This window comes from Haliotis asinina, chromosome 15, assembly GCF_037392515.1.
Source record: "Haliotis asinina isolate JCU_RB_2024 chromosome 15, JCU_Hal_asi_v2, whole genome shotgun sequence".
Taxonomy (NCBI): Eukaryota; Metazoa; Mollusca; class Gastropoda; order Lepetellida; family Haliotidae; genus Haliotis; species Haliotis asinina.
In genome coordinates this window covers 13,383,467-13,443,437 of record NC_090294.1, presented here as the reverse complement: position 1 = coordinate 13,443,437, position 59,971 = coordinate 13,383,467, and the positions used below count along the sequence as shown (strand labels likewise).

The 59,971-nt window shown below is 40.7% G+C and overlaps 2 protein-coding genes across 6 annotated transcripts; one reads left to right on the top strand and one right to left on the bottom strand.

Moving 5' to 3' along the window:
- Positions 1-10,794: 10,794 nt before the first annotated feature.
- Positions 10,795-16,911, bottom strand: LOC137266300 (sodium-coupled monocarboxylate transporter 2-like). The gene is made up of 2 exons (XM_067801784.1): positions 16,570-16,911; positions 10,795-10,899 (listed from the first exon to the last, which is right to left on the bottom strand). Exons 1-2 carry the CDS (start codon positions 16,909-16,911, stop codon positions 10,795-10,797), a joined length of 447 nt encoding a protein of 148 aa, XP_067657885.1.
- Positions 16,912-18,175: 1,264 nt separating this feature from the next.
- On the top strand, positions 18,176-50,176 carry LOC137264827 (vitelline envelope sperm lysin receptor-like). Of its 5 annotated transcripts, none has more exons than XR_010954922.1 (16): positions 18,179-18,296; positions 19,220-19,274; positions 22,595-22,637; positions 25,722-25,903; positions 27,151-27,302; positions 27,752-27,900; positions 30,691-30,778; positions 31,622-31,784; positions 33,132-33,166; positions 34,400-34,502; positions 35,220-35,259; positions 36,492-36,559; positions 39,834-39,934; positions 45,367-45,567; positions 47,058-47,270; positions 47,656-50,176. XR_010954922.1 is itself a non-coding variant. In XM_067800159.1 (13 exons), the coding sequence occupies exons 2-13, from the start codon at positions 19,230-19,232 to the stop codon at positions 36,542-36,544; spliced, it is 1,095 nt and encodes a 364-aa protein (XP_067656260.1). In that variant the 5' UTR covers positions 18,179-18,296; positions 19,220-19,229; the 3' UTR covers positions 36,545-36,600. The 5 variants fall into 5 exon arrangements, 2 of the variants coding, with proteins under 2 accessions (XP_067656261.1, XP_067656260.1); XR_010954920.1 differs by lacking the exon at positions 39,834-39,934 and adding an exon at positions 31,283-31,324; XR_010954921.1 differs by lacking the exon at positions 39,834-39,934.
- Positions 50,177-59,971: the final 9,795 nt, after the last annotated feature.

Here is a 59,971-nt window from a genome sequence, read left to right as displayed (position 1 = left end):
AACTTCAGTAAACCATGATTTAGTCGGGGTTAGACCAATCGGGGTGGCGACCATTTTGTTATGTCCAATATGGCCGCCACATGGGGCGGCCATCTTGGCGCCCGTTAGAAATCAATTCCGTACGTCTTAAGCTACCTCTGTGCCAAATTTAATGCTTTTGGAAGAATCTGAACCAAAGTATCCCTATGTCACCTGACAACAAAACATTTACAACATGTTTAATATATTTCAACGGTTAGCTTGAATGCAAAGATCCTACTGTTGAATGTGTTCTCTCTAGCAGACTGTAATTGACCCTTCTGCACCGTTGCGTTGGCCCTACAGCACCACGGTAGCATGGCACCACGATCAAACTACAGTTTACTATGTTAATCACAATGGTCCAGTAGAACAACGTCCAGGACTGTACGATGCGACTGCGCGTTAACGAAAGACTGTCCATTCTATCTGTCTAAGGATCATCGAAAACGAAAGTCAGATATCATTCATCTGTGATTGTACAGCCATTTTCAGAAGTACAACCAGATGTATACACTTCTCCCACTTGATAGCTATTTATAGAATTTCCTTATTTGCTTATGTGACATACACAGCACCGCTGTCGGTCTGTTAAAAGTTCAGCACTTAACTTAAGCTGTTCGCGCTATATATTTTCTTTCTTTTTTTTCTTTTTTTTTTTGCGGGGGGGTTGGGGGGATGTCATTTATGACTGTCGTAAGCGACAACTAACGTGATCGGGTGGTTAGGCTTGGCTGGCTTGACTGACACATAGCATCGTGTTCCGATTGCGTAGATCGATGGACTAGTGGATGTTGACTGAATAAAGTGCCCGTTTGTCAAATATGAATAAAATGACAGTACAGGTATGACGTCATAATACAAAAGTAGAACTGCATAAAGTAGTTTACGTACACTCACCCCGGCCAATCATATTCTCTTAGTGGTGTACAGATCAAAGCTCGGTTATTATATAAATATTTCACCTACATATCTGACACACAGAACGTATCCTATCACATATCGTCAACACATTTCTACTCCGAATACCCCAGTGACCTCAGCAAATGTCAGGATTCACACCTGGACGCACAATCATATGACGGACGGTTTGGCAGCTAAGTGAATAAAGCGTTCGCCGAAGACCTGGGTTCGATTACCCATATATTTACAATGTGTCAACCCATTTCTGGATGCTCCCCCAGCGTGATATTGCTGGAATATTGCCATAAGAGGCGTAAAACAATATTCACTCTCAGTCATGTATTACTCAATTCGGGCAATGACAAATTTTACCCATTCTGTAAGTATGTAAGTATCTCCATTCAAGGCGTCTGCGATGCTTTCAAAAACTCGTATGAGGGGACATTTCAACATTCAACGCATCGGTGACACACATTTTTTTCAGGCGAACAATTGACTAGCCATTGCATGTGTTTATGATGGGTGTAAGCAGTGTGCAGGATTCGCTAATCTTTTGGCCAACAGCTGGTATCATCCTTATTTCATAGTCGAAATTCTACAAACTTACCGATGAAGAGAGGGTTTTGTCCCATTTTGGATGCAGATGACTTGCATGCCGAAACAGGATGCTACACCACTATAAGATTGGAACAAGTTAGGCTTAATAATAACAATTAATACTTTATTGAATTTGAGTGAATGAGATTAGTTTTACACCGCTTTAAGCAAAATTTCAGCGGCATCACGGCAAGGGACACTAGAAATGGTCTTCACACACTGTACTCATGTGGGGAATCGAACCTAGCCTTGAGTGTGACGAACAAATGCTTTAACCACTGGACTACCACACCGCCCTGATTGAACATGAAATTCATGTTACATTTGATTGAACGTGTTCAATGAAAAAATAAATAAGTACAGCCATCCATTCATACACAAAACTGATAAAAGGAAGGAATCATCTATATTTGTGGAACCAAAAATGAAATTGTGCAAACATATGCTTATTTTCTGAAAGGTGTCAGGAAGCTGAAAAATTTGGATAGTTTACAGCCTCTTCACATCCCCAGGTGCCATTACATGTCTCCGGTTTTCCAGTGTATGGGTATATCTACATTTTCATTCACCTGTGATGGTGTGTTGTGTCAGTGGCAAACTTACTGAAATAATGTCCATTTGTTGGTCTGTTTATCTTAACTGGTGGAAAGGTTTACGGAATGATACAGGTAGAACGATAAATATGTTACTGTCTCTCTACGCCCTGAAAACACCTAAGGCGGTACTCCGTCACAAAAACTTCATGTCAAAACATTGATTCTTGAAGAGTCTCGTTGCCTGTTTACTGTTGTTGCGCAACCTCTTGCGCAACCTAGTGCGATAACAGTTCAGAAATTTTAGACTAATTCATTTAACTGGATACATAAATATTAATCAGTATGATCTGATACTGCTAAGCTCTTGTAAATAGCAACACTACGATCCTAACCCTTGCAAACACGTCGTACAGAATGTTCTTTCGCACAGCAATCTGACAAACGGAAACCTGCAAATCGAGGAAATCTCAAAACGAGGCTCTGTCGCAGGAAAGCTTTGGCGGTCTGGTACGGAATTGTTATTACATCCATCCCTCTGAGCGTTTCAGAGAACTACACTGAACAAGCGTCCAAACACATAACAGGTGTAACAAGTGACTCACATGCATTGAGAATCATTTTACGACCTCAACAATAAAGGGCAGTCTTTGATGTCTTAGTTAGAGTATGCTGGCTAAACCTCGACATAACATATAGAAGTACGGTGATATTAACGTTTAAAATTAACTTCACACCACATAAATGACTGTGTTACCCACATTTACTAACGTTAGGAAATACTACTCCTAGACACATATTAGATGATCCTGCGCACTAAACGCATTTGTGACAAGAGAGGCGGTACAACGAATTGGGCGAGTACACTTGGCTGCTACAGGGAGCTTGACGATTATGCACGTGCAATACATGCGAACCGTGACATGAAGTCAACAACGCATATTCCTTTGAATGATAAGACTGCAATTTCAGGCATAAGATACTGATATTCCATGCTAACCTTTAGTTAAGACGAAGACAAATAGATGATTGGGGCATTGACAAACATTTTAGATATTCAACAATTTTGTTTTAAAAAAACAAGGAAAATGTCATTTGCTTCGTGAAATGGATCGGTGGTCCTAAACATATTTGCTCAGTATATTGATACCATTTCTTAAAAGATGAACAATAGACTGAGATATAAATATGTTTCCAGGTGTTGAATGATGTTTTCTAAGCTCGTTAGAAAAAATCGTCAATTTAAAACTAGTTATGTGCCCGGGTGATACCATTTGTTTCATAATGAAGGATAATCACTATTGCAACCAACCATTACAAGTGTCGTTTTAACGGGTCTGCATTTTTGGAGGTCTTCAGCACTACACAGCACCCTACCCCACCCTCTTACATAACTTCCACTACCCCCGGCCCAATACACACACGCGCACATTGAGAGAGAGACAGAGACAGAGAGACAGAAAGACAGAGACAGGGAGAGAGAGTAGCGCCCAGTGACATCCTACCTACCCACGAAACGAATCTCCACCAAAGCATCTCATTTCAGAACCTCACCACAACACTGAGACGGTGCCTATTTTGCATTTGTGGCACGTTTGTTGCTCTTCACAGATAAACTCTGGTGATCTGCACTGATAATCGTACATAAGATAATAAACCGTAAAGATGGGGATTAAAATTGGTAATCAGCAACCGATGACTGTCGTAAGATTCGACTACCAAAACTGGATGGGGTGGTTAGAGCCGCTGACTTGGTTGAAACGTGTTATCGTATTCCAGTTGCTTAAATCGACGCTCATTCTCTTGGTCACTGGGTTGGGTGTGGATTCGATCATATACAACCACCGCCTTATTGTTGGAATATTGCTGATTGCGGTGTTAAACAAGCGCACCTAGCCATCCTCAACAATATCTCTTTATATCACACCTTCCTTAAACACCTACCATGCCTACAGAACAACGTCACTCACTCGGTTACTCACCTCGTACATGCTGGTCACCTGCAGAGTGTGCATGATGGGGACGACTGTGAATATTGCCATGATAAAGCTCAGACCCATAGCGATCACGTGGAAAACGAAATTAATTCCCGTCGTAAAAGTCTCTGCTGGCATTCCTATAACTGACGTGGACGACATGAACGTCACAAACAACGACAATGTAACGGGAAGCACCTGCAGGTTCCTGCCTCCGAGAAGATATTCTTCTTTAGAGTTTCTCTTCCTTCCTTTAACAGCAAGACAGACACCCATACCCAACGGCACGGCCAACGTTGCTGCAATCACGACGTAGTCGACAATGGAAAGGGACGCAGCCATGTCGTTAGATGGTCAACCAGGCACTGTTTATTCGCAGCTTATATTCCTTCACACAATCCGAGTGGTACGTTCCAATTCCGAACATCGGGATGACAGGCTGGATTACATATATGGTAGACGCCCAATACATTTGAAGATCTGTTTGCCTGATACTCCAAATGGAGAAGATCAAACCATTTGCCTTTGGTGTGTCTAAAATGACACCAAACAGTTGTACTCCAGACCATTAGCAAGCGAAGCATCGAAGGACGCGTCATGTGAGAATAGGACGTATTTGGGCGAAAATAACCATACAAGGGTATGACTAACTAATTGAATGAATGAATGAATATATAAATAAATAAATTCAGTACAAAGATCACTTTAACAGATTGGCCACCTTTCCTTTCCATGAATCGTAGTTTAGTAACATTCAGAATGTAGTTGAAACAAGTTTAAGTCTTCATGAAGCATGTCAGTGTAGAAGGCTTAACCAGTCACTATTGAATCCTAGAAGAGACATTGTAAGGTTTTAAACCCATCCCCATCCCCATCCCCATCCCCATCCCCATCCCCATCCCCATCCCCACCCTCTACCCCACCCCCACCCCCTACTCCCTACCTCGCAATAACAAGCAAAAGTGGAAAAATCAATCAATGGGCGAAAACATGTTTCCCTTATTTGTGTGCGACAGTGTCTCTTCCAGTATTCCATAACTCAGCAAGTCAGCCAAATGAGTGTTTTACCGCAAATGTCCGGTGTATACTATTTATACAACATGTAATGCTTATCGGTGTGAATCCCAGTGTGCATCCACTTTGCGATGCACATGTATATATAGAGGATACTAAACGACCTTCGTATTTCACGGAAGCGAGATTAGTATTCTGTTTATTACTCTCCGACATAATTTGATGGAAATTGCCTGCATAAAAGTGTACTGATATACAGCTGTCTGCAAGTCAAGCAAGGTCTAATACTATTGTGACAGAGGTATTAGCAATGTGGCGTCTTAACTGTGAGCCATTATGACGTCATACGTTTAGCAGTATTACACTAGCATAATATCACTCTAAAAATACACTGCAGTATCTTCCACGGGCAAGGAATAAGAGGATTTATTAAGCAAGACCAACATCAAAGATAAAACGACTTGAATTACTGCCCTTTCTCTTATTCAGCACATCAAGGGTACATCAACCCATGGGCCCAGAGGGACCAGTGAACAAAGTATTTTTGTCTTATCGAACACCTCAGTGCTAAGTCTGAACTGTTTGAAGCGTGGGTATCGGATCGCACTTTTCAGCCAACCCGTGCGAATCAAACGATTCGAATCCTGGATTTTGCTCTTTTTCTTGCAGGTACTACTACTCGCCACGGTGTAATTCCCCTTCTTAATATTCACAGGGACTATATTTGAACGTTTTGTCAAAATATATTGATTGGGATGCGAGGCAAATCTTTTCGTAGCCATCGCTAAATTTTTGCAGACGACACAAGAAAAACAAATTCATTGTTATATCAATTCCATCGATTTGCGTTCGCAAAACATCGTTAAATTCAGTACATCATGCGAGATTCAATGTTATTCAAGATAAAGAAGAGCTACCATGAAGTACTGAATGAGTTGCAGCGGCAGCGGGGTGCATTGAAATGTTCCATGCTTGTAAGTGGGGTACATTCAAAATAATAGAAGAGAGCTTAGCCAGTCAGAAAACGATATTTATGTGCGAGGTAAGATAATCCTATATGTATGTATGAATTCGTCAAATATGAATGCGATGACAATACAGGTAGATATGGCATCGTAAAACTTGAATAACACTTGAATAATAAAGTAGTTAAGCAGTAAGAAAGGCTGGCTGACTTGGTTGGCACATCCATCCATGTAGATCGATGCTTATGCTGTAGATCACAGGATTATCTGGTTCAGACTGTGTCATTTACAGACAGATACCGTGTGACTCGAATATTGCTGAGTGCGGCGTTAATAACAAACCAGTGGCTGCAGCTGTTGACTAAATATACACATGCACAAAAGTTAAACGCCACTATTTTCATAGTGTCTTGATTTCACCACTGAAGATCAGAAATACAAACCATAAGTGCTTATGACTAAATTAGCCTTCTATAGATTCTTGAACCTAAGATTGTCAAGATATGACATGGAAAACGTTCCGAACGTGCAACTCCATTTCCCTACCATCTGAATCTTCAAAAGCAAGTTTCACACACTTGGTTTCACCGGTCTGTTGTGAGATTCCCCTTTAACTTTAGAGTTAGAAAATCAGTCATGGTGAGGAGAAAGTTACATGCCGCTGAGAGATAGCATGTGATGTAATGGAAACAGCTGGCATGTCATGCAGGGCCATTGCAAGGCAAATGGGTCGTCATCACAGCGTCATCACCCTCATCCATTAGTTGCCATAATCAAACCAATGATGTCAATGACAGGCATAGATCTCGTTATGATAGTTAGCATAGAGTATCCAAAGTAGCAGATCACACAAATAGTGGGTGGCGCTTAACTTTTGTGCATGTGTATAAATCGCCTGATTGTCAAATATGAATCACAATGACACTACAGGTATGATGTCATAAAACAGAAGTAGAACTGCATGTAGTAGTTTACGAACAATCTTCCAGGTCTATCATATTCTCTTACAGGTGTGCAGATCAGAGCTCGGTTATTATACAAATATATCACCTACATATCTGACACACAGAACGTATCCTATCACATATCGTCAACACATTTCTACTTGAATACCCCAGTGACCTCAGCAAATGTCAGGATTCACACCTGGACGCACAATCATATGACGGACAGTTAGGCAGCTAAGTGGATAAAGCGTTCGCCGAAGACCTGGGTTCGATTACCCATACATTTACGATGTGTGAACCCATTTCTGGGTGCTCCCCGGCGTGATATTGCTGGAATATTGCCATAAGAGGCGTAAAACAATATTCAATCTCTGTCATGTATTCGGGCACTGACAAATTCTACCCATTCTGTAAGTATGTAAGTATCTCCATTCAAGGAGTCTGCGACGCTTTCAAAAACTCGTATGAGGGGACATTTCAACATTCAATGCATCGCTGACACACATTTGTTTCAGGCGAACAATTGACTAGCCATCGCATGTGTTTATGATGGGTGTAACCAGTGTGCAGGATTCGCTAATCTTTTGGCCAACAGCTGGTATCATCACTTTTTCATAGTCGAAATTCTACAAGCTTACCGATGTAGAAAGGGTTTTGTCCCATTTTAGATGCAGATGACTTGCATGCCGAAACAGGATGCTGCAGCACTATAGGATTGGAAGTTAGGCTTAATGATAAAAATTAATACTTTATTGAATTTGAGTGAATGAGATTACATGTAGTTTTACACCGCTTTTAGCAATATTTCAGCAGCAGCACGGCAAGGGACACCAGAAATGGTCTTCACACACTGTACTCATGTGGGGAATCGAACCTAGCCTTGAGTGTGACGAACAAATGCTTTAACCACTGGACTACCACATCGCCCTGATTGAACATGAAATTCACGTTACATTTGATTTAACGTGTTCAATGAAAAAATAAATAAGTACAGCCATCTGTTCATACACAAAACTGATAAAGGGAAGGAAACATCTATATTTGTGGAACCAAAAATGAAATTGTGCAAACAAATGCTTATTTTCTGAAAGGTGTCAGGAAGCTGAGACATTTGGATAGTTTACAGCCTCTTCACATCCCCAGGTGCCATTACATGTCTTCGGTCATCCAGTGTATGGGTATATCTACATTTTCATTCACCTGTGATGGTGTGTTGGGTCAGTGGCAAACTTACTGAAATAATGTCCATTTGTTGGTCTTGATCTGATACTGCTAAGCTCTTGTAAATAGCAACACTACGATCCTAATCCTTGCAAACACGTCGTACAGAATGTTCTGTTGTACAGCAATCTGACAAACGGAAACCTCCAAATGGAGGAAATCTCAAAACGAGGCTCTATCGCAGGAGAACTTTTGGCGGTCTGATACGGAATTGTTATTTCATCCAACCCACTGAGCGTTTCAGAGAACTACACTGAACAAGCGTCACTGAACAAGGTGTAACCAGTGACTCATATGCATTGTGAATCATCTTACGACCTCAACAAAAAGGGCAGTCTTTGATTTCTTAGTTAAAGTATGCTGGCTAAACCTCGACATAACATATAGAAGCAATATAGTAATAGTGATATTAACGTCCAAAATTAGCTTCACACCTCACAAATGACTGTGTTACCCACATTTACTAACGTTAGGATGTACTAGGTTCATCCTGCGGCCATATGCACAACGTTTGGAATCCACGTACCATCTGGCCGTCACATTCCCGCACGTTTAAAGGGGTGTTCACGTAAACGAACATTCAACTCTGCATTTGTATTCATGTGTTTCCTAACATGTATAACATATGTAAATGCTGTGATTGCAGGACATGCATTTCAGTATCCTTGAAATCTCGTATGGCCAGGGCTAGGTTTCTCACATATTTAGTACACGCGTAAATAGTGAATGAGTGATTTTAGTTTTACGCCGCACTCAGCAATATTGCAGCTATATATCGACGGTCTGTAAATAATCGAGTCTGGACCAGACAATCCAGTGATCAACAGCATGGGCATCGATCTGCGCAATTGTGTCAACCGAGTCAGCAAAGCCTGACCGCCCAATCCCGCTAGTCGCCTCTTACGACAAGAATAGTTGTCTTTTATGACAAACATTAGTTGCTGAAAGCCTAGTCTTCCATGGACCTTCACGGGTCACACGCGTAAGTAGTTGGCAATGGGTAGACATGGTGTTACAAGACTGACACTACCTTAACATGTATTGCAAAGGTTCTGTAACATAAGTGTCTCACGGGGTTCGTTAGCGCGTCCGACCACGTCAGTATGTACTGATATTAATTTAGAAACACATGATGAAGTGATACCCATGACTGAGCACATACATATGATGTCTGTTTAAAGGTTCAGATATCGGGTCTGTGGACCAGAGCGACATGTACGTTGAGTAGTGTGTGTGTGCCTGTGTGTGAGAGGGAGCGGATGTGGGTTGGGTTTGGCCAAGTGTGGGGTGGTGTCGCTGGTATAGGTGGTATTGAGGGTTTTCCCAACTTTCATTTCTTATATTATGAGACTTGAAGGGTTATCGTTTGACGTTTAGTGATTTCAATAGATTCCAAACAATGTTATGTTTTCAGGGTTCTTCTGAAACCACAAGAACACAGAGTAGTCTACCATTAATTCAGACAGAATAACCACTTTTTAATTGAAATGTGGTTTCCTCATGTACAGGTATGTTTGGACATAGCCTACACATGTTTACTGCATTGATACAATACCAGAAATGGAGTATTTGGTGTGGGTTTTTTTCTGAAATAAATGATAAACAAATGAAAAATGAACAGCTACGTTTCAGTGATGATTTACACATGGTCATGTGGATGGCCACATACATGTGGATGGAAAAACAATCATCACTGAAGGTTATGATGTAAAGAATAACTTGTTTACTGTACATGGTATGCTTTGTTATCAAAGAATACTGTGGTCAGTATGATTCATAGAGGGCTTTCCACTTTTTGAATGAAAACAATTTGCAAGGGGATCCTGTCGAGCACAGAAAGCAAGGCCAAACTCATGGTGTTCATAGCCGAGAGTTGCAAGAAGCAGCTTAGGAGACAAATGCTTGGTAACGTGGTACTCATGGTAACTTCAGGTGAAAGAGGTTTCCGGATATCAAAGGATGCCGTGGTGGAGATGGTCCAACTATGGTCCACGCAAGAAGAAGCGGACACACGGATGATGATCCATGTGAAACATGCTGCGGCAGACTACCATAAGGGTCTAGTGATATCGGAAGACACTGATGTGTTCATGATCTTGCTCTCCCTTCACTCTCAAATAGGCACCCGTGTACTATTGAGAAAGGGCAAGAAAAATGCAGTGAGACTTATAGACATATCCCGGCTGGGGACAGTTCTTGGAACGGATGTGTGCAATGCATTGATTGGTGTCCATTCATTTACTGGGTGCGACTCAATCAGCTCATTTTCTGGACAAGGCAAGGTCAATGCTCTGAGAAATGTTCACAACCTTTGGTCAGCAATGGGAAGTCACAGAGGATATGTTTCAAATAATACAGGCATTCACGTGCAGCATGCATTGTCTAAGTACGAAGGTCAAGGAGATCAATACACTGAGGTACGAAATGTTCCAGGCAAGGAAAGGGGATATTTCATAAGGACTGCTGTCTCCATGTGAAGATGCATTAAGGCAGCATACAAATCGTGCTAATTGCCAAGCAGCGATCTGGAGAAGCAGTCTGGAGAATTCACCCTTGCTACCCTGTCCTGCTGATAGTCACGGATGGAGTATGACGGAAGGAAAACTTGGAATTTGCTGGCTCACAGGAGCTCCAGCTCCAGAGATTGTCCTCGAGCTGATGTCTTGGCAATGTCCACTTCGTTGCGATGAAAGCTGTCCATGCGTGGCATATGGATTCCGTTGCACTCCAGCATGCAAATTGATAAACTGTGCCAACATGGAAGAAGAGAATGGGGACCAGTCGAACAGTCAGCCTATGGATGACAGCGACAGTGGGGAAGAATGTTGAAAATGGGTCTGAAGGGAATTTGTAATGCCCTAATGAGAGCCACAAGTTCTTATTACATGTATGTAACCCTGTTGCATGATACTGGTTTAACGTGTTAATACATTGTTGATCAGTCAATCGCAAACTGTGTGTCAACTTAAGTAAAACCAAACATAGATAAAGACATCTTTTTGGCAAAACTGAATACTGAACGACTTAAAATGTGGCCCGCTTCAGCAAAACCAAGCACAAGTAGCTTCAGTGACAAGGGTCTTGATCTCCTGATCAGTTTAATACGTACGGTAACCATTGTTGCGTCACTGGAGTGCAACGATGTCTATTATCAGCTATTCATAGGAAAGGTAATTAAAATAATGTTTTGCAACTTGCGGCTGGTTTTGCCGGAGCACGGCACAATGAGTTGAATTTAAGTTTTAGAATCTTCATTTCCTGTTATTTTCAGTGTAGTTAAAGTGTATTTGCACGCTTGACTTGTAACGGTATAGCAAAATATTGCACCATTTTCCAAATTTGCTGAAAAAGGCTTATGTTTGAAAAACGGATTAGTGGATCAAATAAATGTGAATTACAGTCACTGTAACAGTTGTTGTGGATGCCTAGGACACCCCTCTAACCTACCCAAGTCGTATTTTGCCCATCCTGGATCCTTTTATGCCTTTGGGACTGAACATATGAAGGAAAATCGTGAAAAAAGGAAAAGATATCACTTCTTTCAAAGTATTTTGCAAATCTGAAGCAGGCAATTTTAATTAAACAACACAAATCATGTATCAGGAGATGCGGAGTTTTATTAGGAACATTTTGAGCCCATTTGCACATCAATTGCTCAATCCTGTGTAGAGTTGTGGCGGATTCCCTAACCCCCTATATTTGAAGAGAAAACTGGCGGCCATATTTAAAGATGGCCACCAAAATCTCATTTGGCAAAGTGATCTGAAGGTCCATCGACCATTTCTGGACACCTCAGATATCAAGCTAACCAGATATCATAACCAAATCTGTTCAGCAAATTGGTAATGAAATTCGGTCTGGCACATGGACAACATGTGGTATCTGGTATGATGGAGGAGAACTTGCGTCACTAGTTTTCTCAATAATCTGAACACATATAGTCTGGTTCATAATTATTGAGAATTTTTCTTCTTACTTTGAGCTATCCTAACACCTCAACTGATTCACTGATACTTAAAACTAAGTAATAGTATAAGGGAGGTAACTCATCTTGGCCTACTGAGTATAGTACAATTAGAGTTACCTCCCCTGAATTTGTAGCAGACGTCATTTTCCTCAGCACTGTCAACAATGTCTGCTGAAGATAAAAGAAGGTTGATTTTTGAGTTGTGTAATCAAGGAATTGATGATGTAAATACATTGGCAGAGAGAACAGGAACTCCTCTTTCTACTGTGTATAGGATTAGGAAGAATTTTAAAGAGGGAAAGGATTTTGGGCACCAGAAAGGAGCAGGGAGACCCAGAAAATTGGACTTCTCAGATCGCGTCCGGCTGGGAATTTTAGCGTCTAAAAAGCAAAGGGCAAGCATCTCCAACATCAGGTATGAAATGATAGAAAGGGGATCAACAGTTGTATCAAAATCTACAGTTAGAAGAAATTTGATTGATCTTGGATGGGAGAAAAAGACTGGAATTCCTTCTCCTCTCATGAAACAAGAACATAAAGACAGGCGTGTTGAGTGGTGTTTGGCACATGAAAACTTGGACTGGGAAAATGTGATTTTTACTGATGAAAGCTCAATATGGGTATATTCCAATAATGTGAAAATATGGACAAAGTCTGCGTCAGCACCGTTGTATCGACGACCTAAATACAGCCCAAAGTTTCATGTATGGGGAGGGATATCCTTATTAGGAACGACCCCGCTGTGTGTGTTTGAGGGAAATCTGACAAGTCAACGCTACACTAACATATTAGATAATTTTCTCCTTCCAAGTGCACATGTGTTTTATGGAAATGACTGGATTTTGCAGCAAGATAATGATCCTAAACACACCGCAAAACATGCCAAGCAGTGGTTTCAGGAGAAAAATGTGACTGCATTACCATTTCCTGCATATAGTCCTGACTTAAATCCCATTGAGAACATTTGGGGGATGATGAAGGAATGTGTGAATCAAAAGGGGTTGACAAAAATTGAAGACATGAAGAGAGAAGTGGTCCGATACTGGGACAGCATAACTCACGAGACACTAACCTCTCTGATAGGAAGTATGCCTACTCGTCTTAGACTGTGCCGTGAAGCTCAAGGAGACTTGATAAAATATTAAATTGTTACCTACACAACATGAAAAGGTCAGTTCAATTTCACAATACATTCAAATTTATCTGATTTGTTCTCGTTTAATAATATGAAATGATTTAGCTATTCTCAATAATTTTGAACCATACTGTATATGTAGCGTGAAACCAAGGGATATGATGTGGGGATGAATGAAACTTTCACCTTGGCGCGTTTATGATGATACGCACTGCGATAATCTCACAATAATCTCTCTGGCTATCAGACTTAGGCTACAATTTAAGCATAACCGCTATTTCTATTACTGGATTTATAAAGTTCTTCGAATGTTCTCCATATACGTCCGTGAGATACATAGCGAACTACACCGTTCTCCTTTGATCTTCTCAAACGACTGTTACAAGTTCGAGTGAGTGAGTTTCAGTTTTACGCCGCTTTTAGCAATATTCCAGCAATATCACGGCGGGGGACACCAGAAAATGCGCTTCACACATTGTACCCATGTGGGGAATCGAACCCGGGTCTCCGGCGTGACGAGCGAACGCTTTAACCACTAGGCTACCCCACCGCCATACAAGTTCGGAGAATCCTGGTCCAATTAGAAAAGTCTTAAGAATACTCCCTAAAATTCTGTAACTTACTCATTGTACTCTAAACGGGTTGAGCTTCGTAGAAATAGAATGACAACGATACAATTACTACCAATGTTGTAGAAGGCACTCCACTGACTGAGATATTGTATTCACGTCGGAGCGATATTTTCAGCCCCTGTCAGATCTGAACTGTCAGGTCTGTGTCAGACCGCAGGCCTACCTGGTGTTTAGCAACACTAGGGCGTAACAACCATAGGCCTTTTCCAAGCAAAGGAATATATATCGTGTGAGAATGACTTCTCCAGCAGGGGAATTAACAGCAATGCGACATCACAGTGACATCTTTAAAGTTTAAGTATGGCGTTATCATAGCAAAGGCTGAGCGAATGGAAAACTAACATGGCACAGGCACTGTGAGACTATTAAGGAAGCACACATGCAGTGAAATAATATTCCAATTATGTACTGTCAAAAATGTGTTACAATAGTGATGCGCGAGCTGAGCAGACTTAAGAATACTAGGAGTTGATCCGTGTGGTTTATTTGGCTGTGCTCCAAGAGAGCTAAAATGCGAGTCTTTTGTGACAGCGATTCTTTTGAGACTTACGAGGACAAAGGAGGAGAGCATCTCCCTTTGTTCACCACTGAAACATGTCCGTCACAAGATTTGCCAACATCACAGACAAGACGTAACTGATACTGGTAGCAAGAGCGAGTGCAGCTAAATAGGGCGTTAGCTTGCGTAATGGTGCTGTCTTTGTCGGGCTCTTTTGGTGATAAGAATAATGAGATTATCTTGTTTGAGCACAGGTAACATGAACATGAGTGAACCGTTAATGTGCATACCCCTAAAATCCAGTTTGATACATAAACATCCAAGTTGTGTAAACGTTACCTGTGTTTCCCCACCTGAGTAAATTCACAGTCATGTAAATTCACCCTAGTAAACTTAGAAAGAAATCGGAAATTTCAGTTCCCATTGAAATTCAAAGGAATGCATTGGAAATAGTGTATGATCATTTATTTACCGGGGTATCTGTTTTGTAAATTTATATGTAGAAAGGTTTATTCACACGAAGTCGACCTTTTGAAATTTTGATATGGACACGAAGTTGACCTGCGGCTAACTTTGATCTCAAAGGTGTTGTTAGAGTCACGCTAATCCGCTAGAAGGTGTTGTTTTGAGATCGTCGGTAACTTGGTCGTCCACAGATGGACTAAAAGAGCTGCGCGGAATGCCTCTGCAGTTATCTTCCCCCAAGCAGAATGGAAAGGGAGTTGTTTCCATTATTTTTTCTGTTGTCTGTGCTTTCTAGGGTGACGTAGACTGACATTCAACACCGTTGTCTCAGTGTGACTCGTTTTCTCCTTACGAAATTTAAAAAAAACACGTCCTCAAGTGGACAGGATGTCGACTGTTTTTCTTACCTGAACCGTGACATTTTACCCAAAGGTCGACGTCCTGTGCAGACACCGTTTGGAAATCCCTGACAATCCGGTCAGGGCATACATGAACGCGGTGTTTGTGCATATGAAAATACACAATAAGCATATGTTTCAAAGGTATAGATTCGTATGAAATATATGCTCGAAGTCATGAAATATCCTACTATGTTTACTTAACGGTTTATTTCAGTGGTGTGCTATCCTGCTTTTGTTTTTGTGCCATTTTCTTATGAAACAAGAAGTTTGAATTCTGTGTAACCAGAGTGTTTGTGTTCGGATCGGCTGACACGTAGGTCATTGTCTGAATAGGTTAACGACACTCACGTTTCGGTATGATTAGACTATGCGCTTAATATATACCGCTCCCTGCACAGCTGTATCTGGATGCTAAACCATCGATTGTGTCGCATATATTGGTGTAAATTCCACTTGATCTGATCACGTAGCAGACATGGAAGAGGCATTTAGGAGGCTACAATGTATTTATTTGCCTTCGACCACTCAACTCCCTATGGAACATACAACTCTTGCAGCCACTAGGCGCAAACAGTTAATGTGGCTTTCCCATCCTTACCAGGTACACCATTCAGAGTTGGGTGGACAGGGACACATAGTCGAGTACTTTGTCCAGGTTTACTGCACGTTGCTGTACCCGCAACAAGGCCATTTACCAACGGATTCGTGGGTTTTCAGAGCACAAGGTTGTGTACTGTACTGTAAGGGCAATGACAACTTTGAAAGAGTTTGCACAGAGAGCTGACTCCAAGGTTTTTACACTCGGTGACAGGTGGACTGATCCTGTAACCACAAGCTCGCAGTCCATGCACCTGTATATACTATAATGACTGCATTGACATTTCTGGATAGTGAACAATGAGCATGATAATGAAGAAGGTTCTATTCGGCACACACTGACCCTTTTGTGCTAGTTTGGTGAGAAAAGTTGTCAGTTCTGTGAGCGTGAAATCAAACCCGGTCAGTACAACATTAAATGGATTCTTCCAAACGCTGTAACTCAACTTCTACCACAGGTCGCGCAGCAGCTTGCAAACAAAGAGGCACACATGTTCTCTTTGTCAAGTTTTTGATGAAAGCAGTAGCTCTCTGTTAGGATCTACAGGTGCGTGACATATGCACTCAGCACTTAGTGGAGTTATTGTTAAAAGACATAGACTATCCACCTTGACACCTGATGTACCTGGACAGAGCACCCTATCCCACACCTTCCACAAACACCTACTATGCCTACAGAACGTCACGATGGCTACTCACCTCGTACATGCTGGTCACCTGCAGAGTGTGCATGATGGGGACGACTGTGAATATTCCTATGAGAAAGCTCAAACCTATAGCGATCACAAGTATAACGTAATTAATTCCCGTCGTAAACGTCTCCGCTGGCATTCCTATAAATGACGTGGACGACATGAACGTCACAAACAACGACAATGCAACGGGAAGCACGTGCAGTTTCCTTCCTCCGAGAAGATATTCTTCCTTAGTATTAATTTTCCTTCTTTTAACGGCAAGATAGACACCCATACCCAACGGCACGGCCAGCGTTGCTGCAATCACGACGTAGTCGACAATGGCCAACGTCGGTGAAGCAGCCATGTCGCTAGATGGTCAACCATGCACTGTTTACTCGCTTACATTTAATTGCATAACACGAACGGAACTTTAGTATTCTGAATATAGGGGTGACAGGTTGGAGTAAGTATTAAGTATACATATCCCATTCACTTGAGGACGTGTTTTTTTTTAAATTTCGTAAGGAGAAAATGAGTCACACTGAGACAACGGTGTTGAATGACAGTCTGCGTCACCCTAGAAAGCAGAGCATGGGTTCATTGCCTGAGACCTATTTGTGGTGTCCCTCGCCGTGATATTGCTGAAATATTGCTAGAAGCGGTGTAAAAATAAAACCCACCAACTATCATTATGGACATAGTATTACAGCTGTTATGCATAAGACGTTGGTGTGGCTTCATCGATATGGCCTCTGGTCAAATAATTGATTAAAAGTAGCACTACAAATATGCATCCTGTTTTCACAAAGCAAGATAAACGCATTTTGAATAAGCAAAAGCGATTTATTTTTAAACTGTTATTCAGGAACAGGTATCAGGTATCTTCAAAACAACTGCATGTGACTGACTTCCATGATTTTCACCTGCCCTGCGTCAAGTGCAGCAATGGTTTAAGTGCCCTCTTATGTTACCTTGCAGATTCAGAGTCCGTAGGATTTGAAAATATATAAGGGTGAAATGCCAATAAGATGTGCTTATTGTGATAACACAGCGCTTTTCTCATTCTTTCTTGTATGAACTGGCTTCAGTGGTATGTGAGACGCTATGCAGTGCCGTTGTTAGAAGTGTAGTTCACACCGCCACTGTATAACCCTGTCTTTATTTCATAGAGACTAAAAAGGTAAACGTAAAGAAATTATACGCCCATGTCTCTTGGTGGCTATGAAACAAACAATATGTGATTGGGGATGTTAAATTTCACAGGGGTATCGTGTTTGCGTGTTTGGACGTTAAGTTTCCCATGATGTTATGTTATGTTGAACTGACATTTGTCAGAAGTGAGTGACTTTAGTTTTACTACGCTTTTAGGAATATTCCAGCAATAAAACAGCTGACGTCGCCAGAATTGGACTTCAGACATCGTACTTCTGTGGGACATCGAACGGATGAACTAACCATCTAACCACGTTTAGTGACATACACTACCAGGTCCTCTTACCTGTACACAAACTACCTGTACAGTTATTGCATTTAGAGAGAATCACCGCTAATTTACCTGGCTTTGACTCGATAGTTTACAGACCACAGTTTAGAAACACAGACAACAGACACTGACAAACCCAGTCTTGACTGGGTGACAGTGTGCTCTGTCTGATTACGTAAGGGTTCGGCATGCTGCACGCGCGGTTGTACAAGGAAGGACATTTACAGTCACGGGTGATGTCTGCGTGGCGAGTCAGCTCATATGAGGTATTTTTTATTTTGAAAGTTCATACGTCCGTGTTTACATTCTTTCAAAGGATGAGTGATATGTTATGATATGAAACATATTCAATGATCCTTTAATTTGCCATTAACAGGTTGGAATTGCTGGTGTTATGAAACCAGTACACAAAATTAGGACCCAACATGTCCATGGTGTTCATTTGTTGTGCTCTGATTTATGGCAATGAGACTTCTGTGTAGAGCTGCTGATTTGCTGCCGCGTAAAACTAAACTCATTCACTGTTGATGTGCAACCTGATCAACTCGCACGCACTCGTGCCCCCTCCTCTCACCCCCACTTCGCGTTTTTTGCACGTGCTTGTTGTTATCAGGTTGTCACGGCGTCGTATACCAACTGACCGTCGCCCGTTAAAGGTGACTAACGGGATCGGGTGGTCAGGCTCGCTGACTTGGTTGACACATGTCATCGGTTCCCAATTGCGCAGATTGATGCTCATGTTGTTGAGCACTGGATTATTTACAGACCGCCGCCATATAGAAGGAATATTGCTGAGTGCGGCGTAAAATTAAACTCACTCACTCGTATACCAACCGCATCTCAGTATTGTAATGTTAAAAATGTATTTTTGACTCATTCACTCGCTCCCAAATGGTAAGATCGATGCTCAAATGTTTATAACTTCATTGTCTGGTTCAGACTGTATTACGGCGGTTAAGTCTAGTGGTTAAAGCGTTCGCTCGTCTTGCCAAAGGCCCGGGTTCGATTCCCCACATGGGTACTATGTGTGAAGCCCATTTCTGGTGTTAACCGCCCTGATAATGGTGGAATATTACTATTGAAAACTCACTCACTCATCCAGACTGGGATATTTACAGATTGTTTATTGCAGAATAGTGCGTGGAACAACGGATTCATTGTTGATTATATACATGTATATCTCTTCCAGAGGGTAGACTATGGATATTTGGCTGGTGGCTGTTTACTTTTTAAGCGTATGTTATGTGAGTATCAGTCAATATCAGGTTTGTTTTTTGTTATGTCAAGCGCTCTTTGTCAGTATGTCAGTATCGATTCATGTTGTGTTAGCATCATTTCATGGTCTGAGTATCAGCCTTTTTGATGGAGTAATAGTGTCAATCTCCAGTGATTTTGTTTTCATTGAGTACGTCAGTTGTAAAGGGACTAAAGGAAAATGAGGATTTGTTTTAATTAATGAAAGACCGTGTAATTTTGAAATACAGTATAGCTTTTGATTTAAAACCACGAAGATCTCGATAAAAATTGATCGAGTAACCTACGCCTATCGAAAGAGGCGGCGGTAGGGACTGGCTCGTTATGCACTTATGATCGATACTTATGGACAATACTTGTGAACGATACTCACACGATACTTATGGACAATACTTATGAACGATACTTAAACGATACTTATGGACAATACTTATGAACGATAGTTACACGATACTTATGGACAATACTTGTGAACGATACTTACACCATACGTATGGACAATACTTATGAACGATACTTACATGATACTTATGGACAATACTTATGAACGATAGTTACACGATACTTATGGACATTACTTGTGAACCATACTTATGGACAATACTTATGAACGATACTTACACGATACTTATGGACAATACTTGTGAACGATAGTTACACGATACTTATGGACACTACTTGTGAACGATACTTACACGATACTTATGGACAATACTTGTGAACGATACTTACACGATACGTATGGACAATACTTACACGATACTTATGGACAATACTTGTGAACCATACTTATGGAAAATACTTGTGAACGATACTTACACCATACGTATGGACAATACTTATGAACGATAGTTACACGATACTTATGGACACTACTTGTGAACGATACTTACACCATACGTATGGACAATACTTATGAACGATACTTACATCATACTTATGGACAATACTTATGAACGATAGTTACACGATACTTATGGACACTACTTGTGAACCATACTTATGGACAATACTTATGAACGATACTTACACGATACTTATGGACAATACTTGTGAACGATAGTTACACGATACTTATGGACACTACTTGTGAACGATACTTACACGATACTTATGGACAATACTTGTGAACGATACTTACACGATACGTATGGACAATACTTACACGATACTTATGGACAATACTTGTGAACCATACTTATGGAAAATACTTGTGAACGATACTTACACCATACGTATGGACAATACTTATGAACGATACTTACACGATACTTATGGACAATACTTGTGAACGATACTTACACCATACGTATGGACAATACTTGTGAACGATACTTACATGATACTTATGGACAATACTTATGAACGATAGTTACACCATACGTATGGACACTACTTGTGAACGATACTTACACGATACTTATGGACAATACTTGTGAACCATACTTATGGACAATACTTGTGAACGATACTTACACCATACGTATGGACAATACTTATAAACGATACTTACATGATACTTATGGACAATACTTATGAACGATAGCTACACCATACGTATGGACACTACTTGTGAACGATACTTACATGATACTTATGGACAATACTTGTGAACGATAGTTACACCATACGTATGGACACTACTTGTGAACGATACTTACACGATACTTATGGACAATACTTGTGAACGATACTTACATAAAATACTTATGGACAATACTTGTGAAAGATACTTACACGATACTTATGGACACTACTTGTGAACGATACTTACACGATACTTATACACAATACTTACATGATACTTATGGACAATACTTGTGAACGATACTTATGGACAATACTTACACGATACTTATGGACAATACTTGTGAACCATACTTATGGACAATACTTGTGAACGATACTTACACCATACTTATGGACAATACTTATGAAAGATACTTACATGATACTTATGGACAATACTTATGAAAGATACTTACATGATACTTATGGACAATACTTGTGAACCATACTTACATGATTCTTATGGACAATACTTGTGAACGATAGTTACACGATACTTATGGACAATACTTGTGAACGATACTTACACGATACTTATGGACAATACTTGTGAACGATACTTACACGATACTTATGGACAATACTTATGAACGATACTTACACGATACTTATGGACAATACTTATGAAAGACACTTACATGATACTTATGGACAATACTTATGAACGATACTTACACGATACTTATACACAATACTTACATGATACTTATGGACAATACTTGTGAACGATACTTATGGACAATACTTACACGATACTTATGGACAATACTTGTGAACCATACTTATGGACAATACTTGTGAACGATACTTACACCATACTTATGGACAATACTTATGAAAGATACTTACATGATACTTATGGACAATACTTATGAAAGATACTTACATGATACTTATGGACAATACTTGTGAACCATACTTACATGATTCTTATGGACAATACTTGTGAACGATAGTTACACGATACTTATGGACAATACTTGTGAACGATACTTACACGATACTTATGGACAATACTTGTGAACGATACTTACACGATACTTATGGACAATACTTATGACGATACTTACACGATACTTATGGACAATACTTATGAAAGACACTTACATGATACTTATGGACAATACTTATGAAAGATACTTACACGATACTTATGGACAATACTTGTGAACCATACTTACATGATACTTATGGACATTACTTGTGAACGATACTTACACGATACTTATGGACAATACTTACACGATACTTATGGACAATACTTGTGAACGATACTTACACGATACTTATGGACAATACTTGTGAACGATACTTACACGATACTTATGGACAATACTTGTGAACGATACTTACACGATACTTATGGACAATACTTATGAACGATACTTACACGATACTTATGGACAATACTTATGAAAGACACTTACATGATACTTATGGACAATACTTATGAAAGATACTTACACGATACTTATGGACAATACTTGTGAACCATACTTACATGATACTTATGGACATTACTTGTGAACGATACTTACACGATACTTATGGACAATACTTACACGATACTTATGGACAATACTTGTGAACGATACTTACACGATACTTATGGACAATACTTATGAACGATACTTACACGATACTTGTGAACAGTACTTGTCACTGTAGTGAATAATCAAGGTTCTTTTATTTGCAGAGTTTACAAGTTTTTAATTAATGCAAGAAACTTTTGCTTTTGCAGTTGTCCGTTTCAGCGAAAATACCTGCCGGCTATATTCTTAAAGGTGTGTTCCATTCTATATGTAAATTAAGCCACGTCTTGCCACAAACTGTACAACGCATATATTATAAACTGCCCTTTTGTGCATTCAAGCGTGCATGAATATTGCTGAGTGTGGCGTAAAACAAAACTCAACTCATTCAAGCGTGCATGTCGAATATTGTATTTTTATAACTAGATGCCATTTAGATGTTGGTTTGAAGACGAACACATTTTATGAATATGTGTTTCAGTGCAGATGATAACATCGTTTTCTACCAAGTAATACTCAACCTTATACGTAATCTAAATATATACACGAAGGACATTTCAGTTGATACAACTGAAGAGATTGATGTACAGTGTGATATTATCACATTTGTGTTTATTGAAAACATTTCAAATGTGTTGAAGACATGATTATCCAAATGCCAAGTAACCCTTCCTTTTTGCAAATGATAAATATGTAGGAACATGTTCCATAGGGACAAGAAACGTCAGCTAAACAGATAACACAGGTATATTGGACAAGAAGCACATTATCCGCAGTCTAGACTAACGCCTAGTCTCTTATATTTATTGCTGATAGTGAGTTTGGTTTCACGCCGCTTTCAGCAATAACCCAGCAACATCAGGACGGGCGACACCATAACGTTCATAGAAAAGGTAACTCTTTTTACAAAGGAGCCCCATTACTACGGTTGCACGATATTACCGGTATACCGGTATACCGCCGTGTGCTTTTCAAACGATACGTATTGAAATATTTTTCGGAGAACCGGCATATTGGGTAAAGAACATATAAGAAGTTTTTGTGAACTTATCGTTATGGTGTCCATTAAAATCTACACATATATTTATTCATAACAGATGTTTTCCTTGGTTATCCGATGACAAACCTGCATCCTGTAATGCTATATATTGTATACAAAGGAAATTGTATCCATTACTATGCAAGCTGTTTTTAGATTACTGTTATCAGAACCATAACATATACATTTTGAAGCTTATAGCGTAAGAAACGGAACCGGCATGCGCAACCGATGCCACTCTGTCAAACACGTCAGGTCCCATGCAATATAACGCAATACGTATCGCAATACTGGCACCTATGTCGCAAGATATTGCCATAAAATTTAATACTAATACATAGCCCTAACCATTACGAAGCTGAACCCGAGGAAAACCTGGACTTGCATCATTTACGGTTTTCACGACCACTGAAATTCGGGGCAGAATAGGTCTTCAGCAACCCATGCTTGCCATAAAAGGTGACTATGCTTGTCCTAAGAGGCGACTAACGGGATCGGTTGGTCAGGCTCTGCTGATTGGCACATATCATTGGTTCCCAATCGCGCAGATCGATGCCCATGCTGTTGATCACTGGATTGTCTGGTCCAGACTCGATTGCTTACAGAACGCCACCATATAGCTGGAATATTGCTGAGTGCGGCGTAAAACTAAACTCACTGACTTAGGGTTTTCACATTGCAGAAAGGGTTGGAGAAAGGGAAACTAATGTGATGTAGAGAATGCGAGATAGATTATGTGAAGTCATGTGTGGATTTCCAGAGAACAATGACAAACATCGCTATCGCCAGCATCACCGGTACAACACAGAAACACACTAGACAATCTTTCAGTAGAAAACAAATTAAAACACAATCTATTACTTATCTATCCTACATGCAGAGAACACGTGGTACGCGCATGTGCGAGGTCATGAAAATAATGTCATCGCAACTTAACATTATTCTTTAAAGTTTTCAAAACAAGGAAATGTATGAAGCCTGAAACCTCTATATATCTGATTTAAATTGTTTGCGTTGTTAAAATGTCTTTATAAATCAAGGTTGGATGGAAGGTGTATATGTAAGGGCTTTCCCTCTGTTGTTTTAGTTTGTTTGATCATATAAGTAATATTCCTTTTTCTATACAATTAGGAATCATGAAAATGGTTTGCGTAACCGGTACTTCTGCCAAAGGCCAGCAAAAATAATTTTTTCAATCTTTTTTCCTGTTTTTTTTACAACTATACACCACAAACAAATATTCATGCATGTTGCTCACCTATGACTTTTGTAATAATGATGTATGTAATCATTCAAAACAATATCATAACGGAAATGTCTCAGAAAGTCTTAGATTAAGGTAATTGTCGAACATGCTTGTTACTTCAGGAACTGTCGAACAAAATAAGTTATCCCCATGATGCTTGAAAAATATAATCGCCGGACTGCACACCCCCATGCACCCCCACCCCACCTCCATGCACCCCCACCCCACCTCCATGCACACCCCCATGCACCCCCACCCCACCTCCATGCACCCCCACCACACCCCATGCACCCCCACCCCACCTCCATGCACCCCCACCACACCCCCATGCACCCCCACCCCACCCCCATGCACCCCCACCACACCTCCATGCACCCCCACCCCACCCCCATGCACCCCCACCACACCTCCATGCACCCCCACCCCACCTCCATGCACCCCCACCACACCCCCATGCACCCCCACCCCACCTCCATGCACCCCCACCACACCCCCATGCACCCCCACCCCACCCCCATGCACCCCCACCACACCTCCATGCACCCCCACCCCACCTCCATGCACCCCCACCCCACCTCCATGCACCCCCACCCCACCCCCATGCACCCCCACCCCACCTCCATGCACCCCCACCCCACCCCCATGCACCCCCACCCCACCTCCATGCACCCCCACCCCACCTCCATGCACCCCCACCCCACCTCCATGCACCCCCACCCCACCTCCATGCACCCCCACCCCACCCCCATGCACCCCCACCCCACCTCCATGCACCCCCACCCCACCTCCATGCACCCCCACCCCACCTCCATGCACCCCCACCACACCTCCATGCACCCCCACCCCACCCCCATGCACCCCCACCACACCTCCATGCACCCCCACCCCACCTCCATGCACACCCAAGCTAGACACGCCTGTGAGGCTTGTTTACGGTGGAATGGAAGATATGTTCTATATGTATTTAAAACCGGGGATACATATAATTATATTCGCTATTTTCTATTAGACATGATATCAATGTTGACGCTCTATTGTTATCAAATGACAGTCACTCCTCACTGTGGGGCTCGTCTGGTTCGTCCCGCCCTGGTAACAATCGTCACCGACCTAACAGTTTCCGCGGTGGCTGAATGTGCAGAGAGAACTGTACCGTTCAAGACCTCTGACGGGGTCAACTTTCAGCTGTTTATTGCCTACCCGGGACAGAGTAATCTCCCTTGTGTATTCAAGGTAAACTGGCCGAAATTTGCTGGTAATGTACATGTTCGGAAATGGGTCAGCGTCATGCTTGCTTATATAAAGTCTTGGTCAAGGGGCTACATTGCTGGGTGACCATTCAGAATCACATCTGACTTGTATAAATATCAGATCTTACGAGGGCGGTGAGGTAGCCTTGTGGTGAAAGCGTTCGCCCGTCAGGTTCAACCTGGGTTGGATTCTACGTTGGTAGGCAAGCTCATTTGGTGTCCCCGTCTTTGACAGTGTCGGGGTAGTGCTAAAACCATGCTAACATCTTAACATGGCAACATGACGTTGACGTTGACGTTGACGTGGTGGTGAAAGCTGCCATTTAATACACACAGCTTCCGACTGGGACAAGGTGACGTGAAATGGGGAGTGAGAATCGCACTGTTCATACCATAAACAACAGCTCACATGAAAGGGTTAGAATTGATCAGCAACTCATATTTATCGCAATACGCGACGAACGGGATCGGGTGGTTTGATTGACTCATGTCATCGGTTCCCAGTTGCGAAGATCGATGCTCATACTGTTGATAACGGGTTTATCTGGTCCAGACTCGATCATTTACAGAACCGGCTCAAAATAGATGAAATATTGCTGAGTGCGGCGGCGTAAGTCTAAACTCACTCCAAGTCAACTGCATTATTGTCGTTGCCTGCTGGTCAGTGTAAAATGAAGAGACAAGCTCGACTGACTCCGAGTCAAGCCGGAAACATGATTCATCCTATAAATGTCAAGTGTCATCATATAGTGAGCGACAAAAGAAGGGATCACATGAAAGTTTAAGTGCTTCTTTGTTTTCCCAAAGTTTCTTTGATTTCCCAAAGTTTCTTCACAAGCTATGAGTAGGATAGCGTGTGAAGAAACTGAAAAAAGTAACACTTACCCTTTCATGTGATCCCTTATTTTTTCCCCTCAATGTATTTTACTTCTTTCTGTATGACGCGACTATGTGACCCAGCCGTCAACCCTTCAGTTTCGTGTCCGACATTGTGTCCACTTGGCCTTTGATAGACACGTTTTCACGTAGACACGAAATACTGCTAATTCACTGTTAAATTCCAAGAAAGGTTATGCCCATTTTCCGTACAAGGATCCTCTTATCGCAATATTAATTACCAGATTTCAACTGCTTTATTGAGCAGGATAGCTTTGTCCGACATTACAGCCGGTTATAATGTGCTTCAGATGTTGGAGAGAAAAACGTTTTCGTTATAAATTTTGATTTCAGAAAAAACAGCGTGTGATGACGTTTATGGTGAAAGTCTTGATGTCGTTCGGCGAAAGTGACAGATCGCTCCATCAAAAAGAGCAAGTAACTATCACATGTACCTTCGACAGCAAAGCTACCAGCGGTTCACAGACACACAGCATCATCCAAAGGTGAGTCACTGACACACTGATACAGAGGATGTATGTTAAAGCACACATCAATATCCTCGGTTGTCTGAACCACATACTGATCTAATCATTGGGGAGTGTCAGTGCTCTTCTCGTTAACAACATGTAGTCCTTTTGAACCTACTAACCAGTCACGTGATGGTGGAAAGACGCGAGTTGTTTACGTCAGGTTGATATTACATGATTGTACACAGCCAGCATTGTTCTTATATCAGAGTAACGAGCGTGTGGATCCAATTTCTAGTGTCCGCGTCGTGATATTGCGAGGATATTGCCGAAAGCAGCGTAAAATCATACTCACTCACTCACTATATATCGAGGAACAGAATGTAATAAATATGGACTAGTACTGACACCAGCTGTTCACGTATTACAAAAACAGCCTAAATAAAAAAAATACATACTATTATTATTAATGTTATTTATTGTAGACTACTTGCACCGAAGGAGATACAACGGTACGTGGGCGAAGACAGCAACGCAACTTTCACCCTAAGGTTGACTGACATCTATGGCAACGACCTGTCCAGCAGCTCAGTTCATCTGGGCCGCACAGTTCAGTTGCGGGCATCTGCTGTCGGTAGGTCCAGTTGGGTCCTGAGTCCTGTCCTAGTGAGGACGTAGTATAGGGCTGTTTACAGTAAACCAGATGTTTACCAAAGATTGCCATAGTAACGTATAACTCTATTACTCAAGTGAAACATCAACAGCTATTTCATGTACATCTATGCACTGTCTGGCCTTAAATTGGCCAAGAACAACAAATAATAAGTGTTTGCCACTAACGTGGCAATGTCCCCCGAAGCAAAAAAAAGAAAGAAATGGTTTTGTCTTTGGTCACATGGAAAGATTACCCTTTGTGTGAGTTAACTTTTAGCCACGATTCGCATATCCACTATCAGTATCATTGTGTGTTAGGGCTTGAACGGGTCCAAACTTTCTTTCTGATACCAGTATGTAATGTAGGCTATCGCCATAAGTGAAAACACTGTGTGCAACGTTTCATGACATATCGCGTTTTCATATGTATGAAAAGTGGTCAATGCGTCATGGTGTCCTTGAAAATAAGGTCAAGGTCTCCCAAATGGACTGGCTTCTGCGTAATCCCCCAATGTACGCTGTAACCAAACAGGAAGTCTTTGGGCACAACAGTTGGTGATATATGGCGTTAACAAGAATCGGGGCGTCCGTGTTGGTGGAGATGCTCTGCTGAATATATAGTCCCCTGTTTCATGTGGCGGCGGGTGGACAATCATTGGTGCAGCTAGAAAAATTGTCTTCAAAGTACTTTTCGTTTGATCTTGTTCATTATTTTGTACATGTGGCAGGAATCATCTCAGTTGCAAAAACACAATTTAAGTTTTATTTTCCATTCAGCATTTAAAGAATGGCCCCATTTTGATTAATGTGTCTCAAGGCTATCTATCACGGCGGTCCAAGGAAAAAATACACAATGTTGTAATTATGTTGTTCATGTAAATAAAAAGCGCAAAATGCTTCAAGGAACATTACATGGAAATTAGGTATCTGATGATTTCCTAACAGCCTGCGATATCTGACAATCAAATAACGAAAAGTGAATAAATGCAAATTGTTACAGGTATTCTAAAATAACAGAAGTCTATGAGAATTATGACAAGTGACGATTACTTATGTTCCATGTCTAGCTGTATAGTTCAAAGGCTTTAACATTAAGCTGACATGCTGAAACTGTACTCTTGAAAAAGTAGGAGCTATTCATATCGTTTTATTTACGATTAAAAATGTTTAGGAGATTTTTCGGAGTCAACGTTCATATGATATTGAATGTTTTGATAGACTAGTGCACCGCCATTTGCACTTCCTTACAACCATAGTTATTTGGAATGTAGTTGCTTTTGAAAGATGATTGGTGTGTGGCATGTAATTTGATATCATGTTAAATCAAACGTCCAGAAACAAACACTAACAAATGACTGATGCAAGATGAGTGTCAAAATTAATGTTCTAAGTGATTTCCCAACATCAAGAATGGGTCCCCATGCATGTGTATGGGGCTACTTTGTTGTGCACGTGCATATTATGCGTTATGTTAAGGAGTGGTAGTAGACTGAAATGGCTTTCGTTCATAAGATGTCTGTCCTTGAAACGTTTGTTAACGTCTCCACTTCCTATCCAAATGGAAAGTTCATTATCCCCTACTTTTTTTAAGAGTATATTATGACTATTTGTATCTGGCAATAATTATGCATGATTTGAAAGCGTAGTATGGCTTACAAAGTCAGAGAGAGCCATGTTTTCACAAATGAAATATTCACAAGCCAGTCGGGCCATTGATTCGCTGTACCGGATGAATTTGTACACGCGGACCAGTGGCTATTTCGCACACTTGTTGAAGATCAATTCTAACCCGTTTTGTTATGGAAACCTTTTGTATGATGCAGTGTGTTGCCGGGTGAATATATTGTCTGAAGAATAATAATTTTGCCTCTTGGAGGACGTGAAAAACATCGAACTCACACTTTCACGGTATCTCTTTGTGAATCTCGGAAGAGCACTTTAAGAATAATTAAAAACATCCAGTGGTTGATGGCTTGGTCTCCATTTTGAACAAAGACCAGGAAGTTTGTCTTAAATTATACAGTAGTAGATTCCCAGTTTGACGAGTATGTCACTAGTCACAAAATGGCGAATATAGGAACAAGAACCCTACTTCAGATCGTCAAAGGTTCGTCCCTTGGTGATTCAAGGCAGCAACTGATCCCAATAACCCAATAACCCAGCAAATGGCTACCCGGGTGGATAAAGTCATGTGCCTTTAACCCTCTAACGCCTAATAGGCAGTTTGGGCTATCCGGGATTATCTGTGGTATGTGAGAGCATGAGATGGGTTTTACGTCACTTTTAGGATTATTCCAGCATCATCCCGTTATGGTCCACCCGGGGTAGAATAGGCCTTCAGCAGCCCATGCTTGCCATAAAAGGCGACTACGTTTGTCGTAAGAGGCGACTAACGGGATCAGGTGGTCAGGCTCGCTGACTTTGTTGACACATGTCATCGGTTCCCAACTGCGCAGATCGATGCTCATGTTGTTGATCACTGGCTTGTCTGGTCCAGACTGGATTATTTACAGACCGCTGCCATATAACTGGAATATTGCTGAGTGCGGCGTAAAACAACACTCACTCACTCATCACGGAGGGGGACACCAGAAATGGGTTTAACACAGTCTTTCCAATGGCATGTAGGGAATCGAACACTGTCATGGGCATGACGTTTTAACCGCTGGACTACCCACCGCCCCTACTTTGGTTATAATATATGAGGGCATAAGTCACCGTGGTTGATCTCTAACAATCCAGAGAAAACTGTTTACTTTCCCTTTCATAGGACTGCCTGACGATGCCAATATGATGCCTGTATCCTGTGATGCAATCTCCACGGTCAGCGGGGCACGGTATTCCATCCTCAGAGCAGGGTATGTCGTTTAAAGGAATGCCTTCATTTTCAAACCGTTTCAGCTTCACGAACTGTTGTCCCTCCGCGCTGATATCAATACACTAACACACCCATGAAGGTGCGGGTTAGAAGATATCTTCAGTAACCTATGCTTGTCGTAATAGGCTGTCACTGGATTGTCTGGTCCAGACTCGACTATTTACATACCGCACCCAAAAAGCAGGAGTATTGCTGAGAGCAGCGCTAGACAAATAAACTACCCACCCAATTACACCAATAAAAAAACTACGTAAAATCCAGGTGACTCAATGTACCGTAAGTATGTAAATGCTTGCCAGACCGTGTTCAGAATGACATTACCAGTCTTTACTGTGTGTATGATAATATTTCAATAATATTTCCGGATACGTTGCTTGTGTCTCTTTTGGACACCAACTTGACTGAATTCGTAACATGAAATGTGCCTTTCCTTTGACACTCACATTTTCATTTTCTTCAGTTTAGGGTTTTTCTGGGTTTTCAGTACAGTGTGGGGAACGTTAAGAACCAAGATCAAAACGTGGAGGTGGGTTCGCACTTGAACGTACCATTCCAGTGGCCGAGAAATGGCCCCAGATAGAGTCCATTTCAACACGAAATTTGCCTTTTATACGTAATAATGACTGAAAACCTCATCCGTCTTTCACCCAGGTGCTCTAATATGGCGGTGGGGTAGCCTAGTGGTTAAAGCATGCGCTCATTAGAGAGTCAGGGTTCGATTCTCCACATGGATGCAAAGTGTGAAGCCCTTCTTACTATATTCCTGCTAGCGGTGTAAAACCAAAACAACTCACTCACTTTAATAATGCCTTCCACGTGCCAGGTGTGGTGATGGAGTAGTCTTCAATAAAAGTGATGGATTCAGGAGCTTCGGCAACGAAACAAGAAGTCCATATTTCCAAACCTTTGTGCTGGAGCATGACTCGCCACTGAGGTATGAGTGCAAATTCACGCTCTCTAAAAGACCAAGCGGTGATGAATGCCAGGTGAGTTGTTATGGCAGTGCCAAATGACTATTCATTTCTGGCATATTGCATTTAGCAATTTTCTAATTTAGATTTAATTTGCATCCTATATGCTTGCTATATTGTTTTATTCCTTTTTACAGCTGACTTTCTTAACGATGTGCTCTTTATTATTCTTGTGATGCATCCCGTTGTCTATTTTTAACGTTTGATCTTTACCTGCTGTTGCCAAACACAACACATCCTTATTAAATATGTAACATCTCGTTGTTTGGTTAAACTGACCCAAGCCCGATGACTGTTTTCACATAGTCTAAATACTATATACTAGACGTTAGCATCGATCAAGTTAGTTTTCTTGTTAACTCGCAACCTTCAAGAATGCCAATCAAATAGTTCATACTAGTTAAAGTCGGTAATTTGAATCAACTTGCAGCTCGAACTGAATGTTCCCATTATCTATCAAATCTACGCACTGGGATTCCGAGGCAGACATGTTCCGTGTTTGTCTTAAGTGCCAACGTTTGTCATAAGAGCCGAATAAAATTAATTGCAACCAGTGCGCTGGCTCCCAGTGTGCGGTGGTATGTGCGCATGCGCATCAAGTATTGCCTGATTTGTGTGTGAATTAGACTTGTCAGAATGAAGTTGAGTGTTTGTGTAGTATGTACTAGACAGTAGGGAGGTGGAGATGGAAGTGCCTGGTAGTTTGCCACGCCGAGTCTGGTTTCGACTTCCCACATGGGTGCAATATGTGGAGCTTTTGTAAATATGTCGAAAGTTCAATAATGAGAAGGCATTTCTCACATTTATCAAAAGAGTGCGGGTATATCATTATCACGTTTGATGTTGTTGATGATACTGTAAGCTGGACGTTACAAAGACAAAAAACATATACCGAGCTAAGTGCCACATAGATCTGCACAGGTACGGGCTTTTTTCAGGGAACGTCCACTACATCGAGTTTAAGTGTAGCATTTTAAAAATGGCGTCAGCTTGCATGACAAATGAATCAGGTCATTTCTCTGTCAACACTGGCATGCGTGATTTTGATGAAAAGATGAATATGAAATCAATGCAATGCATTTTACTGACTGTCCAAAACGTTCTAAAGGGATGTGAAACTCAGTATTCTTAGCGTGCGCGCCTACACTCTTCTTTCCCTGAGCTCTGTTTTATTAATATAAAGATATGGTCGTTACAGTTTGTGAACTGATTGATTATGTGTTCTGCTTAAGCGATGTTTCCTTGAACTACGCACCAACCCCTTCGAATCCATTTTAAACTGTTGAGCAAGCCATGCATGGTCCTTGTGATGCAGCTACATAGTGAGATCAGTAAACGTAACTCAATTTATTATGCTTTCAGATTCCGCGATGTTCATGCTGGGGGGCCAATACCAAGTAAAGTATACTGTTATTTTAAATCTTATATCACCTTATATACTACTCAAAACCTTAAAGATCTTCAGTATTAATATATTACTATACTGGACAAAAAAAGTATTTTTAAGACTGACATTTTATCAGTAAGTCAATGAATAAACACATTCTTCATAATTTCAAAATTTACAAATATCCCTGACTATTTTCGTCCAGTATATATGGCGCTGTAGTTTTGGTAAAATGGTAATATGAATAATGATAACAGTACGAAATAAAGTATACTGGCATTTAAATTCTAGATTACTTTAAGAAACTATAATATTCAAAACTTTCAAGAACTACTTCTCTATTTCTCCGTACTCTGTAGACTAATTATAGTTATATTAAACAATACGTTAATCCTTAATATATTATGACTACATAAAGATTTTTAAATTATTGCACGTGATTATGCTGTGCAAAATGTCTCGTGTTACACTGATCGGAAATTGCAACGCGCGTTTCGTTGAAAACGATAGATAACGGCGTACTTGAGACAGTAGAAAACAAACATACCTTCTATTTCTTCCTGAGATAGCCGTCTAAGAAGCGAATGTTTGCCTAAGAATCTTCAAACGGAATCTCGGTAGGGCCGCCAGCATGTCGAGGAGAATCACAGCTAGCTATCGTCCTGTTTTATTGTCTCATGCAAGCATCATGAAACAGTCACGCAATAAAAGATCTCAGGAGTGTCTTGGTCAATAAAGATTTAAGATGTTCAGGGTTAGAGTCTATTGACGACTCTGGATCACGTGTGAAACACGCATGTTCCTTCTGAAAAGTACGCAGAAAACTTAAGTTGGCTGACAAGTGTTAGATGAGCCACGACCTGACAAATGACCCCATTTTTCACTTATGGGAACGCCCTCCAGAACATTCCAGTTGAAACAAGAGAGAAACAGGTTGTCATCTAAATATTGAAAAGTTCAATTTCCTCGTGCAAATCGTGTCGTGATGGTGTGTTACTGAATTAAATCGCCGTTAATAGTGTTAAACAGTAGCGGTATTGATTTCACTCCACGGCCAGCATGTATTGCCCGTGTTTAATCGCCAATCTACCAGTAGCAACCAAGTGTATTTGTTCATATTACTTGCCCCGCCTGCTTGTCAAACCTGTTCACTGCGCTCGCTCATCTAATACTTGTGGAGCAGTAGCAGGGATTTCCTGAGACCCCGACATTTGATGCAGAGACCATTGTTTTCCTTCACCAGATGCTGTTACACATGCGAGGACGTCCGGAATGCTTACGCTCAACAATACTGGACGATAAATGAACGGTTGATTGACCAGTGCGCTGGCTCCCCGTGTGCGGTGGTATGTGCGCATACGGGTCAAGTATTGCCTGATTTGTGTGTGAATAAGACTTGTCAGAATGAAGTTGAGTGTTTGTGTAGTATGTACTAGACAGTAGGGAGGTGGAAGTACCTGATAGTTCGCCACGCCGAGTCTGGTTTCGACTTCCCATATGGGTGCAATATGTGAAGCCCGTTCCCAGCCATGATAGTGCTGGTTAAAGGGTCGCTCCTCACGCCGAATTTCTTGACTTGACTTGTGTTTGCTTCACGACGTCAAGTATATACTCATGAAAGCAAAAAAGGGAACACCTGAAAGTACACGTGTTCCCTTTTCCTGAACTTTAGTGCAATATATACCTCGTGAAGAAACCTGGAAAAGAATAAGAACTTGTCCTTTCATGTATTCCTTTGTTTCTCAATGGGTATATATAATTGCCCTTGACAGAACGATTTGTGTCAAATATTTCGCCCTGTCACATGGTTGGAAGTAGGTGCTCCCAATTGCATAGATCGATACTCATAATATTGACCACTGGATTATCTCGTCCAGACTATTATTACAGACTGCCACCATATAGCTGGAATATTGTTGAGCGCGGCGCAAAACTAAACTCACGCTCTCACTGGTTGAAAGTACATATATTTTCTTCAGTCATCATGGGTATTTTCTCTTGAATCTGAGTCACAAGTTTGGAGAAAACGGGAAAACACAATTAATGATTTTTACATGTTTCAGAATTCATGTCATAATGAAAGATCCAGGAGAAGTACTGCCAGTAGGTATTCACTCAACTAGTTACTTTCATATCGTTTGCCTAAATGGACAATACATGCCACGGACTCAGTTACTCTCTGTCACTGGGAGAAATAAGGAGTGCCAAACAGGCTTTTTAAGTCGACCTAACTCACTGGCTTATCCTTTCAAAGGTTGTTCTAGAGTTACGGCCCTTTCACGAGTCAGGAATCCGAAGGTGCTCCTGTTCACCCTCATCGTGTGTTCGCCGTTATAGTGTGTTCACATTGGTATCTGTTCACCCTTACCGTGTGTTCAGACGTATTATGTATTCCCCTTTATCATATGTTCGTCCTTAGCACTTGTTCCTCCTTATGTGTTCGTCCTTATCAGACCCGTAAAGGTCCGGGGTAGAATAGGTCTTCAGCAACCCATGCTTGCCATAAAAGGCGACTATGCTTGTCGTAAGAGGCGACAAGCAGGATCAGGTGGTCAGGCTCGCTGACTTGGTTGTCCTCGGTTCCTGATGGCTCAGATCGATGCTCATGTTGTTGATCACTGGATTGTCTGGTCCAGACTCGATTATTTACAGACCGTCGCCATATAACTGGAATATTGCTGAGTGCGGCGTAAAACTAAAGTCACTCACTCATCTTTATCGTGTGTTCAACCATTTCGTGTGTTCACCTTTAACGTGTGCAAGCCTTAATCATGTAATTGTCTAAAACCTCGTAATCAAGTCACACTGATGATATTTATCGTTTGGAAAATGGATATTTCTTGAAAAATGCATCCAATGTGTTTAAAACACAATTTAGAGTGGCAAACATAAACACAGATCACTGTCATCCAACACTTTAGTGATCAGTTTGGCTCAAAAGCGGATCCATGAATTGCAGTCTAACTCGAAAACTAATAAACATATCATAATCAATGCAACGCTGATCATAATCAACACATCATAGCATCAGGGCTTTTTGCAGAATTTATGTCCTGAAAACAAAAGGACGTTGTTCAAGAAACTATCATTAAAATCTTGACGCAGTTCAATATTTGTAACGAGGGAGGTGTGCAAAGAGAAGAACAGACCCGTGTTCGAGAAACACGTGCACAAGTGCCGACAAATGTATTGATTAATTTAGTTGCATTGTGAAATCTTCAACCTTTCTCGCAGAATTCATCGGTCCACTTTTGAGCCGAACGGACTAAAAGTGACAGTAGGGAAGGCTGCGTAAACCTCACTCCTTGTTACTGCTGATTGTCGCTCACTTGCAGGCGATGACAGTATAAAGCCAACGGTATTTACGGTACAGACCGAAGACTGGTGATATGCGGGCTATCTGGTATGAATGTAGCTGAAGTTATAAAGACTGTTACAACATGACGTCATCTTATTTATGGGAGATGGGGTAAGCTAGTGTTAAAGCCTTCACCCATCGCGCTGAAGACCCGGGTGTGAAGCCCATTTCTGGTAACCCTCGCCGTGATATCCCGGGTATTTGCCAAAAGCGGCGTAAAACCATACTCACTCGCTATAAATGAGCACACACTCTAGATTTGATATAACAGTGTCAAATACTAGTGCAAAGAAGCTAACCATTCAATTCGATCATATTACATTTGTTATATTAGGGGTGATGGGGTGGTCTTGTGGTTAAAGCATGTGGTCGTGACGGCCTTCCATTCTTCAAATGGATACAGTGTGTGAAGCCAATTGCTAGTGTCCCCGCTGTGATATTTCTGGAATACTGCTAAATGCGGCTTAAAAACGTACTCACTCACTACTGATACTATTCCAATGTCGTCATAAAAGATTAACTACAAAATATTAAACAGATCAGGTGATTCTTAAATTGTTTTGACTTGTACATGTAACATGGGCGGATTCAGAATTTTTGGTCTGCTCAGAAAATGACCTTCATTGTGGTCATAAGTCATGTTTAAGGTGTGAGATGAGGGGGTAGGGGTGCTCGAAGCCCCCTGACACCCCCCCCCCCCCCCCCCCCCCGAACCCCCACCCCGAACCCCCACCACCGGATCCGCCCATGTGAGAGAATCATGATCACTTGTGTAACTGAAGTGATTCATAATATGGTTCAATAGTCCCGTGTATACAGGCACCCTCCAGCGTTGATGACTTAATGTAGGCTCCATTGACTGGATGAGGCGTGGCTTCATTCTCTCTTATATATATGCCTCCTTAACGCAGGATAAGTTTTAAATCGCTCGAGACATATGACATTTTACTTGCACTTTCACTAATGCAGGTCTTCAGCCACCCACGCCTGTCTGGTAGTCGACTTAAAGCATGTTTTTGATTAGGATTTCTAACTTGATTCGTGTTTGCCATTGCGTAGATCGATGTTCATGCTTTGAATTGTCTTATCCTTATCGAATATCTAAATTAACAAAGGCACAACATTGCAATATGGCATGGCTTTACTTTGGACAAAATGTCAAAATATTACGCAGTGTTCTCATATGTGTAATCAGCCTGGCGATCTCCATGACGTATTACCATAAGCATTGTACTGACCATAATGGGCATTTAGGATCTTGTTTCCCAGCGATTTAAAATCTTAGGAAAGTCCTGTCATTCGCATGGCATGCCATTTTTCGCGTAAACCAAAGAGGTTGCAAGGCAATATATTTAGACAGCATCGAGAATTTGCGAGACCTTTTTAGCAACAATCATATGTATTGCCAGGCTTTTCACCATAATGATAGCTGCGCACATGGTGTTGTGGGTTGAGCTTTTGTCAGGAAAACCGACCGCGAAATCCGATTGCGTCAAACCAAAACGGTGAAAGACAATAGTTGTTACCTTACCCTAGAGTACACTATTCCTATATACGATGTTTACTTCGTTCCTTAACGTGGAGGGAAAAAATAGTGACCTGTTCTCCAATATCAAACTGGGCTTTCTGCTTAACAAACACTCCAAATCGTCGTATTTTGGGACACAATGCCTAGGTCACATATACTTATTTTTCGAAGGTCGCCGGCCGATGTCAGGGCCTCGCTATGTTTCACCAATGTTATGGAATGCGACACATTTTCGCCCACATCTGTGACACAACGGGATCCATGAAGGGCGCCTATGCTTGTTGTAAGAGGGGACTAACGGGATCATGGGGTCAGGCTCGCTGACTAGGTTGCCACAAGTCATCGGTTCCCAATTGCGCAGATCGATGCTCATGATGTTGACCACTGGATTCGATTATTTACGTAAAACGAACCTCACTCACTCATTCACTCACGCACTCACACCGTCACAACGGTGCAGTTGTCACAAAACCAATGATGATATGAACATACCCTTCCAGTCGTTGGAAAAATGGAAGGCTAAATCATCAAGTGACTGATGGGTCATCTGACGGATATCGGCCGGCCGGACGGTATCCTTCCAATATAAACCAAACTGTTCGGTTCCCGAACAGGCGCCGGTCGATACCTGGATTGATATCCTTCGATTCTCGCTGGAATAGGCCCAGTCAGTCACATTTCAGTAGACATGAAGGTATGTCACTCCCTCTCTTGCTTTGCTATCAGTCTCGAACTAGCCGTATTCGTGATGCCGCAACACCCAAGACCGGATCCACCATTTCGTAATCTTTCAACCCTCTACTTCCGGTAACAAAGTTGCTAGAATGATGGGCTCTGTCATACTCCTGTCTCAGTGGTGGATAAGGCAACCAGATGACCAGTGCTGCTCATCCCATTCAGACCATTATTTATACACCTGGATGATACACGTGGATCCTGCTCGATTCTTGCACAAGCTGCAGTTGGTCACCTTCCGACTTCATGTAATCCTACCGTCTACGACCGGGAACAATCCGAGTATTGGTCTATTCCGGGCAGACAACCTCTGTGTGACCATACCACACCAGCGCACTGTTCAAATCGTCTATTCCCTGGCAGTCTGGCAGGTGCCTGTAGAACCAGTGGTTGGTAGCCGGAAGATGTACCACAAATCAATTACCGATGGGAGTCAGGACCGCTACTCAACAATAACACCGGCAAACATGAAAAAGCGTCAAAACCCACGCACTGCTTTCAGTGAACTTGGTGCTGCTGTTGCCGAAGAGTTGGATAACATGAGTCGAAGAATACCTATGAAAATTCATATAAGTCCCAGTTAGGTTGTTTACTCAATATTAGTGACATTGGCTCCAAAATGCCAGGAACTTCTCCCCTTACTGTTCGTAAGAGTTCGTAATCACTATCTGATGTATTAACACACGAGGCACAAACTACTTGAAACCCAAAATGTAAAATCAAGTCACTCTATGCCGAAGGAGTCTTTAATGTCTTCTAATGTGTTTTCACTTTGACGTAAATTATGGTTCTGAAGTATGTTGGTCAAATGCCTCTATTATTGTACCACAATGCAGGTTCTTGAGAACTTGAATACCGCATTTCCACTAAAAGGATGAGCATTTACATGGAGTGATTAATCGATAAGGTTAAAATCGAAACTTATGCTCGAAAAGATTACATTATTTGATAAGGCGGACCGTGATAAATATTGATTTTTCTTACACGTATGAAGTGGGTCAGAAATAATCGAAACTGTCAAGGATGTTTGATTGTTTACGTCTATCGTCCCACAAGTTAGTCTCCAAGTGTCAAGCATTCGGAGGTTTTCTGGAGCTGCAGCGGGATGTCGCCCTCCATCGCTGGACTGTTCCTACTCATCTGTCGCTTCTCTGAAGGTAAGACGGAGGTTTATGGAAACACAAGAGTGGCATGAAAATATTTCGTTACGATTTTCTTTACTTTGAGTAAATTTCACAGAAGGCGTAATTTATAACTTAAGCATTTAGCTTCAACAAAAGTAAAAGTATTAAATAGTCACTTTCCGTTATTTCTCAGACTCACGGTATTCGAGTGGTGTGTGCCGGGCAGGACATCTGTTATATCTTTACACTTGGTGTTCTCGTATTACTATCTTTTAAAAGCAGATTTCCTTTTAAGCTTGATCGAGACTGGTTGTTCACTGGCTTTCACATAATACATTTAAACTTCTGTCTCAGCGCGGAAAGCTACATTTCGGTTTTTCAGGACCTTGAAGATTGCCGTTGTTTCCACTCTCTGTCAGAGATGTTAAACGTGGTGCGAAATTTTGTCCAAATAAGCGCGAAACCCATGGGAAAAAGGATTCAAACACGGCACAAAAATGACAATAAATAAGCGATCTGAACTTAAGGATCCCATGATACAGCACAATCACTGATAGATATTTGACTGCCTCTAAAGGCTTCCCGTCTTGAAGTCTATAAACTGCTGTTGATCGGTGATAAGAAACTAATATATTTCGGTTAACGGTTTATTTATCGAGAACAATGACTACGGGAAGCCCTTTGCTTTACTATCAAGGTTCAGACACCACAAGTTACGTGTTGTGATTTTAACACAGAAAAACAATTGACCAGAGGTGCTCTAGACACATTGCTGGAATTCTACCCACACGTAAGGCCTAAATGGCCTCGCCAATTATATTAAAGATATATACCGTTCAAAAAAATCTACTAGCCAATACCAATGCATTTTGAGAAAAAACAGTTTAAATGTATATCGGTGCAGATGAAACATTTCAGAAGGAATGGAATAAACTGTGGCATTTTCCCGTAATTTCTCTTCATCATCTGTTTCCTCTTGCTTCATCATCATTTTATCAGTCTTGTGAACCCAATATCCCCTACTTTTTAGGAATGGTATATTTAGTCTCCTGCGACTTACATGTCAGTTTTTCTATCCGTTATAAGAACACACAACGCTTCAGTGTTGCATTAAATAGTTGGTGTCGGGCAGGAACAAATTACCGTTACTTTGCTGATAGAGCGCGTTGACAACCATGAACTACGGTGGTAGGGGCTCTAAAATATCTGCAAATGATCGAGTCTGGACCAGGCGATCCAGTGAACAACAGTATAACAACGATGTAAATTCAGAAACAGTGACGTGCGTCAACCAAGTCAGCGAACCTGACCACCTGATACCCACCTCACGACAAGCATGGAGTGAGTGAGTGAGTGAGTGAGAGAGTCTGCACTCAGCAATATTCCAGATATATGGCGGCGGTCTGTAAATAATCCAGTCTGGACCAGACAATCCAGTGATCAACAACATGACCATCGATCTGCGCAATTGGGAGCCGATGACATTTGTCAACCAAGTCAGCAAGCCTGACCACCCGATCCCGTTAGTCGCCTCTTACGACAAGCTGAGTCGCTATTTATGGCAAGCACGGATTGCTGAAGACCTATTCTACCCCGTGACCTTCACGGGTCGACAAGCATGGACTACTGAGAGTGGAAAGTAGTTTCCTAATTTCCTTTGCCTGGCGAGCTAGCTATACCTTGTTACTAGCCCAGAAAATCATTACAACAGCCCGAAATTTGAATGTGAAAACTGAGCAAAAGGTTACGAAAATTGGTGTTACTAAGCTGCAAATATAATCCTTAGAGGATCTTCATATTTTTCATTTAGGATTAAAAACATTTAGGAAATTTATCGGACTCAATCAATCTTGATATATTATTGAATGTTTCACCATTTGCACTTCCTTACAACCATAGTTATTTGGAATGTAGTCGCTTTTGAAAGATGATTGGTGTATGGCATGTAATTTGCATGTATACGATTTTCATTTTAAAACAAATCACTAGAAACAAGTACTAACAAATGTGTGATGCAAGATGAGTGTCAAAATTAATGTGCTTAGTGATTCCTCGACCTTCTTGAAAAAGCGTCAAAATAAAGAATGGGACCCCGTGCACGTGCATATCATGCGTTGTGTTTAGGGGCGGTAATAGAGGGAAATGGTGATGCGTTCATAGGATGTCTGTCCTTGAAAACGTTTGTTAACGTTTACACTTCCTATCCAAATCGAAAGTTCATTACCCCCTACTTTTTAAGAGTATATTATTTTTTTTTGTCAGGCAATAATCATGCATGATTTGAAAGCGTAGTATGGCTTAACAAGTCAGAGAGAGTCATGTTTTCACAAATGAAATATTCACAAGTCAGCCGGGCCATTGATCCACTGTCCCGGATGGATTTGTACACGCGGACCAGTGGCTATTTCGCACACTTGTTACCCGTGAAGGTCCCGGGGTAGAAAAGGCCTTCAGCAACCCATGCTTGCCATAAAAGGTGACTATGCTTGTCGTAAGAGGCGACTAACGGGATCGGGTGGTCAGACTACCTGACTTGGTTGACACATGTCATCGGTTCCCAATTGCCCAATTGGATTTATACACGCGGACCAGTGTCTATTTCGCACACTTGTTGAAGATCAATTCTAGCCCGTTTTGTTATGGAAACCTTTTGTATGATGCAGTGTGTTGCCGGGTGAATCTATTGTCTGAGGAATACTGGTTTCAATGAGTATTGAGGACCTGGTGGATATATTTTCCACCAACGCCATTGAGGCGCATGTCTAGGCAGGTGTTTGTTTTCATTGTGTCTTTATGCATGCGGTTGTAATATAATGCATTTCGTTTATAGAACTCGTTTGTGCATTTCAGTGAGATTTACGAATGCTTCATCGATATACCGCGAAAACGTAACATATTCCTTAAACCGTATTGTCATTATGTCTTTTGTTGATTTCATTTCAAATTCAGACTGCGCGAGGAACATTTGGTACGCATTAGCATTATCTCAGCCATATCAAGGAGCTGCTTAATAGTGAATGAGTGAGCTTATGCCGCACCCAGCAATATTCCAGCCATATGGTGGCGTTCTGTATATAATCCAGTCTGGACCGGACATTCCAGTGATCAACAACATGAACATCGATCTGCGCAATTGGGAACCGATGACATATGTCAGCCAAGTCAGCAAGCCTGACCACCCGATCTCGTTAGTCGCCTCTTACAAGTATAGTCGCCTGTTATCGCAAGCATGGGTTGGTGAAGGCCTATTCTACCCGGAACTTTCACTGGTCGAGCGGCTCTTTAAAATACAATGCTATTAGTGGAAATGTATAACAAATTTTCAGCCAAATGTTGGGTTCTTTCTTTAAATCATTCTTTACGTTCATGTCACGGGATTCTGAAACGATTTAATCGTTTCACCAAATCGCTATGCAAATGGAAAGCAAACAACAGAGTTAGTTTTATATAAATATTTAATTAAACAATCAAAAGTAAGTACATATTTTCATATATGCCACAATATTTTTCTTTGGCTGTGTTTGACTGTAACAAATGCAGTTTGAATTTTAAGCGTACCTCTCAGGATATGATCATGCTTTAGATCCTAAAAAGCAATGTTAGGACGCCATGACGCTTAGCAACGATATCCCCCAGTATCTCAAACATTGCCACAATATTAAAGAAAAGCTGATGCTGATTAGCTGACTGAGGTAACCAACTGCACAGTTCTCATATGATGGATCGTTCACTGGAAGCTAGAGGTGGACATGTTCTCCCAATATCACATTTAATTGCGTCCCTTCTCAATGCAACCGACATTGATCGCCAACATATCTGTTTGATTAAAATTCAATATGCGTCTGTGTTTTTCATTAACTCTAAGCAGAAATCGATGAATTTTAACAGTTCCTAATAATTTTACAAGAGAGAAAAGATGCCGATGTTTACCAACATCCCACTATGCAAAAAGACCAACTGATTCAGTTAACGCGCCTCGACCCGGCTGATCAATCAGGCACACTGAAATAATTGATAGTATACCTTTTTATTCAAAGTTTACACGACATAAACGACGCCACATGTATGACACTGATGTTCAATAGAATAACTTCGTTCAAACATTAGACAGGTCGATTCTACTAAATACTTTCACTCTGGATATTGCATGAATGACCGAAAACAACAGCAAATGTTTTCCCAAAGCAGCCAACTGCGATTCCATGTACACTACACTAAAAACTGATGATTGTCTGGTCCATACTCGATTATTTACAGACAGCCGCCATATAGCTGGATTATTGCCGAGTGCGGCATAAAACTCAAGTCATTCGGGTTATGCTGTTTCCAAATTAGGGGCATGAGGAAGTGTTACTTTCACGATGCATGTCAACATGCCTAGGTTTGAACCCTTGTTTATGCCATAGCCATCGTTTATAAGGAAAGGTGCCAAAGGAGAGCGCATTACCTACAACGGAGTGTTGATTTTAATGGAAAACATATTTCGGCACCTCCGACAAAGATTGTTATCAGCGTCTTACACTGGGAACAGAACTACGGTTAAAAAACTGAAACCAACACAGAGCCATAGATCTGGGCGATACCCGTGAACATCAGGATTAAAACTAATCTGCAGTAATCCAAGAGTCGATAAACAGACGGGTGGTCTTGCCTGCTGACTTGATTGATGCATGTCATCGAATCAAACTGGATTGTCTGTTCCAGATTCGATTTTCGGTTGGAATATCGCTGTGAGTTTGACGTTGAACAATAACCAAATACGAAATTAATGCCAAGCAGTCATGAGATGCATGCAAATGGTAAAATGTGCCCGACCCCTTCTACATTTTTACATTTCTGAAAAAAATGTCAAAAACGAAAGATGTCAGATTCTCACTTATCCACTTTACCACTAGTTGACACAAAAACACAACAGTTCGACCCGACAAGCAAATAATGAGCTTAATCTGCAGCTCTCTCTAAGTTGAACATTCATTGCACGTTCCAGTTGCAATTTACAATGTTGAGACATTAATTTTCTCCATCCTTTTTCACATGTTTGTTATTCCGTTTTTTCAAAATGCTGTTTTACTCCTAGGACTTAATGCTAGAGGCAACTCCATCATGAAAATGGACCCGTGAAGGTCCCGGGGTAGAATAGGTCTTCAGCAACCCATGCTTTCCATAAAAGGTGACTATGCTTGTCGTAAGAGGCGACTAACGGGATCGGGTGGTCAGACTAGCTGACTTGGTTGACACATGTCATCGGTTCCCAATTGTGCAGATCGATGCTCATGTTGTTGATCACTGGATTGTCTGGTCCAGACTCGATTATTTACAAACCGCCACCATATGGCTGGAATATTGCTGGGCGCGGCGTAAAACTAAACTCACTCACTCACTAGTGTGTATAATGTCATTGATAAATAGTTTGTGAATCTGTGACCTTACGATGGTGTGATGTTTTGAATGTGCATTCCTTACAGGCTTCGAGTTGACTGGCCTAACGGCATCAGCGTCAACAGTTCAATCGGCGACGTTTGTGGCTGAGAATGCCGTGGATGGAAATGTCACCACAGGATGGATGTCTTCAAAATCAGCCTCTTATTCCTACATCCTGGTCGATCTCCATGGTTACTATGTGGTCAACGCTATCACCATCTTTGCTGGACCTACGTTTGATGAATGTTAGTACCCCTTTTACTTTAACCGTACGCCCCCGTGTTGATTTTTTGTGCTATTTTTGGTATTGTTTGTTAGTTTGGGTTTTGGGGTTTTCTTTGTTTATTTTGGTTGGGGGATTGTTTTGTGTTGGTTTTTGTTTGTTTGGGTTTTTTAGTGTGGTTTTTTAGTTTTTTTGTTTGTTTGTTTTTTTAAGGGTTTTTTTAGGTTTTTTGTTTGTTTTACTCCTTGCAATTTGGTTGGGTTTTTTCTTTTGAGGGGTGGGGTGTGGGGGGGATGGGTTGGGGGGGAGTTGTGTTTGTTGTTGGGTGTGTCTGAGCACCAGACAATACAGTCACTTGCATCATTAGCAGTGGTCCAGCCAATTGGGATACAATGTCAACCATGGGAGCGAGCCTGACAACCCAATATATCCCGTTAGTAGTTTCTTAGGATAAGCATGAGTCGCTGGTGACCAGTTCTAATCTGGGTTTTCGCTAGTCTTTCACACATTAGCCATACTGTCATCATGTTCTTTTAATGGATTTGTGGATTCGGCCCGGTCATTGTGTCGTGTGTGGTCAGTGGGCTTAGACTTCACCGGAATCAAATGTCTGTGTTTTCGAAACTCCCATTTCCGACGATTATACTCTTTGATTTCGTAACAAGACCTCGTTTCCAAAAGAACGTACATGTAAATGTCTGTGTGCTGATTTAGACAACAAACAAACACACATTTTGAAGTTTGAAAAAAATGTTCATGAAGGAACATAACGATAATTTATTGTTTTGGGCTTTTTTCCCATACATATTCACATGTTGACGAGACATCTTTCGGTCATGGCTATTTTCCTCATGTAGTTTTTATGGAACGCAGCATGCCGTCAGTCACTTACTGCATAGCCCGTACCAATCATTCACTGATTCGAATGCATCAAGTATCTTATCCTAATGTCGTCAGTCACTTACTGCATAGCCCGTCCCAATCATTCACTGATTCGAATGCATCAAGTGTCTTATCTTAATGTCGTCAATCACTTACTGCATAGCCCGTCCCAATTATTCACTGATTCGAATGCATCAAGTATCTTATCCTAATGTCGTCAATCACTTACTGCATAGCCCGTCCCAATTATTCACTGATTCGAATGCATTAAGTATCTCATCTTAATGTCGCGTACTTGTTATTTTCGTTGTTTGGTTGTTTCACACTGAACCCAGTAGTAGTAGTAGTAGTAGTAGTAGTAGTAGTAGTAGTAGTAGTAGTAGTAGTAGTAGTGAGTGGGTAAGTTTACTTATAAATCACCGCACTCAGCAATATTCCAGCTACATAGGCGGCAATCTGTAAGCAATCAGACCAGACCAGACAATGCAGTGATCATCATTATGAGCATCGATCAATGCAAGTGGAATATGATGACATGTGTCAACCACGTCAGCGACTTTGACCTCAGCTGATCGCCACTTTCGAGAAGCATGGGCTGCTGAAGACTGATTCTAACATATTGTTTTGCAGCCCGACGATCAGACAATGCTGCGGTTAAACTGCTCTTCTCTTCTGATCCGAGTTCACCCTACACGTGCCTCTGTGGTACCTCTCCCAGCAGCGTGCCGATGGGAAGTTCCTTCGTCATAGCATGCACTTCCGGGTGTTCAGCCCGTCATCTGATAATTTCAAAGTCAGCCAGTTTGTCGTTTGCGGAAATATTTGTAAACGCATCACACATAGGTAAGATGACCGTTTGACCGGTGTTTAAACGTTATGTGACCCAGATGGTCAGTGGGAGAGACGTTTGTCCTTAAATGTAAATGACCTACGTCTGTATCCTTTTTCATATTTTTAAGTTTCAATCAAATTGTTGAATGCACCATTATGTTATGAAATATGCCTAAAATGCTACGTTTGAAACATGTCCTCAGTTGACTGTTGATATGGTTTGTCTTTGTGAAAATACATATATTCATAAGTCTGTTGATCTGATAACAGAGGAAGATATATTTAATCTGACTGAAAATAACTGTCATTATATGTCCAAACTGAATGGAAATATTAGAAATGACACAGCTGTGTGTTTTAATATCTTCATCTAAACAACAACAACATCTCATTTCAGCAACTAACTACGTCCAAACACAGGGGCAAGTAGTGTCGACCCCATATGTATCAACAACGACGTCCACAGCATCGGAATGTTCCGTCGTATGCTTTAAAACACCTGGATGTAGAGCATTCTCTTTCAAGGGCAGTACCAGCTCCTGTCACGTGACCAAAGTCACCGGAGTGAATGCTGATTCTGATTGGATCACATACACACCATCTCCTGACGATGTTCTCTTACATTCTCAGTGTTCGATGCCTTTCCACGATTGCTGTTGATCACTAATACACAAGATCGATATTCAAGACATTACATTGGCATTGTGACATCGTTGAGTTGAGCGTTGTACCATCAACATGTTTTGTCTCTAGAAATAGGAACTGGGGGATAATTCAGACGAGTTGTTTATACATCAGTTATATCCTTACAGTTTAATCGATTGTGAACATTTCATCTCGTCTCAAGACCGATTGAGTATGAATATTGGTTTACAACTCATTCAGCAACCATCCTGGCACGTCATGTCTTCTGTAAATAACTGAACTTCTGCTAACGAACAGATGCATGCTTGGATGAGCCATCGGAGCATAATAACACGAGGCTGATCTCCTTTCTGTCATGCATGGCTCAGTCTGCCTGGTATAGGAACACAACCATACTGAGAATGTGTTCACATGGAAATACGTATTGCAAGATCCCATTTCATTAATAGCGCGAATATGTTACTGCTAAACATAGCCGACACAGCGGAGTAACCTAGTGGTTAAAGCGTTCGCATGTCACTCCGAGGACCAAGGTTCGATTCACCACATGGGTACAAAATGGGGAGCCCATATTCTGATGTCCCCAGCTGTGATTTTGCTAAAATCATACTCACTCACTCATTATTTAACGTACTGTCTGAACAAAATGACACTCGAGGTATAATTAAATAGCAAATCTTAAATTGCGCTAGTATGATTCAGATCCGGACTCCTTGCAGGTCAACGTAGAGTATTATTCAGATCTGGACTCCTGGCAGGCCAACGTAGAGTATTATTCAGATCTGGACACCTGGCAGGCCAACGTAGAGTATTATTCAGATCTGGACTCCTGGCAGGCCAACGTAGAGTTGTTACCGATTCCTGACGACAAAAACTATGACGTGGATTAGCATTGTCATCAACATTGCATAACATACGTGCCTAGGATGTCAGTGATCTGCCATTGCCCATTCAGATTTTGTCTAATCGTTAGAAATTCAAGTTTAAGGTCTTGTGACAGACACCCCCAACTATAGTTGTGCTGCTTTGTGACGAGTCGTCTGGTTGTATACCTTGCGGGGTTTAGGCGATGTCGGTCCATTCTGTTGGGCAAACGATGACATGGAGACTGCAGTATTTTTAACCTGCAACTTCACATGAAGGGGCGAAGTCTTATGATTCTGAAGAGGGCTGTATCTTCCCCAGGAGTTATCACTCATGATCGACCTGTACACGGATGGTCCTCGGGCCAGTTGGATGATAGTCGATGAATGACAATGGCAATAGCAATCGCTTAAAAAATCAAACATTCATATTATGGATGACAACTTTATATTTATTGCATAGACCCATGTTCCGATGTAAATTCTTCCACCTATGTCACTTCAGTTTTACAACGGTGTTACAATCTCCATTGAAACGTCGCACTATGCAAAGAACAAGACGTTGTCATCCATAAAGATGTGTGTCTCCTTTTTGACTCGCCATCTTCTGGAATGCCGATGGAACTATTAGCAATAGTCCTTGATGACACGTCAGCCCTCCGTATACCAATACCCTCCGTATACCAATACCCTCCATATATTTTAGCAGTTCTCAGTTTAGGAGGATCTGTATGTGCTTATTAACAACGAAATCTATTGATTTTCCGAGCTATCGAACTGTAAGCAGAGTTTACGTACACTTAATATTTGTTTAACGATGGGCACCTAAATTGTACATGACGCTCGCTTTTGATCACATCACGAGTATACCTAAAATCAATGTACGGTGCACCCGAAGGATCAGAATAATCATACAAACAAACATAATTAGGCTATGAATATAACTTGCTATATGATAATAAAAAAATGCGTGTGGCGCGATACTTTGTTCCATGTGAAAGTCTATTTCTAAATGCACGATCGACAACCAACCATTGACTTTCTAACTGAGGAGTGGTACGCTTTTGTGTACATAAAAGTTTCTTCATTTTTTGAATGTCATTCTAATTAGAACATTTCTAATTATTTCTTTAATATTTCAGGCAGCTCGTGCGCTTGAACTCTTTGTACACTGATATGTTCGTTCAGGCAGCGATGGGATTAGCGTTACAAATAATACCAGGTTTGGGCCCGATTAAAAGCTTACCTTTTCGAGTCCGGTGCCATTAGTTTCCTTAGCATAATATAAATTGTACAACAATAACCATTATCGAAATTTGTAATACGTGCAACGTGTTACAGCCTTATATACTTGTATTTGCTCTTATTATACTGTTGCCTACTCGTTGTTATTAAAAAATTTAAATCGTTTGTTTTCTTCGGACTTTTTGGAGAACATTATCGAGTCAAGAAAATATTCGCGGCACCATTTTCGGTCAGTGACGGGGTGTTGTGACCGCTGTATAAAATGATCTTGCTAATACCCCGTCAAACACGATTATTTACAGACGGCCGCCATATAGCTGGAATAATGTTGAATACTGCGTTAAACAACAAATCAACCAGTTATCGACTGTTTGACCCTGGTTTTTAGCGTTAACACACACACACATGGTTTACACATAAGCACAAATCCATAACTGAACTCGGAAGTAGGTTTTACCATACACTTTGTTTGGTATAGTATTAGTTCAATTACATATTTTATAAGTCTAACCTACAATCTGTAACAGCATCATTCACAATTTAAAACATAAGCTATAACAATATCATTTACAATTTAGAACACGAGCTATAAGCTAAAACATAAAGCCACATATATACCAGGTAAAATGGAGTTTAACGTCGTACTTTAGAAACTTTCACTCATATGACGACGAGCATGCGTGTGTATGGGTGACTGCTTGGAGCAGCGAAGACTTTAGCTGACTGTATATCTAGTGCTAGCTCACTAAGACACCCAATCTGACATACTATACGGACTCCGAACCGCCCAGTCATGCCGATTCATGCCGATCGTAGGCAGGGATCAACAAGTTCATATTTTAATGTCTTTGGGTATAACGTGCACGGGAATCGAATCCGTGACCTTCCGTTCTCCGGGCGGACGCTCTAACCACTAAATCACGGAGGCGGTTGAAATTACAAGAACAGCTATACCTTTGGAAATATTTCAGTAACGAAATAAGAGTTACTATATACGCTTTGCTTGTTTCACCCTCTGCACTTTGGAGGGTTTTTGTTTCAAGTTACGGCCTTATTTGGATAAAGTAACCCATTATTGATACTGTTTATTGTGCAACAACGCTCGCATCAGTCGTTGTCAAGAAAACATTACCATTAGATGACATGACGATTTTATGAGAGGTGCCGTATCAATAATTGCATTATGAGATCTATCGAACACACGTTTGTAATCAGTCAATATAATTGGATGTGATCAGATTCTGGCGCATATTTGTTTACTTCCGCAAAGAGTAACATTGAATCTATTAAGATCGCGCCAGCTCGATTATAGGATATGCCACCATCACGCGAACAATTGTGAAAAAGGGTCTGTAAAAAAATGTTAGAACTCTTCAAAATTTGCAATAAAACAAATCTTGTATATCTAAAGAAACACTGAAGTAAACACCCCCAGGGCGTGTCGGGTACATTATTTGTTTTAGCTGACGTTGTGAACGTCAGTGTAGCTAAGGTTGATGACAAATATTTGCGAGTTTAGGACAGAAGATTTACATTAACCTTTTGCTGATGTCCTCAAATACGATGACAATAATGTTTATTTCTGATACTACCCGTACCTACTCCAGTAAACCGCGATGTTGCAAGAGGTCAGTAACGGGTGGTCAGACAAGCTGACTTGAATGATGCATGTCATTGTGTCCCAAATGCTTTCAAAATGCTCATGATATCAGTCACTGGGTTGTGTGGCCCACACTGTTGTTATACTACAGGTATACTGTTGAGTGCGACTCACGAAAGAGAGACTCCTGGGAATATGGGTAAGTGATGGGGCACTATTTCTTCTCCAACGCCGAGTTTGAAGAAATCGTGTAAACTGATCTCGAATTAAAATTTGTGTACGATATTACTTATGACTTCTGATTAGATAGGTTTCACCAGATTGTATAAGACGTACTTATCGCTAAAAGTAATTTATGATTAGACAGTCTCTTCAAGTGATTAATAGATTTCACCAGATTGTATAAGACTTATTACTAAAATATTTTGTACTTATTACTAAAAGATGTTATGATTAGATAAAGTAATCAAATGATCAAGTACACTGTAAGCTGACTTTTCGTTGTTTTCTTCAACCCTACTGAACGTTGTGTCTTAAACAGCGGATGTACTTTCTTATCTTAGCGCCATGTAGCTGGAATATTGCTGAGTGAGCGTAAAATTCAACTCACTCACTCTGAAACCATTTAATTCCATCCGTCCTTCCGAAGACCAATAACGTAAAAACTAGTGTGAAAATTCTTTCTAGGTCTAGTGACCACTTCATAAATTGTAAAAAATCGGAAAGGTGCAGCGTGGAGGGCATGGGATTTGTTTACATATTTAGACATGGTTCCATAAATAAGTTGCGGTGCAAAACTGATGTTGACGCTTGTATTTTCTGAAAACATTATTACTATATTATTGTTTACATGTTTTGATGAATGTGCCCTTTCTGTGCTTGAAAGTGGTGTTTATAAATAATATGTTTAACAACGTTAGCATCAGTTTACAAATAAATTGATTTTGATGTATGATGCATACCTATAATGTACCTATTCTACCCTGAAAAACTCTGTCGACGAAATGCAATGCTGGAGTACATACAATTTCCAACAAGGAGATTGCATGAATGCATATTTTTATTAACTGATCGAGTGTTCAATCACAAATCTATTTAAGATATGGATTTGAGCTTGTATTTGTAGACTGCCACTCAATATAGTTAGCTGCACGGATGTGGATTGTTTGTTAAACCAAAAGCAGTTGCATTATGAAATGTGCGAATACCCATGAGATATTGGGGTGTTCGACAAGATCTTTGAGTGAGAACAATCAGTCAAATATGCTTAACAGCAAAAGATACGCAACTCTTTTAACCTTTGGGGTCAAGTTTTAAATAGAAAGCATATACATGAACGCTTGCTTTTATGAGATTTCGTTTGTTCGAAACTTCCGTTTCTTTTGCTGTTCAGTATAGTTGGAGATTAGGTATCACCACAGGTATTAATGGTACCGACCCCCTAACTGATATGTTTCTGAATTCAAACAAATCCATACTTTAATACGTTATTTAACCACAGGAAGGGCACGTTCACAAAATGTTCAGCTTACACATGGCTTTAACAATACTAATTTAAAGACAAATGGGTTTCGTCAGTTTCTTTCTGCCATGACTGTAAATCAAAGAAACAAGTAGGAAATCATCAACACCATATCGAGATCTACTCCTAGACAATGCCATCCAAAACGGTTCCAGCGTCTGTGAGAAGCTGTGACAAAAAGGAAATGTTGTCGATTTCCAATAAAGCATCAGCTAAAGATCTTTGTATTTGCATTTCTCAGTGGGTCTCAGTACACGAGAGCATGTGGACGTTTTTCCGATACGGTAACACTATCAGAGATTATTTTAGTGGTAGTAATGAAGGCTCTCAGCAACACATGCTTGTCTAACATGGTGGACGATTACACTCGCTGACTTAAGTTGATACATGTCATCGTTTCCTGAAATCCGTTTGATGCAACATCGTACCGATGAAATGGCAGATAAATTTACATTCCAGAGAAACAAATCGATGAGAATTAATTTTTCGTCCATACCAAATCGTCAGTATCAGATTAAATGCATCCGGTACTGGTGTAAACTGTTATGTATGCCTACTGATTGGTATCCCAAACAAGCTTATATTCTTATGAAAAAGGTTGATAATTGTAACAGAATTACCTGTGCATCTTATATTAGGACATTGTTGAACATGTATGGCTTTGGTTTTGTTTGGGTAAGCCACGACGTTGATACTGGCAATGACTTTCTAACTGTATTCAAACAAAGACTCATAGATTCAGCAAAGCTAAATATGTTCAGCAAAATAAATGAGTCAGTTCATTTATCTTATTATAAATCATTAAAGTCATTATTGGATGTTGAGCACTATATCTCCAATGTACAGCTTAAGGAACATAGACGTTGTTTATGCCTATTACTTATTCAGCAATTGCCAGTCCTATGTAATGTAAGATTTAAAGATGACAGCGGAACCAGCAAAATATGTCAAATGTGTAACAGTAATAGTTTGGGAGATCAACCACATTTTCTAATTGTTTGTGATGCATATGCCAATTTAAGAAGCAAATATTTACCAGAATAAAATTGTCCATCTACCATAGGCAAATATTATAAGTTGTTAACATGCAAATATACGAATCTGCTTATATCAATTGCGCTATTTATTAAACATGCTCTATATAAAAGGAATTATATCCAGAGATTAACGAGACATACATGTTTACTCTGAAGTATATCTTTAAACCACATTGTCAATACATCATATATCACCTTGCATTTGCTGTACATGGACCAATGGCCTCTATACCGAAATACAATCTATTGACGCATGAAGAAGGACAAACAAACAATCATGTGTAGGTAGAACAGCCTACCAGTCGCACTTGACAAGCGCGCGTGTTTTGCCAACTCACTTAGGAGCGTATCTTCCTATAGTTGGTATTTAACGGAATATGGAAAGGAGTTGGTAAAATATTCTCAAAGCAATGTTCTCAGTTTGTTGCTATTCTGGACCCATTCTCTTCCCACAGAGGTTACTCAAGTCATATCTTCCGATGTAACCTATGATCTCACACGGCCCTTTCATGATGCGAGCGTTCAGGATTCGTTCAGGGTGACTGCAGTCAGCGACGTTGTTTCAAAAATGATCATTCGCAAAGTCTCCTTAACATCCGTTTGCTTCGATACAAACATTTCTTCTAGACAGAACTCAGACATGGAATGTCGCCATCGCCATCGCTGACAAGGGACAAGCTAGCCATTAAATGTCTTGTTTGTCACAAGAGTCACCGACAGTTCCTAGCTCCAAGAGTTCCTAGCGTTACGATATTCGAGAACCTACGATAAACCACAGGGCGTAACCACAGAGTTACGACAGGGCGTGACTTTACGAACGCTTAGTGGATTGGGGCTCAGATCATTATACACGCAGCTTATGAAGTATACAACATGTGCTCAGTGCATCATCAGTAGTAAAAATTGGTACAAGCACACGGGCCAAGTGCATTCACAAAGTTCAGACCGAAGTCGAAATTTCATATTGGGAAGAAGATTTACATAATGGAGCCCTCATTCACATTATCATTTTAGTTGGCAGTGACAGTGACAATGAAACTATTTCATCCCAGACATCTGAGCCTATTGCTGTGTTCCTCGATACCCTTTAGCCGGTCTGGTTATTGCGCATACCCCCTTATAACAATGATTAAAACACCAATATTTAAGTGATCGTTTGTTAAACAACTTTCCTCCTTATTTATTATATGTGTATCTATTTGCCATGTCACTGGTACGATGTTGCAGCAAACGGACCGTACTTGCTTACGGCGGCTATAACAAGATTGTCTGATCGAAACTTGTTATTTTTTAACCAGTTGCTTATTTAATGTACTGCTCACAAACTACCGTCATGTGCCTGAGATGGGCTTCAGACTAAACAGGTAGGTCAACCTTTCCTTGGTGTATGGAATTTGCTTAAATGATTTGGTAGTGTGTCAGCATGACCTGTTGAGCGCTGTTTTCCATTCTAATTTAAATTTTAATCGATTGAAAATATAGCATAGCGCTTTCATTGAAATATTAATTCATTTAATGCAAAACTTCTTTAAACGTTAATATTTTCATTATCAAAATTTTCAACATTATGTTTGGAAAGTGATATGTAAATGAGCCAATGTTTGGAAAGAGTTTATAAGTGTAAACCATATAAAACATGGAATCACGTGTATCAATCAATAGCTTCTTAGTTCGATTTTTCATGGACGTCTCTGAGATACTATTTGTACATTCTCATATAAACCTTGGAAAACTTTGCAAAATGCCGGTCACTACTTGTCAGTGAGTTTTGTACTAGATATCGAATTACTAAAATATTATTCATTAGATTGTATCTTGTTAATTCTGCAAGACTTATTTTCAAAAAAGTCTGTGATTGGATGCTGTAAGAATGTGTATGGAACTGCATAGAGGAAGTAACTTTAGGTTATCGCAGGAAAGACAACAAATCGGATCTGTTTCATAAAATTGGTTTGTCTATTATAACGTCCAAACATTTGCCATCCCATATAAGACGATTAATTCATTTTGACATTTCCGCAATAAACACTCGTTCACCCAACACAATTCAGGTACATAAGTGTTATGTGTTATGATGTTTTTATAAATATGTTTGCGATGCGACGCTAAAGTATAATTAAGTCACTCTTCAAATACCCTTGAAAATCCGGGTTTGAATTGATTTTCAGTAGCCCAATACTTGTCGTCAGAGGCAACTAGGGGGGTCAGGTAATCAGACTCAATGACTTGGTTAACACATTCCATCGGTTCCCAATCGCGTAGATCGAAGCTCATGATGTTGATCACTGGATTGTCATGTCCAGACTCGAATATTTACATAACTGGAATATTGCTACGTGCGGCGTAAAACTAAACTCACTCACTCACTCTTCAAATACACACTGCACCTGTTGGCCCATTTAGTTTGAGTAAAATAACCTATTGTTTCAATCACACAAGGAAATGTTTATAAGGCGTATTGATAAATTCATCCACAAGCGTTGTTACCGAGTAGTCTAAGCGGTAAAACTGGTTCTTCATGAAAAGGATGAAATATTGCACCCATCACTGTTAATTCATATTCCATAATCATCAATAGAGTGATCGAGTACGTACAGTCACTGAATGGAAAGGATGCACTGTAGACCATAAACATGCCCTTGTCTAGTTCAATGGTAAATAATAGGCTGTGTGTACTTTGTCTAGCATCTGTTCCTTTCACACACATACACATGACTGCATGAAACATGACACTTGACAGTATTTAGCGTTTGTAATTCAGAAAAACAAAGGCTTGTGGTAACATAACTGAAACGAACGCCTTTAATCAAAGGACATGAAATGCTGAATCTAATCATAAGATAGGCAAACGTTAAGTATATGTACAAATGAAGGTAGCTGTGTGTGGTGTTGATCTGTGAGTTTGGATGTTTGTGTGTGTGTGTGTGTGTGTGAGAGAGAGAGAGAGAGAGAGAGGAAGTAGATGTGTGTAATCACAGAATAAGAATATGGTGCGTGCGCGTACGTGCGTATGTGTGTGCTTTCTGTGATACTGCACAATACTCTCTCTCGACTTACGCCAAGATTGTACGCACGCTTCCAGTACTTTAGACAAGCCCGGCATTTGAACTAGATATAACAACTCGTAATAAAGGTTTATTGCAAGGTATTACATTAATTCAACAACACAAAAAACAACAATGACAAAAGGCTTCTACAGGACAGCAGTTTTCTTTAAAGGGGCAAAACAATGTAACCATTTTCTCTAGATATAACAACTCGTAATAAAGGTTTATTGGAAGGTATTACATTAATTCAACAACACAAAAAACAACAATGACAAAAGGCTTCTACAAGACAGTAGTTTTCTTTAAAGGGGCAAAACCATGGAACAATTTCTCAGACAAAGGGAACAACAATTTCCTTGCTTAACACCTCACGATCGCCTTGTGAAACGTAGCCCATTGTCTTCTAGTAGTCGGGACTCATTTTCATAGAGCAACAGTTTCATGTCATGACAAAGACCACAAAACCTTAAAATCTGTGAATCCTATAAAGCCGGATCAACTGTTGGCGATTTAGGGTGCTTTTGTGGGGATCCCCTATTCCAAAAACTGATAACATCGGAAAGAAACAAAAACGCAAATACAATGACATACATGACAATGCCAAGGGTTCCGAGGTACAAAGCTGACGATCTTGGGTCTTTGGCCGAGGTACGCTTTCTTCTATAACTTGATGTGTTTGCTACATCGACTGTCAGATTCGCCTGTAATTCCTCCATCGACTCCTGAAGTTCTTCCAGGGTTTCAGGACGTGACGTTTTACACCGACAGAGGCATTTTTCGGATACCGTACGTTCCCTAGAGATACTGCTGATGGTGGTAACACTGGAGTAAGGCGTGACTGAGCCGGTTGGCGAGTCAATGCTGCTTGTGGCCTCTGAGGTGGTAACGTGACTTTCGTAGACTGACACGTGGCTACTTGGTGTTGGCAAATCGGAAGCGGAAGTGAGGAGAATGCTGCTCAACTTTTCATCAGTAGCGGAAACTTCTTCGTCCGTGCTGGTCATCACTATCACTGGCGAACTGACCGTACTGTCAACTTCATCTGATCTACTCGTCGTCGATGGAATGACAAGGTCGGTCAGTGTTGAGAAATCCTCCCACACTGAGGATGTGGGTACATTTGTAATGACGGGTCTATTTGCCACAACTGGCCTAACAGGTGCCTGAGAGCTCACCTCACACGGGGCTGTAGGAACTGCAACATTAAACGGTAACTATAGAACAAGCCTGTTGCTCAATGGATGGACGGTGTTTACTATATATTCTACAAACATACAAACACGCATTCTTCCTGATAAGTGCAGAAGATGTATACACATGCATATATAATGACACTTTAGAATAGGGGACATATGGGTATTTATCATGAATAGCTCTAAGACAGTGTTTCAGTCCACTTGAAGGTGTTGGGTCTACACTCACCTTTGCGCTAAGACCGCTTTGTTCACCATCTATTTTACACAAAGGACAAGGTATGATAGGGGTGGTTTTTGGCCCACTAACAGAATTGGCTGAAAACATGTTATTTGTTTAGAGACAAGTTAGCTTTGCATAAAAATGCTATATTTTATATGTTCTGAGGTGTAATTTTTCTGCAGAGGGGCCCAAATGGGTTTTATCAATTCCCATGAAAAATAACAAGAAGTCTGAAATATCAGTGTGCCATAATGGCTTATTTACAACTGTTATTTTATTTACATGCATATTACAGCAGTTTTACGACAGGTAGTCATGCTGAAAAACATGTCAATGTCAATCATAATGTTTTAACTTCATGGGGCCCAATTAGGGTTGCAAAACATTGTTAATTCAATTACTTGCCAATTGTGTCCCCAAAACTCAGTCATTATTCACAGCAATCTTTGCAAATGTAATCCATGGGTCCATTGTACAACATGTAAGCATGATAACCAATCATGTTGCACTAAGAATCACAGGGGCCTGTTTTGGGTGAAGCTTCATTTTGGGCACAGCTTCATTCTAACTAGTACGTGGTACAGGTCAGCATTTACAACCAGTTTTAGCAAATATACAGTTAACATCTCAATCATCATATGTTATTACAATAGCCAACCATGTTGCACTAAAAATCACAGGTCTTGACCTCAAAGGGGCCCATTTCGGGTGAAATTTCATTGTCAGTGCAGGTTCATATTAACACCATGCACATGTTAAAGTCAGTATTCAAAAGACTTCACAGAGTAATTATTCACAACTTATCCACTTTAAAGATATAAAAAATCCATTATTACTCTTCATTCACACAGTCATCAATCTCATAATCTGATTCACTCTCAAGAACTGCAGTATTCAAAAGTGTATAAATCTAAAGTAGATCAAAATGTATAAAATATGAATTTAAAATATTGGGTACAAACGCAACTAGACCGACTTGAAAAGGTGAATGGTCAGTGTCTTAAGAAAAGATTTACATGATGTTATTTAAAGCTTGCTTCACCAGTGTTGTAACATAGATTACCAAACTTAAGAAAAAAATTACAATATTTGGATTTGATGTGAAACAGCTTAGTTAAACATTGTAGGCTTGATAAACAAACTTTGAAAAAAAGAAAGAAAGGTTACATGGATTTGAACCTGCATGTCTGATAACAAAAGAAACCAACAGTCCACTATTGCAACCTTTAGGCTACATATTCTTTTGCCTCCCAGTGTGAATTTAAGCTTATATATTACACTTTACAACTATGTATGACTTGACGTCTGCTTGTGTTCATCACCTGCTAGACCTTGATA

Excerpts from the sequence above, each read along its gene's own strand:
- LOC137266300 (XM_067801784.1), bottom strand. The coding sequence starts at position 16,911 with ATGGCTGCTTCACCGACGTTGGCCATTGTCGACTACGTCGTGATTGCA. Across the intron at positions 10,900-16,569 it reads AGGTGACCAGCATGTACGAG|TGCAACGGAATCCATATGCC; the intron begins GTGAGTAGCCAT and ends TGCATGCTGGAG.
- LOC137264827 (XM_067800159.1), top strand. The coding sequence starts at position 19,230 with ATGGATATTTGGCTGGTGGCTGTTTACTTTTTAAGCGTATGTTAT. Across the intron at positions 31,785-33,131 it reads CAAGCGGTGATGAATGCCAG|ATTCCGCGATGTTCATGCTG; the intron begins GTGAGTTGTTAT and ends TTATGCTTTCAG. Across the intron at positions 33,167-34,399 it reads TGCTGGGGGGCCAATACCAA|ATGCTGTTACACATGCGAGG; the intron begins GTAAAGTATACT and ends TTCCTTCACCAG.